The 64347-nt window shown below is 33.0% G+C and overlaps 1 protein-coding gene across 1 annotated transcript; it reads right to left on the minus strand.

The window, feature by feature from the left end:
• Positions 1-17563: 17563 nt before the first annotated feature.
• LOC128555676 (uncharacterized) lies at positions 17564-31115 on the minus strand. Its single transcript, XM_053538756.1, has 2 exons — positions 30864-31115; positions 17564-19689 (listed from the first exon to the last, which is right to left on the minus strand). Exon 2 carries the CDS (start codon positions 19667-19669, stop codon positions 17606-17608), a length of 2064 nt encoding a protein of 687 aa, XP_053394731.1. The 5' UTR covers positions 19670-19689; positions 30864-31115; the 3' UTR covers positions 17564-17605.
• Positions 31116-64347: the final 33232 nt, after the last annotated feature.

Consider the following 64347-nt stretch of genomic DNA (forward strand, 5'->3'; position numbering starts at 1 on the left):
GATAACACTTTCATAGTATTTGCTGTCTGTCTCTTAAATATTGAAGCGGATTATCTGCAAATAAGCAGTTTTCATACTCTGGACGAATATGAGATTGCTCCTGGCAGACACTGAACAATTTACTGATGCATGGAGCACATGTCTGAAGTGTAGCATTTACGTTCATACATGTAAAGCCATTTATATCAGAATCATATAAAAAAATTCCTGAAAGATACTATTAAGAACTTACTTATTTTTTAAGATAAATAAGACCCATAGACAGCACATGTCTCAACAATGTGACGATTATATGACTTTATTGCCATGAAAATATTTAGTGAAAAATGATAAGATAATCATACTTTGCAAAATTTGATTAACAAACACTATTCCTTTATCTTTTTATGTAATAAAACGTGTAGTGAAACGAAACACCATAGAAAACATCAGTTGGTATTTTTTTGTATTATAAACAAGCTATTTTATAGATTGAGAATTATTATCAGTTTGAGAAAAAATGTCCAACCTCACATATGTAAACCCTTCACAAAGTCTTGTGGGTTACGTTGGGTCAAAAACCAGGTAACTAGGTCAAATCAAAGGAAAGACTTGTTTACACTGTACAGGCCGCTAATCCTAATCTTTGTCCTAATCTTCATGAATCTTTGTTAGAATATCTGTCTCTATGAAATCTTGTTTGTTTGTTTGTTTGTTTTGGGTTTAACGCCATTTTTCAACAGTATTTCAGTTATGTAACGGCGGGCAGTTAACCTAACCAGTTTTCCTGGATTCTGTACCAGTACAAACCTGTTCTCCGCAAGTAACTGCCAACTTCCCCACATGAATCAGAGGTGGAGGACTAATGATGTCAGACACAATGTCGTTTATCAAATAGTCACGGAGAACATACGCCCCGCACGAGGATCGAACTCACGACCCCGCGATCCGTAGACCAACGCTCTTACCTACTGAGCTAAGCGGGCGGACCTATGAAATCTTGGGCGAGTTGAAATCTGGGTCTTGTGGGTCAAAAACTAGGTAACTAGGCTAATTCCAAGAAAAATCTTGTTTACACACTAAAGACCACATTGTTGCTCCAATTTTCATGAAACTTGGTCAGAATGTTTATCTCATCAAAAACTCGGACGGATTTGAAACTGGGTCATATGGATTCAAAAACTGGGTCACTAGCTCAAACGTGTTTACACTGTTATGGTGTGTTTCTCAGGTGAGCGACCTAGGGCCATCTTGGCCCTCTTGTTTATGATTTTCTTCCGCACTTGTATCGACGCAGATTTGTGGGATTTTCAAATTTACTGTCCCTCGCCCCAATTTTCGTAAAAATGTCATTAGAATTTAATGTCTGATAAAATTGATAGTTATTTTGTGCTATGACTTATAACCTTAGGACGGCCAGCACATGTTTATGCAATCTCGCCAGGCATATGTATGGTCTTGACAACACAGAAAATGACGTCACTCGACCTTCAGCTATTTCCGGAAGTAAATAAAATGAAAGTAGAAATGCTAACCTTGAAAACGAAAGCCGCATTTTGATTCGTAGATAGTCAGGGGTCACGAGCAGTGGTCACCCCGTCTAAATGTATGCGCGTGGACTTCTTTATTTTTTATTTTATTTTTATTTTTGCTATTGGGGAGCCAATTTTCAGCACTTTATTACGAATTTGAATTACCTGGGCTTTAGTACAGCATGTCAGCTTTTAATCTATGAAAAAATATTTGAGCTCTGGATAAACAGAAATCCCACAGGGGTCCGTAACGGACCAAGGGTACATTGACAATTTTGGAACTTCATCAAATTTCGTGTAATAAATGTTGTTTCTACGGAAGCGTGAAAGGGCCATCAGACGCTAATACGTTTTAGTACGTTAAGGTTGCGAAAGGATATATTGTGTAACATGTTATGTATAAATCAAAACTAATAAAAATGTATAGATTCCGAGGTATTGTATTCTGTTATAATTGCCGTTTAAGAAATAATAAATAGCAGACCAAGTTTTTATGTATTTATACAATGTTTAAGGTTGGTTAGTGAGTGATATTCTTGACAAATGTTTAGTCCTAGCGTTCAAATAAAATGGCGAAACATTATTTAGGGGGGATTATAGTATGTAGACACGGCAAACACTATTCGAGTAGATACGGGATATGCACGATATACACTGTTGTAGTATATATATAGTATGCACAGCATACACTGTTACAGTAGGTACATGGTATGCACGGCACCTTTTCGTAGTATAGACATACATTTTCGTGGTAGATACAAGGTATGTATTGCATACCTATTCGTAGTATATGTCGGGTATGCATAGCATGCCTTTTCGTGGTAGATACATGGTATGCATGGCATACACTGTGGTTAATATCAGACTGTGATGAACACCTGGTAATGCAGCTTGTATGTAGATGGACCTGTATCCTGACAAGACGTGTTTTTCAGAGGCATCCCATTATTGCGGGTTTCATGTATTGTTAGATGAAGACAGTTGACTAAAAGGATAGACCTCTGCAACACCTTACTTCAGCATTGAGCAATATGACTATATAGATCAGTTTATGATTATGACCCAGTTACCTTACTGCCAGTCCGTCCCGCTACTGTGGACCACAGCGTTGAACAAGGACAACTGAAAAATCTATAAGCAATTTGTTTTAAGAATACACATCTTCCAGCTGCAAAATGGTGTCCGCAGTGAAGGGTTTACATATATGAGGTTGGACAATTTTCTCAAACAGAAAATAATTCTCAATCTACAAAATGCATCTTTCTTCTCGCCGTTAAATGTTAGATGAAGCATAAATACCGATCAAATTTCATATTATGATTATAATAGAAAATATTTGAGTCAAACAGTTACGCTCCAGTAAAGACAAATCAGCAATTTGAAAATACGAAAGTCAAAAGCGAACAATATTCCAAAGCATAAATTCCAATAAATAAATTATTTAGTTTAAAATCTTTTTTTTATAATAATGCTATTCGTATTTAGTAATAAAAGTGCAAAACTAGATTAACATATTCAATGAAACATCCCAGCATAACTCAAATACAGCATTAACACATTGAACTTGAACCCCTTACTTTAAAAGTAAAGTGATATACATGTACAAATGTAGTCTCAGACATAACAACTAGATTTAACAACACCCTTCCTGTTCAAAGATGGCTTTTAAGGCTGGATTTAGATTCCTTAAGCCGTAGAAACCAATCCAGTCATATTTTTCTAATTGATGAACATAAGAAATTTCTTTATAACAAAAAGACAAAAACAAAGTGCGTTTTATTTGCTTGAGTTTGGAATAATTCGTAAATTATCTTCTTAGAAGTTCTTAATTGCAATAAATAATTCAGTAAATCTCTCTCTTTGGTAAATAACGAACAGGATGGTTTAGCTACTCAGCTGTGCCCATATTTACTCTGTTCAGGTAGCAGTCAGTCATGATCTTTTTACCATTGTTTTCTTTAATATTATTTTCATTTAGCTCGTGTGACGAATTATTTTGTTTGTTGGATAAATGTCCTGAAGGTATAAAACTATGACAAATAACAAAAACTGCAGGAATACCGACCACCCATTTAAAAGTGATATATGTTACTTGTGAAAGTACAATATGATTATCTTTACTACTTAACAGATCACGTGTGTCTTGGTGTTTCGTTGCCTCCAAGTTCTTTTGATAAAGTATCGGAATGACTGCTCACTCTTTCCCTGTTAAAGGTCAATTGTGTTGATGGGCTAGTGCAATTTCCTTGCATGCAATTAAGCATACGTTAAAACCAGTCATTAGCATTTCTCAATTTGGTTTATTGCATCTAACCCGGAGAATATCATCGCTTCGACACATCATCTGAGAACTAAATATGCTTCAAGGAATTGTTAATCCAAGGCGAAAGTATCTTCTTCTTTTGTCAGAACGTAATTAACCCAAACGCAATTAAGAATCTGTGGGAATGTTTGATCAATTAGCTGCGAAGAACGGTCAGAATGAGTATCCATTGTGCTAGCATTTTACAGGACACGTTTCTTAGCAGGACACTAATGACAAAATTTATTTGGAGTACAAGAAGATCATAGTAATACCAGCATATCATCTTAAAGCGATAAGTGTGTCCCCGTAAATTTATTGACATTGTTATATGAAATCAAGTCATAAACAAAGTGTAGCAATTTTTCCCTAGTTTTAACTATGTAAAATGAATTGAAATTGGATGTAGCTTTTCTAATAAAAAAATACTGTATTTTTTTTTAAAATTCAATCATGCATGAAACCAATTTTAACCTAGATAATAGATACCATAGTTTTAGAGCTAAGAATTATATGCGACCAATGTATGGATGAAAGCATAGCACATTAATCAAATATGGTTAGACAATGTCTTAAATTGTTTCTTAAATAATACACAACTGGGACTAATGTTATAGTAAAGATTACAATCCTATTCTAGGTTTCATTAATTTTCTCTCTTCACTTTTAATGAGAAAACATTATATTTTTAGAACTCAGTTGAAATGTGATCAGTTTTCAATTACCGGTGCATAAGAAAATATATTTATGTCTTATTGTTTCCCCAAAGGAAAGTTTGTGTATCACTTTGTATAGAAAACTCAACTACTGTATGAATTGAATATAGGGTATTTATTTACAAAATACCGGAAACAAAGTTACATTAAAGTAGAAGCTAACTAACGCTAAAATACATACATTGTATATACAAAGACATGTTTGTACAATACAAGCGACAAGAAACTAGAGCCAAAGAAAAACCGACAATAAAGTTGAACGTCTACAGACCTACAATATGGAGGAGGTAGGGAAAGGTGGAGGTTGTTAAGAGCAAATATACATTGAACTGATCCTTTCCGCATCCAAAACAAGAATGGATTACAAGACGGCGATTGGTTTAATCGCATCACGTGACTAGGGAACTCGATTCTCATTGGCTCTACTTAATTATCTCATCCACGATGCTACCTTCTATTGCATGCGTCATAAACTTAATTGAATCATAAAACATAGAACTTTAATAGAAAATACAAATGGTAAACAAATACATAAATCCTTTTATATAAGTTTATATAAAATTTATTTATGTCTCAGGAGTTATCTATATCCAAGCGATAAGAAACCGCCACACAGCGCCCTGGATGATACACAAGCCAGCCGTACGGGGAGATCTATAAAAGGCAACCATTATCAAAAAGCCTTTTATATAAAATATATTAATGACTCTGAAGAGTTTCCATCTCATACTAGTAGTTACTGTCCCATTTACATTAAAATGATAATTATACATGTACAGACAATGATAGCAGAAAACTGTTTGGAAAAGTACGTTTATATATCCTAGAACTGTTCAATAAATATTTCAAAATTTCAAAAGGAGGCAAATCGGCATTTTAAGTCAAAAAGGTAATAAGAAACGTATAAGTATTGGATAAAATCACTGTCTTAATTGTATAATTGGATGTAGCATGGGGTTAATGAATGTTTTTCTTCGTCAAAAGAAATACTTATCTGCATTTGATGACGGAAAAGTGTTAAAAATGATGTTGTAATGCGATTGGCCACGTTATCTTAATGAGAATTCCTATAGCTTTTTCCCTTTCATAGAATTTTTTCAAATTCACATATATGATAGGAAAATTTGTGCTGAAAACAATGAATAAATAAAAACTATAGGTCACCAGGCTTGTATTTGTGAAAAACTGTTTTGAACACACCCATTGTTGCTGAAACTGCCAGCGATTTTTCAACATTTTCATAATTTTCTGCTTTTTTATAAATACCAACCAAAATATTCATCAAGACAGCGCAATAAGGTTTATTCTTTTTATAGATTTTGTTATATACTTATTTGATATCATAGTCATAATATTATTTGTAATACTATATCTTTACAATAATGGGTACAAATGAAAAAAAATTGTTACATATTCACTTTTGTGAACTTTTTTCAATGAAAAATATTCATAGTGAAGAATATTTATTTTAATTTTAAAAACTGTTTCATAGAATTTTTTCCTGTTTTTCTTGTGTATAGACAATTGAATTGTGAGCATAAAAAATGGCTTAAAAGATATGGGTCACCAGGGTAAATTTTTATGTTAAAACCGCTAGAATACAATACCTGTTCGGACGAAAAATGGCGCAAACCTGGCCAAATTGATTACATGTTTATCTGCTAGAAGTTAAAAAAAGATTTGAAAATCCTTAATTCTTTCTATAATTGAATACTTAATAATCTGAAAGGTGATATTGTCTTATCAGTACTAAGTCAATTGTCTTACACTATATGAACAACACTGTCTTTGTGCTAAAATGTGATGTGAAAACACAACCACAAAAATGGCAAGATACCTGTCAGGCATAATACTGGTCAATACAACATAAACCAGTATCAACATTTGATTACTGATAAAACTTACCAAAAATGCTATTTCGTTCAATATTCCTAATATTTAAGATTGTCTGTCACATGTTTCAACAAATGTTGACTTGACTTCAGTTTTCCATAGAAAGTGTCGGCTGCGCAGGAAGATGCGCATAAAAAACTATAGGAATTCCCTTTAATCATGTCAAAAGCGTTTCAATGCCTTAAAAGGCTCTCAGTATACTACTAACTTACTTGTAATAAGCTTTGTACGTCACCGTTTTTTTTTGCGGACGTCCTATATAATTAGAATTAATTTCGATGATTAGTGTCTAAGCTTGAAGAATGATTTCTTAGACACGAGTTTTATCAATAATGTTCTAAATGTATAATTTCAGCGCTAATCTTCACAAATGGTCAGCCTAAAATACAGCCTGTCACATGCACCGACTACTTAATCTTTCTGACTTCACATGTTAGGAGCTGAAAGGAATGAGGAGGGAAACTGTTGATTATCTGAAATGCCATAATGACAGACTATTCCAAATCACTGCCATCATTTTCTCCAGGATTGAGTTAAATACATTCATCATGAGTATGATAAAAATCGCTATTTACAAATTGAGTTGAATACATACATACAACGTCGGCGGAAGGCTGTTTTGACTTGCCAGCTGAACACGTATTGACTGATCATTTTCAAAGAGTAAAATGTATACTAATCTAAAATTCCAATATTATTTTCAAATATCTTTCATACTACAAGTAGTATCTTATGATAATTTTAACATTTTGGAAAATATGTGGTCAAAAACATATTTAAAACTTCGACAAAATCGAATGATACAATTATACTATTTCATTCTCATTCAGATACAACTCTGCTCACTTTTTACAAGTCGAATTTTTTGCGTTCAGTAAACATACAAATATAATTTATAAGGGTTCTGTATGGTATCTAATGAATTATTTCTGATATCTGACAAGATAGGAAGCCGTATGGCAGGATAAAAAAATCATTTTGCTTTTAACATGATTGTCCTGCATTTTAACAAAATTCGTTTGTTTGTTGACTTTTCAAAAAGGGGTTAAAGTTTCAAAATTAATAAAAAGTTTAATTTCATGAAATTTCAATATGTTACTTACACCATAATATTCTACTACTTGTAAACTGACAGATATTGCATAAATATCAAAAAGGGCATGTTAGAAGTATATATACGCCCTTTGATCTCTTATAAAAGTTGCGAATAGAACTTGTTTTCCACGCTCAAAAACTAGCTGTGTACGTTAATAAGATCGACGTATAATAGCTGCCCCCAACGTTGTATATTTATATACAATTGTGAACGTAACGGCGCTTGTGATTCCTCAAATGTGCTCTTATGAATAAAAATTGCGTTGACTGACGAACATACACAAATATTTACAATGTACCTTTTAGTGAATGAATGGAATTTCTAATAAAACCTCGTTTCTTTATAATGATGATCTGATTCAAAATGAAAAACACTAGGGATAATATACATAATAACGTTTAGTTTTTACAACGGATTAGGCCAATGACCTTTTTGAAACTTCTGGGTAAACTTAAAAAACTAGTGAACAGGCGGCTGTTATCGATAGAGTTAGACTTCCATTAGATATATTATTAACTGTATCAATATTGGACTTTCTTTTAAAAATTTACTATGGATATGGACTACCCTGTATCTATCTTGCTTTATCGAATATCAATACATTCCTAACATGGGACGGATAGCGATAATTGGCCATGAAATTAAGATGATGTTACCAGAGTACAATGTACTTAACCTTAGTACTGATATTAATCTTGTTTTATGTGTATAAGATAAACACATTAACTATTGTTCTAATTTGAATTTTTTATGTTATTAAGATAAACACATTAACTATTGTTCTAATTTGATTTTTTTTTTATATTTTATAAGATAAACACATTAACCATTGTTCTAATTTGATTTTTTATGTTCTATAGGATAAACACATTAAACATTGTTCTGAATTGACTCTTTTTATGTTTTATAAGATAAACACATTAACCATTGTTCTGATTTGATTTTTGTATGTCTTAAGGGATAAACACAACATGAAACATTGTTCTGAAATCTTTGGATATCTTCGCTCTCCCTACTGAACTTCAGAAAGACATATTTGAGATAAGATGTATATAATTACTTGAATATTGCTTAATGGTTCCCATTTTTAAACAGAAATATTATTATTATCAAGAGATGCAGGCATATTTTTTCATTCTGAGAGAGATTCAGTTTGTGACAAGATGGCTATCAAAATTGTTTCTTGTATAAAAAGATATAGTTAGAGACATTAGAGCCTATAGAAGGCGCTTGTTCTTAAAGATGATGCATAGCCTTGAAAGAACAACTAATTTATTACTCTGGAGTTTGTCTGAAGAGCAATCGATTTGATTATTTTCTAATGAAAACTATGCTTTATTTAAGTCGGGAGACCTCATTAACACCGTTTGTTCGCTTCAAATTACTTTCTTCCCACTGCCATAGATTCAAAATCTTGCTTGGTTGTACGTTTCTTTCTTATGAGGAAACAGACCGGTGGTTCAACCTACGTGTCCGCTCGTTTGAGGAATGCTTGTAGTCTCCCTCAAGCGTAAAAGTTAATTATGACCTGGTTGTACCGGTATATAATGCGACATTAAAACCCAATGAGCAAAATTGTTCCACCGGTTCTTATAATTGCTTTATATATTTTATTGTCAGTGCTTGACACTCTCAGCAAAATAATTCTAACTCAAGTGAGCTTTGTAATAACTTTATTTTGACATTTGAAACAGATTGGGCAAGTCTACTGTATTTCCCTAAAGAATGCAAAGAATGCTTTTTTATTCAAACTGCAAATTAAAGGAAATAAGATAATTATTCATGAAATTGTCATGAGAAGGCAACTAGAAACACTCCTTCCCTTCCATTCTAGCGTGAACGATATTGAAATTAAGAACATAGTGTGGAGTCAAATTTGATAATAAAAAGATTTAACCATGCATTGAAATCTTAGGGGAAGGAATTTGTCGTCTTGCAAAGCATTGTTCTTCATAAAAAAAATACAAAAAATCTTGAAATAAAAACAAAATGAAGACATTAGATCCAAATTGTTCTAACGGCTTTCTAGAATTTTGATTTGACGTAAGTATGATCCGAAAGAAAATAGATTTGCTAAGATTTTGTGAAATGTTTTTAAAATATATGTTTCGTTTTATATCAGAATTTGCATTCTCTGCACCAAGTATTACAATACAACTTGGATAATCACACCACTGACTCTGGTTCTTACATGATTCTTTCCCCTTCAAATTAAAGAATTTATGAAATTTTTGTATTTATATGACAAGACAACAAGGAACGCTGCTTGTGCTTCACTTTGGCAGGAAACCTTGACCAAGTAACTACCCCTTAAGAGTAAAATGATTTCATATGCAATGAAGCCTGGGGAAAGAAATTGAACAACGCAGCTTAGATGTTTTCATCTTGCAATGTCTCTACTTAGATACTCTGACAGCATCAGTGATCTCTTATTAGGGGCTTATTATATTTACCACTATATTTGGCCACTCATGATTTAGGTTGGTAAAGACTAAAACTATGTATTATCCTTTAGGAAGTTTTATTAAACTATATTCATTTAAAAACAGAACTCTGTTGACGGAATTTTAAAGAATATCCAAAAATCAAAAGAAAAATTGCTGTGACCCAGAATCTAACGCACAATTATGACAAAAACAGTTGGAACAGTCTTGTTTCAAGGGCAAGGCCTCTTTCAACAAAAACTCTTAGCAGTGTATCTACGGATTTGTTCGTGATCAACCTTAACACAAAATGCGTGGACAAAGTAGAACATGAAAAAAAAAACGAGAAACGGACAGTTAATGAACTCAAAGGAACAACGCTTTGAAACCATTATTCGCCAGAATAAAAATTTACAAAATGATCTCATTTAGTCCATATAACCTTCCATATAAACTTTAGACGCAAGAGTTTTTTTTGGTTTTATTTTCTTTTGTGAAATTCAACTTCTTTTTCCTTCAGTAATCATTATAGCGTTTACACTTTCTCAAACAGACCCGAGATACAACTTGAAGATACTTGTTTCAAGTGTATGACATTTTCTATCAACATTCATGATTTATTGGTAACCAACACACGCTAGCAGTAATCAATAGACTTTCAGGTATAGCCTTTTGCTTTTATTGTCCCGTCTATAAAGGAACGGAACTTTCGTCAATTTTCTACGTAATTATATCAGGGTTAGATTTGCTTTAAATTGTTGGAACTACCCAGCGTCTACATTGATTTATCGAAGATCGATCATTATCAAGTATGGGACGGATAGTAATAATTTACCACGTAATAAAGACATTGTAAATAATATCATACACTGATTGAAAAGTCTGTTATGTTCTCTCCATTACACTGATGCTCAGTAACCGATCAGAAAGTAACTTTGCCCGATTGCAACGTCGTGAAAGTACAGTACCACACTCTTTTGAACTTTATGTCTCAGAATTGTTCTAAAATAATTTACTGTCAACATCTGTTACTCAGCAATAGTAATTTTCAGAATTATAAATGTTATTAGCTGTTTGATTACCTTTGCGTATTAAAAATTATTACTCCTGAGACAGTCGAGTAACGTTTTTCCCTCCATTCATTCTGCAAATTACAGTTTATTCAGCAAATTACAGAAAATCAGAATAATTATTAATGAAATATTTGTTATGATAAGTTATGTATGATGAGATATTAATGTCAAGTTCAGTATGCTTAAAGTACTTTTAAAGGAATTCGTGTAACATTAATTGACATAAGCTTCATTTAAATGCAAAATAAATATAAAAATATCCCGAAAAAGAAAAAAAAAACTGGCAGGCTATTAAACTGTCCGTAAATAACAAGATCCCAAGATTTATGTAAACCAAATCATTTCTGTGCAAAATATCATCAAATCAACCATCGTTATGACTGTTGGGGCCAGCCTAAAATATCCTTGCTTTTGTCCCCCCACCTTCTTCTCCCGTTATTGTTGGAACTCCACCAGACTCAGAATTTAACTCAAGTGACTTTGAACGTATAAACACAAATCACAAGTGGAGAAATGCAGTTTGAAAAAGAACCTAAGCAGATTTATATAGAAAACTTAGAAAACGAGAGTTGAAATTCAATTAGAAAGAGAAGAAAAAATTCTTGATAGGTCAGTCATTTGATCATGACTGATCATGAATCTGTCTGAATCTAAGACAGACTTGTCCATTTCTGATCATTCTCAGCTGTCAAGATCGCAGCTTATCAAGGAACAATATAATGATCCTGAGATTTAATCCTCTTTCGAAAGGCTTCAAGTCAAGATGTAACTTTAGAAGTTCCAGTCTGTAACTGCAAAAAGAGTGAGATTTTACTGAGAAAATGACGACCGTCTTAAGTCCCTTCTGTCAATGTTTTGGTTGTTAACCGCCAAATACAAGTAATTTTGTCATATCTCGAAGAAGTAATAAATTAGCCCACGAAATGTCCATGTCCATAATTTAGATGAAGAAGAAATCTAATCATTTTTATTGGCCTGACCTTAAAATAGATGTTTCTAGATGTTGTAAATCTTGCAATACATGGTAAGAATACAAAACCAGGCAATCTCCAATACTCCTTTACAGCATGTTCCTTTTATTGTTATTAGTGCAGACAATTTCTGTTTTAAATTGCTTCTCATTAACGCTGAATGAATTATTTATATGTGGATTATATTTAATAGGTGCAATCATTCGTCATTTAATTTTGTTTTACTTTAACTTAATCTGCTCACCAATATACACTGTAGACTTGCTGTCTGTTAAACAGCAAAGCAGAACAGACCTAGTATGACAGACTCTTTTATAGCCCGGACATCCACAAATACACTGTAATTCTTTTTTATCACCTTAATTCTTTACCATTAATTATGCGTTCGCTTGTCAAATTTTACAGAAGTGTGTAAATTACTGGCAAGAATTGAAAAGAACAAGTGTGTCAGACTGGAAGAATGCATGTGTTAGCCCCGGTCTCATTTGTTGTTTCCAGTTAAAAGAGAGACAATGAGAAAAATCTCCTTAGGAAACGCCCAGATGGCAGCGAAAATACGTCACCTGGCCGTATTTATCTACCTGTTCCATAAATATCTTACAAAGGCGCAGTGTTGGATTCTGTGAAAGCTTTGACAGTTATGAAATATAAGAGAAATGTTTCCCAAAATATCGTAAAAGAGAACCTGAGGATTCAAAAACTTTAGAAAACAATATTGGATGATTGACCATCTTGTTGCAAACAAATAATAAGGTATACTACATCAATGTCTTCTTTCAGCTCATAAAGACTGATTAATTTCTAAGAGCACCTGCTCCCTGAATTCCTTATTATGCCAAAAATAAATATTCACATTCTTTTGGCGCCTGACTTAACCGTTAATCAATGAAAGGCAGATGTTACAGAGAAATAAAAACATCCACTAATTGTTCCCAAGAAGATTTGAAGAATAAACTATTTTGTTGTTGTGATAAAACTTACAAAAATCGATGTAGTCTATTAGCAAAGGTTTTTACTCTAACCGCCCATGACTGTAAATTGTGATACACTGGTTTAAAGAAAGTTTCTAGTGTTAGTTTTGTTTTGTTTTGTTTTTGGTGAATAGAATACAAGGGTGGGTCTTCAGCTTTTGTTTTATGTCGAATCCAAATACATATTTTTACACATTTTTATTTAAGAAATAATTTATAGCAAAATAGTGCTTTAACACTATCTATGCACGATTGGCGGTTGTACGTCGGGCGTAATAATTTCACCAGGGCGCCCGAGTGAAATTATTTGTACGACGTATTACCGCCCGAGTGTATAAATAGTGTTAAAACACGGTTTTGGTATAAATTATTTCGATTCTAATATGTTTTTAATCTAAAACAGTAGATAAATTATAGGAGCGCTCTTTCTCAGTCGCAACAAAAATAGTGACGTCACCGCACGTTAACGTGACGTCATTCTAGCGTAAGAGTGTTTTAACTGAGAAAAGCATATTAGAATTTAAAATTAGCTTCGCTTTAATTCATTTTTGTTTGACATCCAATATTAGAGACGTCAACCAAGAAAAACAAAATGTTTTGTAACGTTGATCTTAAGTTTATACATGCTGTACATTTTCAGTTAGATACTCTTTTAAAAAATCAGAAGGAAAAATATGACCAGGTACTATATTAACCAGTTCCGCTTTTACAAAGCATTAATTTTCCTTTAATAAATCGTGTGTAATCAAAGGGTGTGACATCTCTGTAATTTCTCTGATAAACAATTGTCTATTTTTGTGAAATCGTCAAGGGCATTATCATCTTTGGCAATGAAACGATACGTTAGACCTACTGAGGAGAAGACATATGGACTCGCACAGAGCAAACGTTTAAACACCATATATAATATAATTTACTCATTTTAAAGCCTATTTTGTCAAAATATTTGACACATTTTTTGCATGTGTCAAAGTTGCATGTGTCAAAGAGTCTAAATTATATAAGAATCTTGATATCGGCAGACTTTATAAGCCAGAAAAAAGACAAGTTATTATTTAATTATCACAATCCTGCTTCAAAAGCAATAAAAAACAGTTAAGAAGACACAAATCTAAATACCACAGAAAAAGAGTCTATTACGTAACTAATGGGATAGGTCTTAAAATACACCAAACATGTTTGACTTTTGCTTATTTTGTTTCGAGAAAAGTAATTTTAAGAGGTTCTCAATTGCACTAATGTCTGACAACCACTTCGTTTCCAATATGTCTTTCTAGGGTAGTTAAGTCGTGGCCTTAGAATATTACCAAAAGATTCATCAGGCTAACACACATTTTATGATACATATTCACTTATTAAGGAAGCGTACAACATTTACACGCATTTTGTTTATATTTTTGACTGCAAGGGTCTTGTTACTGATCGTTGATTTTATCTTTATTGAATTCATCAAATTAGTAAAGTCTGCAAGTGTAAGTTAGGTAGCATGATTCCGGGCTAAAGTGTTCCAAACCTCGAGTATACGTCCTTCGTTCGAATGTGTTCCAAACCTCGAGTATACGTCCTCGGTTCGAATGTGTTCCAAACCTCGAGTATACGTCCTCGGTTCGATTGTGTTCCAAACCTCGAGTATACGTCCTCGGTTCGAATGTGTTCCAAACCTCGAGTATACGTCCTCGGTTCGAATGTGTTCCAAACCTCGAGTATACGTCCTCGGTTCGAATGTGTTCCAAACCTCGAGTATACGTCCTTGGTTCGATTGCTTAGATGTTTGATCATTTTTACTTCATAGCAATATTTATTTGTATCCGTCCAATGCCACAGTCAAATTTGAATTGGTTACCAAAACTACAGAAAAGGCCTCCTACGTTTGATCGTCAAACTGTATGAAAGGGAAATCCGATTTACATAAGTGCCTCGTTTCATCGCCAAACTGTCGAAACGAGAATCCTATTTTAGTTGTTTTGACAGTAGCCTCTTTTAGTTGATTAGTTTGACAACAAGGGGTCCATTATACATAAGCTGGCACGTTTGATTGTCAAACTATTTTTAGGAAAAGAGGCCAATTTCACATAAATTTTTACGTTTGATCGTCAGTTCCACACCAAATAAGAATGTTTCAGCGCCTTTTGTGACAGGTTTTAACTTAGCCTATTCCAAATATTTGTTTTTCCGCATGCCTAAGGATACAATTATTTGCTTTTAGTGTTTTATAACTATTTTCTTCTATTTTTGTTTATTTTGACTTTTTTATTCGTTCCCGTATTCGTTCCCAAAGTATATCTTGAGTTCAAAGGTCAACTATTATTGTCTTCCACTCAGTTTCAAAATGGTTGCGGACCCCCTGAATATCGTAAGATGATTGCATTTTTTTAAGGTTAAGCAGTTCTCATCTGTAATTCCTTTAATTGATGAAGTAACAATTTTCATTCTGCATGTAAAAAGTAAATAGAATCGTTTCGAAAGACGCTTTCTTGTTCACGTTCACAAAATGTTAGATTAGGAACAAAGTGAGCGCTAATAAACAAGCTATTAACAGATGTACAATCTTAAAAGATCAAATAACATTATTCCGAAAGAGTATTTTATTACTTGATTTAAAATGTCAGTAGAACGTTAGAATTTTTTTTTCGTTTGATGGCAACATTTATTTCATTGAATTCGGAATGCCCCTTGACAACACTGTTCTACTAAGAATAGGAAATGCCGCGTGGTTATTTAATTCAGGATTTTGGAAGGTCGATAGTATATTTTAGATACTTCATATTTGGTAAGTACCGGGTGCACTTTTTTAACCGCAGAATATAGAAAGTTATAATAATAAAGTCTGTAAAAAGATCCTTTGGAAGCAAGGAATGCAACCAAGAAGAATAATAGCAGATTCGGTTTGATTGAGTCTGTTCATGAGAGGTAATGAAATGTGCAACACCTCTCACGCCCTCTAGCACCGGCTTAAGCGGAACTCTATTACACATATGTTGAATGGACTCCATGATCCCAAAGGACCAGAAAATATAACAACACTGAATCCAAGTACGGGGAGACTTTTTACAGCCGCCACACGGCACTTAAAGATTGCTGTTGTGATAGTTAATAAAAACTGTAAAAAGATCCTTTGGAAGCAAGGAATGCAACCAAGAAGAATAATAGCAAACTCGGTTTGACTGAGTCTGTTCAGCAGAGGTAATGAAATGTGCAACACCTCTCACGCCCCTAAGACCCCCAAATTACTGATACCTTTGCACATCACAAACTTTTTAATTACGCCTGCTTAGGGTGAGCGCAGATCTGATTTATAGATCCTGTATGGATCACCGAACGAGCGTATGTTCTGCCTTACTATCGGATAGAAAACATTGTTTCTGAAATCTTTCGTATCCGAACTCTTATAGATATGGAGAAATTGGTAGTACTTACGCCGTCACATAACTGAAAAAAAAAACCAACATTTTATTTGTTGTCACTAATATCATCTCAAAACTTTGCGATTCAATGTTTTGATAACCGTTATATATTTGTTTGACTCTAACAGTAAAAGTGAATCTGCTAAAAAATGTTTTAAAGTAATATTTACTCATTTCATCAACCTGTTAAAAGAGATATCTAGAGATTTCCAAACGTGTTGCACTATCTGTATTGATTCTGTTAAAAGCCCGCTATGTCCGTATAATAAAATATCATAGAAACGCTGTAGAAATTTACACTGATTTCATTATGTAAATATGATCACCGTTGATAAAAAAAAATGTTGTATTTACTTAACCATTAATTTGGCAACAGTTACATTTGTAACTTAAAACAATGTACATGTTTATTCTAAATTCGCATAGCATATCATTAAAAGAAATAATTAAATAACAAAATTACTGTTACTTAAAATGTTCATGAGTTATATGGTATGACAGAAAGTAAGTGTCATCGCAGCTGATGGAACTTGGGTACACTCATCTGAACCTGTGAGAAAGGTTGGGAACAAACTTTAGACAATCAGTCATGGCAAATAGTCAATAATTTCAAAACGCAGTTTAATATGCCAGAATGTGACGGGATGGTACTACTGTGGTACTGTATTGAAAAACTTAAATGCTCTACCAAAAACGTCGCCCCGTCACAGGTTTCAAACATGTTCGACTGTTTACAGTAAAGTTTTGAAGTCTGACAAAGTTATTGTGCCATCACATCCTCCTTATTCCCCCCAGACATGGCACCATGTGTCGTTTGTCTCTTTCCGAAATTCTGGTCAAGCACTCGGTTCTGCTGTTCATTAGGACTTCCTGAGTTGTAGTATACCAAAGTCAGCCCAACGTGTCACTTTCTGGAAATTGATTCTTAGACTATAATTACGCATTTCTAACCACGTGGAGTACTTTGCGGGTATGGAATGTAAGATGCACCAATACACGATATATTTCGAACGTCCTTCACATTCACATTCTATATCGACTAACATACAGATTTACCGACTATTTTAATCTGAATTGTATTCAAGTGTGATTTTAAGTATATATGAATAAAACCTTTAGGTTCCTGTCGCCAAGAGAATATGGACATATCAGGAACATTTTAAAGAAAATATAAAAAGAACGCAATTATATAAGAATGTTTTATTTTCGTTCTCAATGAAACGCTGAAAAAGGTAGAAAAATAATTTAATTTGCTAATGAAATAGTTGTAAATATGTTAGAAACCATACAAATAATATAAATAATGAGATTTAAATAAATGGTAGACGATGATGATACAAAGGTATTCATGGCCTTGTCAGAGTGATCGTTCTGAGCGACTTTGTACACACTGGACGGCGATGTTGTCTGATGGTTCTGATGGCGATGTTTGTGAGTACTTTTAGCACTTTTATTTATGTCAGTTTCATGAGTTTTACTGTAACGCTCACTTATATAAGCATCTTGCAATGGTTTAAAACGGGCTTGAGCAGTAGTTTTTGGTTTGTGTAAATCAACAGCAGGTGTTGTTGTTTCTACGTTTCTACAAGTTTGAATCTCAGGAGTTACAATCATGTCAACTGTAGCATTACGAATGCCAACATTGACGTACGTCCATGTAAATTGATCACATTCTCCCGACGGCAATAGAATAACACGTCCTGGTTCTACGTCAGACAATATTAAGCAGCTGGTGTTCTGAAAATGCAGCCTGTTTTGCAACAAGATAATACGTTCCCAGTATTTGCTGTCTATTACACCTATACAATTAAAGTCTTGAAACTGATGTTCTGTAAATGGGCAGTTTTCATACTGTAGCTGAATATGAGATTGCTCCTGGCAGATTTTGAACAATCGACCAGCACATGTACCACCAGTCTGAAAAGTAGCATTAAATAAATAACTTGCATCCAATGGACATTGAATTTCAGTAACTGGTTTAGATTTTGTTACCATAGGTTTGAATGCATTATTGAATGTGCGGAATGTGTCTCCAACAGGTTCGGGGTCACCATAAAAATTGTCTGTGTTACATATATCTGACCATATATTTTCGTGACCTGTCGGCAAGGGCCAAATTTTGCTTTGACTTAAGGCAAAACCATAAACATTTGAACTTATTCGCTGAAATGCAGCACACGTGTAACGTGGCCGACATCCATTATTGAAAAATGAAACTGTCGTAAAGCGTTTTGTTTTTCGTGAAGGAGGAGAATCAGGAAATGTCACACAACTGAATGTTCCTACCCGCTCGTATGTTAACCGCGATCCTGATACATTGACAGTACTTTGTCCAAATGCATCATTCAGAAACCATTCTCCACGAATCTTTCTCGGATAATCACAAGATGTTGGATACACATTAGGGTCACATTGCCCACAAGATCTTAAACACTGAGACGTGAAGTAATCAGTGCATGGGAGCCTGTTGCAACCATTATGTTCATCTAGGCACAGACTGTTCTGACTGACCAATTCTAGTTCCAAATTGTAATATAGACTGTCTTTTTCTCCACTGCAGGTCAGGTCGACGTATAATATCATAATAGTTTTTCCGTCAAATATTCGCCTTGCTGGTATACGAAGGCACCAAAACTTGCCAGAATCTAGAGTTCTTAAAATTGTAAGTACGTCGCCATCTTGCCTCCATGATGTCACGCAAAGTGCTTGCTCTCTTTGACTCATGGGAAGATCACCTATACAATGGTTTGTTCGAAAATCAATAGTTATTCCTTCACCTTTGTGACATTCACTTTCAAATCTCATTGGTAGATCCATGAAATTACACGGATGATCAGTCCCTGTATTGTCTTTTATTTTCATATTATATCCACCAGAAAACGGACACGTTTGGAATTCTTTTTTAGATTTTTCAAATGAAACAAGCGGCCATGTGTCAAGTTTTAATAATCTGTCTTCACACAAAGATGATGAGATTTGCTCTGAAATGCTCGAGTATTTTAACTGTATGACTGATTCACTTCTTTTAATGAACATGATGCACGAGTATGTTTGATTTTCATGGATAAGTATGTATTTGTTGACATCATTCATTTGATAACATCTGTCCTCCCATTCGTCCGTTATATAATTTAATTCCGTATTTTCTTGTTGGTACTCCATAATATTCTCCCGGAAGTAGATAGCCATGCGCGTAGAACGACGGATGTTTTTATGCCACGTGGTACCTTGGAGATATTTCGGGAAAACGCAACAGTAGGCCACTGAAAGGCATATTACACAAATTAGGCTGGTGACTTCTTGTTTCATGTTGGAGCGTCAGATTCAAACTACAAATAAACCAACAAAATCAATTATATCATCAAAAATTTCAACTGTTGGTCAAATACGTTTAATACATGTACATACATATTCTATTCAGTTGAAAGTTCTTACTTTTAGAATCTTTATTCGTTCATAATTATTATAATATATGCACACTTACAGCTATTTCGTGTAATGGAAGAAAATAAACAGTTTTCAGAAATAGCATGCTGAATAAGAGTTAATGCACGCAGAAAGTAGGTAGCACATTCATAAACGTTACAAATCCACGGCGTAAAATTTTATATAAATGTTTTAATTATTCGGTCTTAGTGCAGTTGTAATATTTTCATTATCATATTGTTTTGGATACAACATGAAAGGTGTTCACAACTTAAAACTAGTGTGTATATGTTGTCAGCCGCTGTATACATGTGTACATTTTCACGTCCCCTTATTTCTGTTTTGGCGGTTGCATTGTTTGAATGTTGCTTTTTCTGTTTCGCGATTTCTTTTTTTTTTTTTTTGTTATAGAGAACATTTGATGGAAAGCTTCTATTATAGAAATCATTTGCCAAACTACATTGTTATATTCTTTTTCTGAAAACATCTTTATTTATTATATACCTATATAAATTATGTCAACAATTTGGAATGTATTTCACATGTAAATATGACCAGGCAGAAAAAAATTCCGTATTGTACCTTTTGGATTGTATGTTGTCGGACTACTTTCATTAAATATGCATGAGCTGACACAGCTATATAAATAGCGCACACAAAAACATTACTCATTTCATTTTAACATCGACAAACATTTAAGATTTCATTCGATTACAAATAAACAAACAAAAAGGCGGAGGTATATATTTAAAGGGTCATTACAACAGTAGCTAGATCTGGGATTTTGTATTCGGCTAAGGACGGATCAAACTCAAACTCGGCGCATGCGCGCCTCGTGAGATCCGATCTGGCAAAGTCTACTCTAGCCGAATACAAAATCCCAGATCGAGCTACTGTTACAATAATCCTCTTATATTGTTAAAGTGAAGAAAAAATACCTAATGTATCCATGCTTTGCCTTTGTCTCATTTATGCAGACGACATAAGATATGAACTATTTCTTTAGATAATCTCACATACATAGTTTTCCCATTTCGCAACAGTAACAAATGTTTGAATTTGAATGATTCAATGTTTCGATCAAAAAATCTTTGGATTATATTAGGACTATATACTATAAAATTAACGCTGAAACTAATCAAGTTGAGTCTATAGTAACATAAGCATGCAACTCCAGACTCAATAATTTGCAACATGTAAAATAAGGTACAATAAGTTATGTTCAAAATAACACATTTCTAGGGCGTGGGAAAATGTGGAAGTAACTTATGTAACGATATTAATCGATGGATGCATGGAAATATTGAAAACATTTAAAATCGTAATCATCATTTATGTAAATACATGTAGTAATTGATACCTGCCAAGGGGTCGCAAATAAGATATTTGTATTGCAAAGGACTCAAAGAAATCGCAGATAGATACTAGGTGTTAACACAATGACAATGAAATTAACTTTATTGCCATGGAAACTTAAGTTTAAAGTAGTAAGGTAACCATCTAATCAGAATGAAATTATGTTGTAAAATTGATTTCATTTCAATAACCTGCTCCCGTATCATTTTACGCATTGAAATCCTGATTTAATAGTGTAATATGCTTTTCATTAAATCCATTTCTCGTCCTTACACCTAAGATTAATTGAAACCATAAATTATCATTTATATCAAATTTAATTATCTTATCATAACAACAAAAATATAAAAGGATATAGAAGGGCAGATGGCTGTTCACCTGTCCAACTTAATGCAATAGTTTACTGTTTACTATTCAAGAGGTCTTTGCTAACATAAAGTATTTGTTTGAATATAGTCAGACATTTGCAACGCAAAACTATTTTGAACTTTACATGCATATCCATATTAGGGGGACATACGACGCTGAACAGGTTTTCGTTAACGTCTACATCGAACATAAATTTTTAGTATTGAGTATCGGAATCGCTGCTCACTCGTTCCCTGATAAAGGTCAATTGTGTTGATGGGCTATCGCAATTTCCTTGCCTACAATTAAGCATACGCTTGGTAATACCTCTCAGAGTCAAAACCAGCAATTAACATTTCTCAATTTGGTTTATTGCATCTAACCCGCGGACAGTCATCGTTTCGACACGTCTTCTGAGAATACAATATGCTTGAAGGAATTGTTAATCTAGGACGAATACACTTTATTCTTTTGCCGGAACCTAATTAACTATGGCATATTAAGGAGACTATAGGAATTCTCGTAAATTAGCTGAGAAGCACGGTCAGTATGTTCGCATTTTACTACAGTTGTTTCTTAGAAAGACACTGGTAGCAATATTCATTTGAAGTGCAAGAAAATCACAGTCATTTACATATCCTTGCAGCGAGTACTATGTGTTTTTTTTTCACGGAGCCAAATAACCAACCTTCATGGTGAAAACTTATTAGTTAATATTTGTCATTATACGTAAAATATGCAAGGCAGTGCTTAACGCTGTCTCTATAATTGTTCTTTTTGTAAAATATTCATTTAAAAATTAAAGTATAAATTCAACACATAGTAACAAGTAACTTTGTGTAAAATGGAAATTTAATCAACTTTGAAATTCAAGTTGATTGAAAAAAGTCAACCTGAACAATTCATGTGCATTTTTTCTATTTTCATTATGCGTCCTCGCGTAAATTGTTCGTGAACTTCGATGTTTTTTATATAATCAGATGAGTTATATAATCTAGTACTCGTTGCTGTTTTAGGTATATGATTATAACAACTCTTTTAACTGCAATTTAAAATTCCTTACGTCTTTAATAGTACGCTCTTGTGCTAAATATAGGTTTAGTCCAGACAATATTATAACATATAAAAGCACAAGGTTGGTGTTTAATACGTCTATGTTAATATATCTTCTCACCAAATACAGTAACGTATAAAGTAGCGTACAAACTCCCCTCAGCGATTACCTCCCCTTATGGTACATTATACTGAACGCAAGGGAAGATAACCGCAGTGAGGAGCTTGAGTAACGTAATGTTTCAACAAATATTAGTTTCTATAGCCATTTATTGGAAGAAAGTATGACCCGGAGTAAGTTACAAAATCTTCTAATGAAGTTTGATATAAACAAGGTATAAATTGTGACTCATTTTTTTCTAGATTTTTACAGCTTTGCCATATAGACAGAATTCTCAACATATTTCAATATTATCAAAATAAGAGTTATCAATATATTGACTTTTGAGTCCATTTAATTGTCAGCTGGATTCCTTTCTATCTACATTACCTATATGAACATCGATTCTTGAATGTGGCATTTAGGCATTATTTGAATTGTTGAGTCCATTTTAGCATAAAGTGCAAATGTCTTCGGGAGGTAGTAGCCGGTGACTAAATTGCTAATATAAATAAGTACATATTTTCAATTATCGGCCTGTCCTTTTTGTATTGAAGAATGTTGTTACTGCTAACGTGACGATAGATATTCAGCATCCATAGAGATCAAAACCATCATCATTAATATTTGTTAGCTCATTTTTCACTTAAAAAGTAATGTCAGGATCTTATAGAGAGACAAGCTGACAAATGCTCGTAAATGTATTTCTGAACGCATTTTTCTCATTGATATAATCACACTGCTATTTTTGTTCGAAGGCAAACTGATTTTGATAACTTAGTTTGCATCCTTAATTTATTTACTGTTAAAACACGCTGCCTTTAGTCCTGATGCAATATTTTGTTATTTAAGGTATTTACATTGTTTTTGTAGCTTCATTTAAGAAAGAATGTATTCAAAAAAAAAGATTTTTCGTTCAATAAAATCATCGTGCGTAGCAATTATATCCTGTTGGTGTATAATGTGATATAATAATACGCATCTAAACGACAAAGAATGATTCTATTCAAGAGAAAATCACTGTTTGACATATATTATTTCAATTCTAACACGATATCAAGAATAATTATGTACACCCTTGTCGACAACCATCAAATATTTGCCTGTTTTATGCGGTTTTCTTTTCAAGGGGCTATGACATTTAGCGTTATGACTTAATAATTACGGCATATTGCATAAAAGCACACAATTTCTGTTTAATTGGAAAACTAATCGGGTCGTGTTAAAATCAGTTTGTTTTTTTTTAGAAATAACAATATGAAACTATTTCCCAAAGCATAAAAGATTTATAAGAAGATCAGATCTGTCTGTTTTAGAGGAAGAACATTTTTTTTGATATCACGAACAAGATATATAGCTGTAAGTACAGCTGATTAATTTGAATTGTTAACTGGAATTCAGCAAAGAGGCTACAGTGGTACCACGGTGAATACTTCTTCATGCAAAGGTCTGAGTTCTACATATTTCATGAATATTTGATAATAAATTAATTGTACATATATGCCACACAGTTCCACATATTCTGTCATAATACTTGATTGTTTAAATCCGTTTTTCGGCGACGCCGTCTAAATTCGTTTTCGTTTTCCTATGCCACGTGACTTCAGTTTGCAAATCAAACTACTTGATAACGCATTATAGATAATTTATCAAAACGGAAGATTTATGCAACACTCTGCCTGATTGGACGAGAGTGTCAATTTCTTTCACTCTGTTGACTGTGCTACGCTGAGTGAAATGTAGACAAAGCGTTTATCCTAAACGACGCTGCTCACAGTTTTAAAGCCAACTTTGGCTCAGTATATTTAGCAAGAATATTGATATATCTCAAAATGATAAGTAAGTTTAATAAATATGATAAAAACCTGTTCAAATACCAACATATATCAAATTAAAGAAAGAGCTGAATACGGTCTGCGTATCACATGAATAAGGGTGTGATAAGAGTCTTTTATGTAGAGAAGTGCTTTTTAAAAGATTTTCCTTGTTACAATTGTCGTCTGTATATGAAAAGGTTTCTTGCTTTTGTGACTTATTCAGTTTGCATATTAAAATGAATACTTGTTTGCTTTGATATATTATTATCTAACTGATTTGTTATATATGAATATTTTTTTTTAGTATTGTATGCAAGTATTGAACTCAGTTGAAATCTGTTTCATTATATATATGCTATATAATGACTGAATCTCATTTTACACTGAAATGAAGGTACGTTGCATACAGTTTATCTATGTGATATAACTACGGTCAAACTTTGCTTATGCGGTCATAATTTGCTTATGAAACAGAAATATTGAAATAATAACAATTGTATGTTTTGCTTGACCTTCACTTTTTATAGGTGTGACGTCATTGACCAAAGATTCACGAATAGCGAATATGCATTTGTTAAAGCGGGATCAGTTGGCCTATTTTAGAAATAAATAAAAATGATAAATAAAAAAATTCTTTAATTGATTTTTTTCTCATGTATTCTAATCAAACTTGATTTGTAGCATCTTTATTAGGCCCGCAGCCAACTTTGTTCAGCTGGGACATTTAACCCCTTTTAGGGGCTGCTAGAGCTAAAACTAGAAATGCCTTTATACAGCGTCTCATGAACAGCTTGGTGGATCTTTGTCATACTTGGTCTGGAGCATCATTATAAGGTCCTCTTCCAAATGTATTTATATATGAACTTAGGCCCTATTAGGGACCACTATAGCTAAAAGTAGATATGCCTTTCTTCGCATTAACCACTAAAATGTAATAGATTTTTATCAAACTCGATGTGTAACAATATCTTAAGTTCTCCTGCTATTTTGTTACAAATTGGGATAGGGACCAATTTAGCTAAAAATATAAACACGTTTAATGACCTCTTCTCATGAACTGCTTCATGAATCTTCATCAAACTACTGCTGTAATTATTCGTCTAAGGATAAACGAAACAAAATTGCAACCCTACGAAATCTTTGCGAAAAATTAAAAGAGAACCATTTAAATTGTTAACGTGCGGTGTTTAGTTTTGCAATTTGAAAAAATGTTAGATAAAAGATGAATGTTAGATGAAAAATTCATAAACTTCTTTCCTTATTACAATTCGCCGACCATCATTTTTAAAGATATTTCTTGTTACACATTGTATTTATTTATGTATCTTATTCATAACTTAATAGAATATTTTATGTGATATGTACAGAAATTATATTACATGTAGTCTCTTATAATTCTTTAATAGAATGGTTTTGCTCAGATTGTACACTGTAATAATATGATGTATGCAAGAATGAGACGTAATTAAAACTATTTCGTGTATTTTATATGATAAATTGATTAATGTGTTATATAAAAATTAAAACGTCAAATCCGTGCTTCATGAAATAATTGGTTTGCGCTAGGTTCTATCGCATTAATACAGTAACGCTTCATTTCCATTGACAATACAGATTGTCATTATATCTTTTTTTCTTCTTTAGTTTGCTCGAAGATACCAAATCTTTGATTCGTCAGTTCCTGTTGTTTAAAATAATACCGTATTCGATAAGTATGGAATGTATAAAGATTCCGTATGATATGGTATAGAATACATTACAATGGTTAAAATCAGCTCTATTCTACAAATTTATACACCCGGTCACGTACTCGGCCTGATTCATCTTAGTAAAGATCTGAAATAAATGGGAATGTCATACCATCCAAAAGGTAATGCTGATTATCTCAGCCGGCTTAATGATACTTCTAGCCTAATCATTGCCATTATGTTTTCACGAGGATTGACTTTTTCACATGTGGCTGAATGCATTGACCAGTGTCATCAAGTACGCGACTGATCTCCTATATGTCAATGATGTAAATAATATAATTATAACGCGGTCATGTCATTAACGATTTTACAAGGCAGTGTTTATTAGTTTATTTCAGTCTCTTCCATTTACATGCTTGCAATATGAAACATGATACATGTATATACATATATGGCCATTGAAATTTGAACTTCAAGACTACATGTTCATATAATTTCTACATATCATATCACATATCGTATCACATTTTACTATATCAAATCTATTACACATCTCACACATTTCAAATTTATTATCAAATGAGCATCATCGCGTGGCAGCCAATGCAAGGGACCTAACAAGCAATACAGACACAGATCAGCCAGCACACCCAAGTCACCAGGAACAGATCCACAACATCCTCTCACCAATCACACCGCAATTGGTGTATCTGATAAGAGAATACTGCAGTCCCCAGCAGCAGGCCACAATGTGTGCTCTCTCAGTTCACCGAAGCGCTAGGAATTATTTTATCTTATTTCTATTAAACTCGCAGCTTTTAGCTGACAGGAAACTGAAAATTAAAACGAAGTGGTAGGGATGTACTTGGAGTGAATATAGGACGTTCATGTACAATGTATGTACTTAGAAGACACTGAAATACAGAAATATGACTTAGAAATGGTACCTAAAATTTTCTAATTCGGGTTTTTAATTTTTTTTTTTTTTTTCATTGTGAAATGATAGCCAATTTACTAAGCATTTTTCCCGTTCTTAAATGATTGTAAATAAAACGTACCCGAAAAACACATTGTAATCTCTCTATTTGTATATTAAAGATTTGATGCATCTGTTGGTATTTAAAGCTCTGTTTGATTTCAAAGAAATTCGAAGTATGTCAAAACAGTTGCACAAGGTACAGCAACACGAGGGCCAAGATGGCCCTAGGTCGCTCACCTGAGAAACACACCATAACAGTGTAAACTTCTTTGACCTAGTGATTTCATGGAAATAAATATTCTGACCAATTTTCATTAAGATTGGACCAAAAATGTGGTCTCTCAAGTATTTTCTCAAATTTGACCTAGTGACCTAGTTTTTGAGCCAAGATGACCTACATTCGTATTTGACCTAGATTTGATCAAGGCAATCATTATGACTAAAATCCATCAACCTCAATTGAAAAATAAGCCTCTATCGCATACAAAACGTTTTCTTTGATTTAACCTAGTGACCTAGTTTGTGACCACAGATAACCCATATTCTAACATGACTTAGATTTCATCAAGGCAATCATACAGTCTCAATTTTATTAACATCCAGTATAAAATGCAGCCCCTATTGCTTACACCAGGTTTTTCTTTAATTTGACCGGGTTACCTAGTGTTTGACCCTAGATGACCCATATTCAAACTCCACCTAGATTTTATATAGATAAACATTCTGATTAAATTTTATGAAGATCCGATGTAAAATGCAGCCCATATTGCATACACAATGTTTTTCTTTGATTTGACATAGTGACCTAGTTTTTGACCTTCGATAACCCATATTCGAACTAGATTTTATCAAGGCAATCATTCTGACAAAAAAAAATCATGAAGATCAATTGAAAAATACAGCCTCTATCGCATACACAAGGGTTTTCTTTGATTTGACCTAGTGATCTAGTTTTTTATCCCAGATAACCCATTTTCAAACTTGACCTGGACTTCATCAAGGTCATTATTCTGACCAAAATTCATGAAGATCAATTGAAAAATCAGCCTCTTTCGCATACACAAGGTTTTTTCTTTTATGTGACCTAGTGACCTAGATTTTATTCAAGATAACCCATTTTCAAATCCTGCCTAGAATTTATCAAGATAAACATTCTGACAAAATTTCATGAAGATCAGTTCAAAAATACAGCCTCTCGCAAACACAAGGTTTTTCTTTGATTTGATCTAGTGACCTAGTTTTTGACCCCAGATGACCCATTATTAAACTTAGCCTAGATTTCATCAAGGTTATCATTCTGACAAAATTTCATAAAGATCAGTTGAAAAATACAGCCTCTATCGCATACACAAGCTAAATGTTGACAGAGACAGACGACAGACAGACAGACGCCGGACATCGAGCTATCAAAAAAACTCACCTGAGCATTGCTGAGCTAAAAATGAAAGATGTAAATGAAGCCCTTCCTGCTTTCTTATTCGAACTACGTTCTTCCTGAACAGGATCCCTACACTAATGAAATAACTTGTAATTTCCCTTGCAGAAGTTAATAATAAGTTAATTATAATGTAAAGAAACAATTACAACATTTTATCATCAATATTTTCCACGCACGAATGCAGCAATGAAAACAGATGCTAATTGTTATGGGTTGCCCGGATATAATCCTATTTGAGAGGTCCCAAAAGCAGATCTTTTTAAAGTTCTCGGATTTATTTAAGTTGTGTAGATTTCTGAAGCTAATACCTTACATTGTTTGTAGCAATAAAGGCATCTTTCAAAGTGTTCAAAGCAGATTATTCTTACACTATATACTCTTACACTATTGAATCTATTAAAGCACAATTATCAAACGCAGTTAGGCAGTTTCTAAACGTGTGTCTTCAATATTACGCAGTTTAGACTAATTTACAGTACAAGATAATCTTAAAGGTTATAGTTCTATTTCAAGGCAGTATTATTACGTTTCTCTGTTTCACTCAAGTCGTGTTTAGAAAACAGTTTTAGAAATCAATTTTAAAATTCTAATATGATACAGTTCATGTCTATGCTCTTTAAAATTGACGTCAGGTCACATATTTTTGGTGCAATACAAGCACAAGGAAAGCGTGTTCTCATATCAGATCTTCTATTTTATAAAAACCGACATACGCATAATCAAAAGTATGCAACATACACGCACAAAATGTGTCCCTCTTTTATCATATTTTACACGAAATCGTGAAATTATTCCTCAGACATATAACCACTTCATCCGTTTATAATATGTATACTAGCGCAAAACAGTCATTAATCTCATGATAACTTCCGACTTTTACATTGATGGAAATTTATCAAGACCCGATTTGTTTTCCTATTAAACAAAGATGAAAATTCTGTCATATTATACAACAATTCACCGTTTGTTCCTCACAATCGTCACGTCATAATGTCAAACGTCAAACCGGCGCGCTGAAAAAGAAACCCACAGTAAACAGGCAAATATTTGGTGGGTACATACTAATCCTTGATAGCGTGTTAGAATCCCAAACAGCGGTTCCCTCGCGTATCATTCGCACCTGAACTCCAGTGATTGTATTCAATTAATTATGCTGACGTCACGCCGACGTGATATTAGCGCCATGTATGCATCTAGAAATAGCGCTTTCAAATTTGATCAAATATTTTACTTAAAAGCATGTTTAAAACGATATTTCACATTGTACATATTTCTTGATTAATTTACAAGCATACTGAGTTGGTTATTCGCTTTGCAGAATAATTCGCCATCATTTTCGCCCAAATAGAACTCTTCCGCAAGACGTATTACCATTTCCGGTCCTGGCGTGTATAAACAAAGGAGGTGACGACCTTTCATTTGGCGCCATACATACGCGAAGAAACAGTTTTATTATATTCGATCTGAATTTTACAATAAAAGACATATTAGAATCGAAATAATGTTTAGCAAAACCGTGTTTGAACACTATTTATACACTCTGGCTGTGTACGAAATAATTGCACTCGGGCTGCGCCCTTGTGAAATTATTACGCCCGACGTATATCCGCCCATCGTGTATAAATAGTGTTAAAAACACGGTTTTGCTATAAATTATTTCTTAAGTAATACTGGTCCTAGAAGCAAAAAAAAAATGCTTGAAAAACAACTTGTTAACTTCTTCATTTTTTGTTGAACTAGAAGAAAATTGTATTTAAAGATATATTCAAAGGGACTAATCCACATATTTTAGGCGAAAAATAATTTCTCTCAAATCTACATAAAAAGTTAGCACTCTGAAAGTGACTTGTGGAGTAAACTTATTGTGATAAGATTTTTTCAATATATTCTTATAAATAATCAAATAGGCCTATATTATGCATAAGGTAGTAAACCGTTGCAACGCTTTTGAAATAATGCAGGACATTTACATTCTTCTTTACCAATATCTACCTGTTTGGGATATAGTACTTCTTATATAATATTTGAAAAGATTCTACAAATGTATTCCTTTTTACGTCAAATGAAATATTGGTAGGAAGACAAATGACATAAAAAAGAGTTCCAAGGGAGGTCATAGTATCGCAAATGACAACGTTATCTAAAATATGTCGTTATAAATAAAATGGTTTTCAAGATACAATTTATAAATTACTAATTTCAAGAAAGTCAGATAAGAACGATTAATGTGCTAAAATGTAAACAAAAATATTTCCCTCTATCAAAGCAATTAAATGAATAAAAATATTACGTTACCTGTTTCGTAAACGTGAAAACTCCAATTTTCAACCTTAGTCATTTTGACAATGATAACAAATGTATCCGGTTTATTATGAAGACTGGAAACAAGTAAGTAATAACTTCAATAACATCAGTTTTATAAGGATTTTAGCAGTCAGTTTTCTACCAATACGCACGATGTGGCACCAGCGCACGCTCGGCTTTGATCAATAGAGTCAGGTATAAACCGAAGCTTTCATTGTCCTGTTCATAAATGAACGGAACTGTCCTATCGACAGTGTCTAGATGAGTGTAAGGCTTTCTGAAGTTGGTTGGAAATACCCAGGTTCCACATTGATTTCTCGGAGATCAATATTTCAAAGCGTGGGGCGGATGGTAATAATTGACCGCCGTTAAATTAAGACAATGTTAATAATGTAAGAGTATTGATTGTAAAATTGTTTGTGTTCTTGGTTAACTTATGGACAATGAAGTTACCATTTCTTCAATAACCGGTCTGAAAAAAGTTCATTTTCAGTGATATTTTAATCCCAGATATCAATGATTGTAGTGTTTTTTGTTAAATTCGGCGCAAATTAGTTAAACCTTTTTAAATGAAATATTTTTACTTTATAATAACGGTAACACTGCGAGTGTAAAATAACGGTAACCCTACCGAAGAAATTAATTTGTAATATGTTTTACGTTCGGTAAAGTCCTCAACATGACTCACGCCTTTGCAAATCTAATTAATTGAGTAATACATAACCCGGAGAGTACTGTACAAGGTACTCAATACGGAAATCAAAATATTCTATTATCATCAATTTTGAATGATTAATATTTTTTAATCTATGTCATTATATATAATTACAAAAATGGTACTGTTTAGGGGCATTATAATCGAGCCGCAGCCAGCAATTATGCAGTTTTTGCCAGCGCGCGCCCGCTATTCTGTCTATATTAATAAATGGGAGAGCTGTGCCTTGGAGTGCTTTGGCTGTCCTATATATTTGCCTAATTATTACATGTTAATCTACGACTTAACAAGTTTAGTAAACCGTTTTTCATAAGTGATAGCATCCACTCACTGGAAGATGTTCAGTCTGTTAAGGCCAGTATATTGTTTTGTTTGTTGGATTGGGTTTAGCGTCACTCCAGCACAATTAGAGGTCATACGACGACTTCCCATCTTTAGGTGGCGGAGGAAGACCTCAGGTGTCTTTCCGGGCATCATTTCATCTCGGGTGGGCACCTGGGTACAACCATCGATTTTCTGTAAGCCAGGTAGATGACTTCCTCACATGAAGAATTCTACGCCCAAACCGAGACTCGAACCCAAATCGCTGAGGGACAAGTGATTTGAAGTCAGCGGTCTTAACCACTTGGCTACGGAGGCCCTTAAATTCCTGCGCTAACGCAAGTGCCATTATTATCGATAATGACCCTGGGACCAGTTATGATAACGTGATGATAATGCAGCAAGCAATATGACATCAAGTGGATTTAATAATATTAGTCCAAATGGCTCGCTGAACAATTCAACGGTACGAAATGGACAACATGACCACATACACTTAAAATCACAGCCACTAAAATATATAATAATGTTCTCTATACAATATACATACCTAACATAATTATATATTGATGCTGCAGTTTATTCTACTAAAATCGAGCCAATGAAACTTAGTTACTTTTTGTTGTCTGCTGATAAATTTAGACATAGGTAAAGATATTAACGCTTGATATGATATAAATTTCCTCAGAAAAATAATGATCATCTGGCAACGACATTTGGGTCATCATGTACATCTTCGGGCAGTTATATCTTCATGGCTTATGGCTATCAATTATAAACCTCTAGTTAGAAGGAAATGAAAATCAAAATGCAAAAATATTCATGTTCTCAGTTTTATTGAACTGGAACTCCTCAGAATAAATAGTATTGACCATCGAGTATCCCCATTTAGAATATCATTTTGCGTGAGGTACTGTTAAATATCTGGAGGAAGGGTAAATATAAAATCTCTTTCATAACAGTACAAAAAAAAACAAATCTGTGACACGTAGAGCACACTTTGTTCAAACTGTAATCAGAATTACTTGTCAAAAAACTAGATACTAGAACCTAATTTAAAATGTGTTGAATAAGACATCACAAGTTCACATGATACAGGATTTTGCAATTCATATAACTGAAAAACGTTTTACTGAAAATTCATGCAAGAAATGCAGCAAAATGTTATTTATCAACTGTTTTATTTAAGCAATTTTGACTTTTATTAGATAATGTAAAAGTGCAATCATATTGCCGATAATTTTGATCCAGTATTTCGCTAGAATGTTTTTGACCAAACAGACGCTTACAAAACAGCTGAAAATAACATTGGTTAACTTATTTGAGCGTGGTAGCAGTATACCAAATACATCATATTTTTATTCAACAACTAAATTTGTCTAAAAACATAAAGAAGGCATACAATTTATGTGATGAAGTTGAGTGGTTCTATTCAGGTACCCTCCTGTTCCTATAAGAATGCCCAAAAATGCCCCTTTTGTCTTTCTCTACCATCAAAATCTGAAATAGTTGCCAAATGACATAAATTGTATCTATGTGGCTTTTCTCTAATCTATGACAAATAAACTGTCCTTAATAGAAGTTGAATTATTGTAAATGCACTTCGAGCGTGATCTTGAATCTATAACACCGGATTGCAACAATGTATCAATTTAGATTTCAAAAGAAGAGGTACATGTAAACTACAGATTGCTTTCATTTTGACAGTCGCATAAAAGTCGTTATGTGTTTATATAGTGTGTTTATTAGAAAACTGAAATGTGTCAGATGCGGCATAGTCTATGTCTGATATATTTGTTCCCGTAGGGTATATACCATTTCAGGTTTATACATGTACTGTTTAATAAGCGTTGTGATTTGTAGTTATTTCCGAAGTCAATTATATCTTTTTTATCAATTACATAAACATTTTATACTCAGATTTCGTCAAACAACAGCTCAACATGAAAAATCTCTTAATTAAGCAAATTCTGATTGATATGATTTCGAATGCCATAATAATTAGATATTGCTGAGAGACAAAATCATCTGCAAAAATATTTCCTTTTATTTGTTATTGCAAAAAAAGAAGAATTATGTTGCATTTGTCAGAGAAGCTACTTTGTTGGGATGCTCAAAACAGTAAAAATTATCCAGTAAATATTGTTACAGTTATTATATGAAATATGAACCTTTCCAGGTGCTTTCACAAGTCATTTTGTCTTTGATTATACAATTATCTATCAGATTTATCGAAAATTTGTTCCTTAAATTGTTCAATTTTGCTGAAGAAAATTAATAACAATTGGCAGTTGACATTTTTCCTAACTCAAAATATGATCGTTTTATTGTTATCTCTGTCAAAATTTCAAAAATGTCATTTAAAATTGGACACAAACATTAAATTATCTTATTCTTCTTTTGATAAAACTGAACAATGATAAAAATAAGACGTAAAGTCATTGAACAGATATACTTGCAATAAATCTAAAAGTTCCCATTATGAGCTATGACCATGATGCAAATAGAAGTCGAGAGACTGATGTAATTCTGTTCATATTATTTTATACCTATTTTCAATTCCTGTTACGTTACAAGGGAACATTCGTCAATAATGCATAAACCAACGTGAATATTCCAGTCATGTCAATTATGCAACGTCACAAATGATTCTATAAGCTTTCAGTTTTACTCAGCCAAGATGAAATAATGTGAATCACATATCAGTAAAAATGAAATTGTGACAATACGATCATTAGATTTGTTTAGAAAAATCTTCATTTTATTTCGTTCCTAACATCGTGTAGTATCTCCACAGCAAGGCTCCTGTCGCATGTATCAAAATGCATATGCAATTAGAAAACAACTGCTAAAATACAAAAATAGTTACCATTTGAGTGAACAAATGGCACTTTCAAATCAAATACATGTTCTTTCATATGCTTAAGTTAAAAATAATTTAATGCTACATTGAGACAACTAGTAATAACCTTTTCATTTTACAAGAAGTTCACCACGTAACCTTTTCAACAAATTTTCTGGGTATTTACGGACTAGTTATCTGATAGCGTCCGAGACAGTCCGAAACTTTCCTTAATTACACGTTCCTAGACATAATTGTATATGTATATTTTTTCTTTTAAAAGGTTATCGGAGATCGATCCTTACTAAAGATAGGGCAGACTGCTATAATTCACACTAATTAGGAACTTTGTTTCACACATTGACCTCTTGACTGGAAATTGTTTATGGTTTATATGTTTCACACATTGACTTCTTGACTGGGAAATTCTTTATGTTGTATATGTTTTACACATTGACTTCATGACTGTTTTTTATATTCTGTATGTTTCTCATATTCTCTTCTTGACTGCGAACTTGTTTGTTTTTATATGTTTAACAAATTGACTTTTTGACTCTGAAATGGCTTATGTGTTATAAGTTTCATACATTAACTTCTTGGTAATACTATTACCTTTTTACAATAACCGGTCTGAAACATTTTTGCACCACTTTTTTACTAAAATAAAAATTGACGTATGTTTTGTCAATTCGTCCCCGTTGAATTTCTGGAACTCAAATTTCAGCAGATAACTATTTCTTTACATATTTCGAAAAGCTTTAGCAGTTCTTCTGTAATTTGGCTGACATCGAGTTATTTCCAAACCACCGTGGATTCGAAGTCCTACTGTATTGTACAGATTGAATGAAATCTTGAATTAATTTTGAAGTTCGGTTTTATTCGAGTGCGTGCATCCAGAGTGGTACTCTAGCTTTCACTCAATTGTCGATGCAAGGAACATCACCTACCGGCATGTCTATGACATAAAGCACAACGAACAATTTACAATGTTATATTTGTTCTCATAATTGCTTTACATATTTTTGCCAGAAATAGAAATTTTCATCACAAAAATTCTAAACATGTAAACCGTAATCTCTTTTGCAGATTTGAGAACTGCAGTCGTCTTTATAATCATTTTACTTTGACATTTCAAACAGATTGCACAATTCTATTGCATTTCCCTTAAGAATGCCAAGAACGATTTTTGTCTTGCAAATTGTAGCAAAGTAGTATTTTTTCTAAGGCAAGATAACTAGAAACACAGTTTTGCTTTTACTTCGGCGTGAGAAACGGGACGAGTTCCCATTCTTAAAAAAAAATGATGTTGTGTTTAAGGTATATACGCCGAGTATCTTAACGATATGTTGTCTTACAAAGCATTTTAAGGATTAATTAAATGGTAAAAACAACAAACTCTACAACATGTACAAGGATTTAACTGCTTCTCCGATTTACGTGTAATTTAGTTACATTTTCTCTGAATACATATACTCTTTCTTTTGGAAATGTTTTATTACTGTCGCATATAATCTTATTTATGTATGTCTTGACCGTATTGATGAAACACATTCAAAGTGGTGTATGGCTTTTTAATGCCAGTTTGCCAATAAATGAAATGAAATGTTATTCATAAATGAAAAAAAAAAATAAGTTTCAAATTTACAACAATACAAACAAAATGTCTCTAATATTTACATATTTTCCAGGATTTTCATCTTACCATTGTATGATTATTATAAGAATGTGATGTAAATAAAGTTGCTAAACGATTTTTCTTTATGAATATTTGGTATGTTTCAATGAGAGTACTACCATACAGCATAAAAACTATAAGAATGTCCTTCATAATACAACCAAGCAAAAATAACTTTTAAGATGACATTGGTAAAAAATGAAATCTGGCCAGATGATAGTGGAAATTGGCTACAATGATTAGAATTTGATAGAAAATGACAGATTAATTGCAGTTTTGTTGAAAATGAGGATAAAACCCAAAAATATCACATTTTCACTGTTTTGAGTGTGTTTTATTTTTCAAAAACTGCATATTTATAGGCTACTGATTGCTAATTTCTGGCCATCAGAGGTAAAAGTGAATATATTTAACAGTTTAAATGCGTAATTTGCATGTAGATCAGAGTAGAAAATGTCAAAACAGAGCAAAACAAGGCTGCATTTAGGGTAACTGCTTCAAAATTATGTTCCGACAGCTATTTTTGACAAAATCTGACGCTTTGTCTTATGGTACTGAAAATACCGTAAAAACTTGGAAACTGTTGATATCAAGCTAAAACCTTGTATTTTTTCATGCATTTGGGTTTCTTGCACATTTCAAGTGAAATTGCAACAGTGTCAGAGAAAAAAGCTTTTCTTATAGGCATACAGACACTAAATAGAAAATGGCGCAAAAAAATGGTAGTCGCATAATGGCGGATACAAATAGTCCTCAGTTTGTTTGCTCTGTAGAGCATTTTTCCTTATTTTCTTTGCAATTTTTTTGCTAAAAATCACATGACAGATCTATGCTTGACATGTAGTTAGCATTTTCATAATGAAATAACAACATGACAAAAAATTTTCATGGAAACTTCGTACACCACCAGTATAATTTGGGGTCTCATTTTTAGCTGATTTTGCAGTTTGTGTGTTGGACTGAAATTAACTTTCTTGCATCAAACATGACCCCCACTTTTCTTCTGATTTTTAGTTAGCACTGACAATATTCTTCAAGAAAATGTAAGTTACAGGCATTTAAAATGGGTCCAGATGTGTGCTGCGATCATTGGAAATAGGTCAGTTTTGTATAGAATAAAGAACAAGAACTATTTAGTGTGTTATAACCTTATAGTGTGTCCAACACACAAACTGCAAAATCAGCTAAAACATGAGACCCCCAAATTATACTGGTGGTGTATGATCTAAGTTTCCATGAAAAATTTTGTCATGTTGTTATTTAATTATGAAAATGCTACCTACATGTCAAGCATAGATCAGCAAAAAAATTGCAAAGAAAATAAGGAAAATAGCTCTACAGAACAAAAAAACTGAGGACTATTTGTATCCGCCATTATGCGACTACCATTTTTTTTTTCGCGCCATTTTCTATTTAGTCTCTGTATGCCTTTAACAATAAAGTTTGATTGTTTCTTTTTTGGACCGTTTCCTTCAATTTGATTGGCTAACAGAATTTTTTTACAAGTGTGTAAAACAAATTTATTCGGATAACTTTTGTGCTGCATCCGATGTTGGACTACTTTTTTCACTTTTTATTTATACTGCCAGTACAGAGATTTGAAATCATTTGTAGATCTACATATAAAAAGAAACAAAAGTAATAAATGTCATATGTTTTTGTTTTACACACTTGTAAAACCCGAAACCTCGTACACATATCTACGATAATGTGTACTTCGGTTTCGGGTTTTACAAGTGTGAAAAACAAAAAAAAATATGACATTCATTCCTTTACTGCGATTGTGCATAATGAAATGTGTGACACCCCTCACATTCTAGATGCACCGAAATGGACTCCACGACCAAGAAATCAACAGCTCGAATACATTTGGACTTTTTACGGCCGCAACAGTACATTTATGGATTATAAAAGATCATTATGAAGTCCAAATCGCAACATAAATGCGCAACACAGCTCCCGCGACGTAGTTTGACTAATTAATTCATCTTCCCTTATGTAGTGAATGATATTATTTCAAATGTTCCTCTGTTTTCAAATAGATGCTGGATACTTTGGATATTGTGAACACTTTAGACTAGAAATCATATTTACAAACTGAGTTAAATACATTAATATTTGATTATAGGCATCATCGAAAGTAAGCTGGAATGAACAAATGATAGTCAATAGTATCTTTTTGCTACCGTAATAATTAAAGATATAATTGATTTGCTCTTTAGATATTGGAAAAATGATATTTGCTAACATAAAATATTAGGTTATTTAACATTGTTCTGTACAATACGGAGATATATTTGGACGAGTACCCAGCTGAGAAAACCATATTGGACGAGCCGCTAGGCAAGTCAAATATGGTTTTCTCAGCTGGGTACGAGTCCAAATATATCTCGTATTGTACAGTACAGTGTTAAATAACCTTTTTATTCTATATCTATTTTATCTTAGTTTAATTTAAAAATGTTTCACTGAATATTGTATTCCTGCCTTTTCTGTATTTTCCCAGATTAGTATGAGTACAAATATATATTATACAGAACAATGTTAGGCCCTAAATAACCTTTTAATTCTATATTTATTTCACTTCATACGTAATATACGTAATTCATTGAATGTTGTTTTTCTGCGTATCAGTATTAACTAAATTACATGTATTTGGTGCTACCTCCCTTCAACAGCCATTTGGCGATTTGGGTGGTTATAATACTTGGCCGAGATATTACGCCCACAAACATTGTCAGCAAGTTTGGTGAAGATCCGATGAAAACTAAATTAGAGCGGACATGCTTTGGATGCCGACCGTCCGCCCGCTGCCACGGGTGTTCACATAATACGCCGAGATATTATGCCCATAAACATTGTCAGGAAGTTTGATGAAGATCGGATAAAAATGTTGGATTTAGAGAGCGGACAAGGCTAAATTTGCAGTTTTCCTGTACGGGTTGTCTAGAGGTCTGGTTACCAGACCCCTAGCCACTGCCATTCAAAATTTTCTCAACCTGTGACAAAATAATAGATTTTTCCAATCAATAAGATTTTCCTTCAATTATATCTGTATAGATCTAGATCTATATAATTTCGATTTTGGAATACCTGTTCTTCTTTTTCTGAAACTTGTTCTAAATCAGATAGCATTGCCATCACTTGAATCGTTTGTGTGTGTTGTAAACAAACAAACTACAATTAAATCCTGATTTCAAGATGATAATCAAACTCTATACATAGAGCGCTTAATTCATCCGATTTTCACGCGTTTCGGGCTTTATCGTATGTTTAACATGGGACTGTTGAACCCTCCAAAAACAGAAAATACAGGATTTTTTGTACGCACGTGCGTCCAAATACCGTAATATATTGTACGGTCACGTGTTGCAAATGAACGTTCGCGATTGGACAGATAAAATAGATATAGAATAATAAAAATGTGTCGCATTTAAGATATATTTCTGCAGTAGCTTAAACGCACAACACTCTTTGGTATGAGCACGTAATCGAAGAGTTCATTTTTATCAAATCCACGTCCTTTTTTTTCCTTTTACCATTCGTACAAATAGGTATTTTAACAAGTTAAGTACATGACTTTTCTACTATAATTCATGATTTATTTTGATTCAGTGCACAGTTGCCATAATCAATAGATTCAGGTATTACCTTCTGCTTTCATTGTCCTGTCAATAAAAGAACGGAACTTTCCATATCGACAATTTTCTAGATGATTATATCAGAGTTACATTTTCTTTAGTTAGTTGGAACAAACATTGGTGTAAATTGATATATTGGAGATCGATCCTAACCAGACATAGGACGAATGGCAATAATTGCCGACAAAATTAAGGCACTCGGAATGATATGAATGAACTGACTGAAACGAATCTTTTTTCTTCTTGGTCACTCTTTTTCAATAACCTACCAGAAAATTTTCTTCCATAATTGTAAAGGCATAACAGTATATACTGATGAAGACTCTAATGAAACTTTAATTCTTTATCATATTTTTTTAAAAAAACAGTTTACTGACAAAAGTTGTCATTCACTAGCTGTTCGCAGATATTTCAAGTATAGTTAGCTGTCTAACTATTTCAAAGAATTTCAAAAAATATCTATGAAGAATTTAAATCATGTTTTTCATTCTGCAAATTGAGAAAGGATAACTATTTATGAATTATTTATTTTGACAAGATAACTAGCAACATTACATTTCTTGAATTTTGACATGAGTAAAGAACTTTCAATTTAGAAATGATCATGACGAGAATGATTTACATATGCATTGAAGCTATTAAGACTGTAATTTAATTAACGCGTCGATCTGGAGAGGTAAAATTAGATAATGTCATCTTTCAGTGCTTCTACATTAATACTTGACTAACCATTGATCTCTTACTAGGGACTTAATTTGCTTATTAACAAAGAAATAACTACTCGTTCTGGTTAGGCAAAGGCTTCGTAATGGGTTGCTAGAGACATATCAATATCGGTAAAAGACACTTATCCTGTAGGACCTTTTCTGAAACTAGATTCATTCAAATGTCAGATTTCTTTGGCTTCACATACTTGGTAAATGACATGTCAGTCTCAGAAAACTTGTATTGCCATACATAAATCTATTCAGGAAATCCTTTTTTGTAAGTAAATGATTTATTCAACATTATTCTTTTCAGTCCTTACTAGCCAAGAGTTGGCATGCTATTACATGTAATTTCATGTTATTTCACGTCATATCACACACCATACCATATCATAGCAGTAACATAATATTCTAATACATGTAACGAGGCGAGGAACTCGGTTGAAAAAGGACAAAGGAAAACTAGTCGTAAAGCAAATGTATCAAACGAGATGATGAGCTTTGACGTTAAAATATACTTAAAGTGGTAATGAGGGTGGTAATATTGTTTAAAGGTGATATGCGTGACATCAGTGGAATCCGGTCTCCATTAAATGAAATAAAAATATTTAAAAATGGGCCTTGGCATGTTGACATGATATAAAATAACTACACCAAAGGTATCAGAAAATTACAACTTGAAATTAGAAGAATAAACATTAAAAATATTAATAAAAGATATCTGAAAATTTAATTTCGATCCCTCCTACAGAGATTTATGATGAAGAAGAAAAAAATGTCATCATGTTTGAGTGTTGAAGAAAATGTCTGAAAGCAGTGCCGAAAATTGGGTGTTAGTTTTAAACACGTCGCCTGTTTTCAACTTAATTTTACCTAAAAGGACATACCAAAAGTAGGTATGTGATAAAATTATAATAGTTGCTGTAGTAAACTACGTTTTCCTCTTTCACGATTTTAATTTTTTCCGGTAATTAGAGCGCCCATTTTAACTCAGGTTGCATGTCGGGTTTTGTTCCACGTAGCTTGATATCCTAAAGTGGCATACCATCGGCAGTTATCGTCTATCTATTCGATCAGACTTTCATTACTTTATGAATTCGTATTAGTTTAAATTAGAAAAAAAGGTCTGTCTTACCACCACGCCTTGTTCAAATAATTTGCCAATTATCAAGTTATCGTCTTAAATGTTTGCAACGCCATACTATTAACTTTAAAGCAATGTTTGTGATATTTCTGAAAAGAAACATTATCGACTTTTTCACAAGCTGTTTTGTATCAAATATTGTATCATGTCCATTAAACAATGTATAGCTTGTTTACACGTAACCCCTCACTGGTCTATACACCAGTCTATATCATTCTTGTTTGCATGGCTAATAAGTCAAAACAATAAAAATAAAATTGTGAAAATCAATTTCTCATGTAGTGTATAAACTTGCCGGTCAGTATTCAAAACATTTGGTCGTCCTTCTTTTAGACCTCGGGCAATAGTTTAGACTACCGACCAGCAAGACAGTCAATAAGTGTAAATATATATCAGTATCGCTGTTATAAGGGCAATATTCTTCTGTTTTGAAATCTGTTTCCCATCAAGATTGAATCATTAGTTTTGCATTTAGCAAGAGTCTTTCACTTTAATTAAAACTACCAGCAATATAAACAAGACTTGCACGATACAATCTATGATTGCCGGGACATCACAAACACAATGTAATTGTTTTATCATTTTCTTCATCGCGATAAAAGTGATTTATTATGCCAACCTAAGGTTGGAAAGATGAAACACGCTATAAATCAAGACAATTGCTGGTTTCTCGTATTGATTAGATCAATTAATATATATGGTGTCTGCCTTGGGAAAATCACAGCAAAACATACAGATTTAATTGATAGAAAAAACACTAGAATACATAGATAGAAGAAGGTTCCAGTTCACAGCTGTATTGTTTTTCATCAAAACTAAAAATGATGATAGGTTAGGTAGATTTAAAAACAAGTATATTACTTGTCGTTTACTCGACATTGTAACATTTTTGAAAAATGATTCTTTATCATATTTCATTACGCTTCTCCACAACATAACTGAATATCTATTCGAGGGTTTAAGTTGACATTGCATGGAGGTAATGTTCAGGAATCCTTCCTCTTTCTTTACGGAATTATTCCCCTATTTTTGTTCCCGTCTTCTGTAAACCAGCGTGAGTGCAACACAAATTTTCATTAACCGAACAACGTTTTATAACCGTGGCGCTGGTCAAATAAACTTTAAGCGTAAATTTGTTGTCAAAAACTAACGTTTAATATCTTTGTTATTTCTTCTCCAGAAGCAACGACAGTTAAAAAATTGTCTATTTCTGAAATGGTGTAAATTAGGTATAGACATCGCCCAGGAGAGAGTATTGCTTAAACACTACCAGTTATGCAGACATTGAATAAAATACAACAAACACAGTCTTCTCATACAGATTAGCATCTAACCACAAAAGTCGCTTATTCATAAAGTGGGTGAACATTTTAACTACGCAATATTTTTTACAGCACAATTGACAGGGGCATGTGTTTACTGCAAACAGCTCTTGTGACACTAAATTCATCACAAGTGAGATTTCTCCAGAAAGAAAATCCTTGACATGCAATAAATATAAAACGTTGGGTCCTCTAAAAGAAAATGTTCCAAAGAGTTTGTCCTCATGCTGTATAGGCCAGTCGTTGTTGCTGTTTGGACAAGTTGGCGGTTGCTGTTCAGGTCAGTCGGTATGGCTTTTCATGTAAATGTGGGGGGTGCTGTGCAGGTCAGTTGGATTTGCTGTACATGTACTCAGATAAGATGAGGTTGCTGCACAGGTCATTCGGGGGCTGTATAAGCGTGCTAGTAAGATTAATCGGTTATTGGGTCTATAGCTTTTTAAATTCTTATTTGCAACGAGTCTTATCTAAGTAAGCGTGTATCACACCATCACGGTTCTCTATTTGTTAAGGTAGTGACCCCGCCAATAAAAATGTATAAAAAATGTTGTACATTATTCTGAATTTTATGTTCCTTTAAAAATATGTTTCGCTAGCCTAATAGTGTTATATTCAGTCTGAGTAGATACTTTATTAACCCTTTCAGCTTTTATTGTCCATTTACAATATCTTTTATTTCATGACTTCATATATAAATAGCAGGTCCATAGTTTGTGTTTTAGGGAAATAATTATCAAAACCTTTTCTGATATCCTGGAATAAAACACTTGTCGAATGAGTCAAAATTATTTATCTTAAAGATCTCCATCGTATATCTTCTGTCATATCATGTCGAATTTGGTAAATTTATTAATTTCTGTTGTTCTTTGGATGGCCTTAGAAAACACTATTATCATTGTTATAATATGACCGCTCGTCTCTGTCACGCTTTACATCATTTTTACAAGTGCCGAAGGCCAAGACCATATCAAGGAATTACCAGACAAATGTTCAAGGAATTGATCTTTCACTAATTATCCATATAATTTAATTAACTTGACGTGGAACGTCTGCTTCAATGATCGATTACTACGCCGAATAACTTTGGTGGCATGTGTGCTTAAAGCTAAAAGTCTTGATTTCCTTATTTGTTTTACTGATGCGGAAACATTATAATCAATTTATTTTGTAACGTCAATTAACACCATGGAATATTTTTGAAAAATATTATACATTAATTTTTGCCTTTGAACTTTGATACAAGTGTGTGTCTGTGCATGTGAGCGGCTAGGCGTGAGTTTGGGTCAAACAAATCATAGTTAACACAAGTTTATAATTGAGCATGCATCTGAATTTTCATTCGAAGTACACTCATTAAATGTATGTTATCTTTACTATCTGTTGTCATGCTTGTACATAGGCATTTCGTTTTCATTTAATTTTGCCTTTCCTGTAGATAGAAATTGACCGGGTTTGACTTTTACTAACTAAACGTGTTTACAACAAGTCTGTTTCGATTTATCTGAAGTGCCGGATACAGTTCGAAACTTTCTGTTTAACACACAGGCGTATCTAAAAATAACGGACTGGCAACTGCGCAAAAGGTTGCTTAGAATGCTCTGTCATTTTTCATACAAACAAACTGTATATTAATGTGTTACAGCTGTTAGTGCTAAAACTTGTGGTAATCGAATTACCTCAAATTTTCATTTGCATAAGGTATTCTACGAGTAACATTTTGCTTGTTTTTTTTGTTTTCCCAGATTCATTCCTGCAATAATCCTGAGCCTAAAAGGCCCGTATTGTCGTCTTTAACTCAGATGTTACATGGTTACTGACAGCTGAAGTTTTATAAGAATTTTCACATTTCGAAAAGATTTAACAGTCCTGTTGTATTGTATTTCTCTGAAATGAGGCCGGTAACACTTTTCATCATGCCGAGGGAATAAATGTAATTCAGATGACGTCAATTAGCTTCTCTTTCACATGTGCACAAAAATGTTAAATTAGGTAAAACAAGTGCTAATCATAACAGCAGAAATTATATATTGATGCAGTCTTTTTAATCTAGCTGATCATATTACTCATGATTTTATCTGTCTGTAGGACGGTTGTTTGGAGGCTACATAACTATATGAAATATAATGACACGCTAATTAACTAGCAAATTTTTCTCTTTGGTATAAAGAAAGGTTTCGGCGATGAATGATTTTAAGAATTTCAATAACTGAACAAGACGATGATGTCTTAAAAGACTTGTGTAATATTGTCCTTTTGCAAGACACTACTGATAACTGTTCTAACATTTAGGAAAAAAACATGCCTCGTGTGCTTTGCATGTTTTCATAAGACGTTAAAAAATTCTAAGAATATTGCATCATTCATTATTTGATTGAACTAAACTAAAGTATGACACAATGTCTTTATGTCCCTAGATACTTTGTATTCTCTAACATACAATTAGTCACATGACTAAGGCATAAAACACTTGAAAGCTGCTTTTATTTTTAGATACGGATAACGAAACCGGAAATCTTACAGACAAATGTAGCTTTCTGTTCTGTTGAAATGCAAAACAAATACATTTCATTACCGTGTTGCTGCATTTGTATGAAAAATAAAAAGTATATCAAAAACTTTAAAGAAGATCAGCTCGTTGTTGTATTTTCTGGTTCTCTTGAATCCATTCGGCGTTTCTGTATAACAGTTTTCTAAAGCCGGTTCTATAGGATGTGAATGGTGTTGCACATTTCTTTGCTTATCAGGAACTGCTTAAGTAAAATCGGAGGCCTCCTTTGTAGAGTGGTTAAAGTCGCTGACTTCGAGGTATTTGCCTCTCATCTCTGTGATTCGAACATCGCTATGGGTTTGGCTCAGTTTTTGTTGTTTGTTTTTTTTCATGTTAGAATGCCATACACTTGGCAAACGGAATGTCGATGATTCTACCCAAGTACACCAATGCCCGAAAGGTCACTCGGAGTTTCCTTCCATCATGAAAAGCGTCACTTGACTTTTGAATGTGCCAGTGAGACGTTAAACGAACAAAACAAACAATTTTTTTTTCTGCTTTTTTTTTTCATAAAATGATTTTTTCGCAGAAGCCATGGATGAACCATATGAAGCATGAACCACGCTGCGCAAACCTGATCGATCCGACTTCTTGGTTCCTTTAATTCAATACAGGCTAGATCAATTCAAAACCGTTAATAAAAAAGAGATTGGCTGTCATGTTACATTGTCCATACTGATATCTCTTTTGATTGTGTTAAAAGCCTACCATGTTCTTGCAATAAATTTTAGAGAAACAATTCATAAATGACATTGATTTTCTTGTGCAAACATCGTATCTGCCAATTAAACATTTTTTATTTGCTTAACGATTAGATTTATGCCAATTACATTATAAACTGAAATCAAAGTACATTTTGATTGTAAATCAGCTTAGGAGATCTTGTGAGGAAATACTATGACAACACGTGTAGAGTATCATCATCCTGAGAAAATGTAGATGTAAATATGTAGATAAGTGTGTGTGTATGTGTGTTTTTCATTAATTTAGCCAACATCAAGGTCAGTCAACGCTATCACTTTTCTTTTTGTCATTCATATATATCACCATCAAAATAAATGAAAAAAAAATCAAAATGATGTTTACACAGCTTGATCAAAATACACGGCTGAAATAGACGGTAACATAAATCGAGTGGTGAACGAAAAAAGCAACCAGTCTTATTGTTAATCTTTTCAGTTTGATAAAGAATTGAAATACAGTTTTAAAGATTGACGTTTTACTACAAATTTCACCGGAATCAGATAATAATAATTTTGATTAGGGAACAGTGATAGTCTCTAACAATAAATTGAAGTTTCAATTTGCCAGCTGATTTGGCGCAGATGTTTTGTTTGGATTGCTATTAAATTGTAATGAAGCCAAATAATTTAACAACCAAAAGTGGAATTATGTAATTGTTTCTCTATTAAACTTATCAAGATTTTATTTTTGGTACTGTCTGTATGTTCGTAAAGAAACAGCCCCATCAAAGCTGACATTGACTCTTGATGACCTACAATAACAAGAAAGATATGAAAACCCGAAAGGGAAATTCACCGTTACTTGTTTTCCAATTCAAAAAGAAAACAGCAGATTTATGTCGTATTTTTTTTTTTAGAAACTCTGTGAAAACTGAAGATTGTACGTAGCGAAAATAAGGTTAAGATGCATGTACTCACAATTCTGAGTACAAATTAAAGCTAGAATTTATTATATAAAAACCACAAACATCACCTTTATCAAAAGAAGAAGTATGAATTTTACTTAGAAACTACAAAATCTAGCAACAGTCTAAAATTTTTTACGAAAGATTTTTGTCCTTTTATGAATGTCTGGTTACTTACTTATTTACCAAAAAATAGGGGTAAAATGTCCTTTTTTAACTTAGATGAAGTACCGAATAATTGCTTCCCGTTAGACATGAAATTATATATAGAAACAAAGTGAACTGGTATGTATCTTAGTTGCTTAAAAAGTAACAAAAAACAACGTTTCTTTATTTCTTTATTAAAATTGTGTCAACAGTTATAGAATGATCAACGTGTGTTATCTTAGAAACAGTAGAAACAGACTGTGCATGACAGTGCCATTAGAAGCCATTTTTTTTCCAAATAGCACTTAAATAATACTTCTGTATTGATCATTGTGAAACAAAATGTACGGCAATTTAAATGTCTGACTGAAAATGGATAAAACCCTCAAAATTGTTGCTTTTATTATCTATTGCGCGAACATGTATGAAATTATTTTTGCTAAATCACCGCCTAAATTAAAAGTTATGGTATGGAGAAACAATAGTCTACTGACAAAAATAAATACAATTTTTGTACAATATCGCAGCATGAATTTATCTAAGAACTCTCAGGATCTTTGATCTTTTGATATAATCAGTTTTATGCTAACACTTTCTTTATCCCGTCCATTAAATAACATTCATTATATAGAGAATATTAGGTTAATGTCTGATAAATTTAAATTTATTAGGCGAATTGAAGAAAATATATTAGGCGAGCCTTATATTTTTTCGTAGACGAGCCTAATAATTTTTTTTTTTCAGACAGTAATCAAGTATTCTATAATCCTACCTGTTCAGAAAATTGGGAAAAAGCCGTTAGAAAGAGCAACCGATGTAACTCATTGCAGACTTGGAGCGGTCTTCTGCGCATGCCCGAAAGTGATTATCAGTTCTAGCGCGCGGCAAAAATATGCATATTTTTTGCATGTCCGCATGCATTTAGTGTACAATATGCATAAAATACTGACTAAAGGTTAGGGTTAGTATCACCATGGTTACAAAATATATACATTTAAGATTTTTTCGTTCAAATTTAGTTAATCCGGTATGTACCGGAGACTGTAATTTATACCGGCGCTCCAAGTCTGCATTGAGTCACAGTCAAGAGCAACAGTGTGCAGACTTGACGTCATATAATATGACGTTTGCTAGTGTAATTCAGTTTGTGGAAAATTGAAAAAATACAATAACGTTTTTGTTTCTGGATAAAAACGTTTGATTTTACCACTTATTTTCTTAGTTAGAACATTTCCAATACAATGATAACAGTCTCAATGAAAAATTCGGAAAAATATTGTTTTCAAAATTTCCGGCTGAAGTGCTGTAAAAGTGAAAAATAGCAATAACTTTTTTGTTTCATGATAAAAACCTTTGATTTGACCACTCATTTTCTAAGCTGAGACATTTCCAATACAAAGGTGATGATCTAAATGCAAAATTTTGATAAAATAAGTGATTTGAAAAGTTCCCGCAAAAGTGATATCTTGACACTGACTAGATAAAGCAAAGTTTATTAGGCAGGCCGATATTGTGCGCTCTATATCTTATATGAGGGTAGGATAAATAATTTTATCACTGCAAGATTTCCTTTTGTTGGTTGGATCAAGCCTTGGTCTACATTGATTTATTAGAGATCGAATCTAACAAACGTTTGGACGGAAAGCAATAACTGACAACAAAATTAAGACATTGAATACGATATCAGTTCATTGAGTGGAAAAGTACTTTCCCTAAATGGCACGTATCATACTCTGTTACAATATTATTTCTTTTTCACAATTGCTTTAAAACAACCATGAAAGCACTAAGCATAAATTATTTTTGAATTTAACTGGCTGTTCGACAATTTTAGGGAGATTTTGAAACAGTTGGCTGTCCTGTGATATTTCCCTTGAGAAATTCAAATAACGCTTTTCACCATTCTTATTTTCATTCTGCAAATAATAGAAACAAGGAGAATTATTTATGAAATATTTGTTATTACAAGATAACTAGTGACGTGGATTTTCCCTCGCTTTGACAGGAGAATTTGTTCAATAAGAATATGGTGACTGTTGTTCCTTAAAGGTAAATGATTTACACATGCAATGAAGCCCAGGAGGAAGAAATTGAATTAACGCAGCGATTGGAGGAAGTATAATTAGGTGTTGTCATCTTGCAAGGCCTTTACATTAGGTCTCTGACAACATCATTGATCTCTTACTAGGGGGTTATTATAGTTATAAATGAAGAAATTACACTCCATTTGAGCAGGCACAGGCTTAATAATGGTTGGTAAATGCCATATCAATCCCAGAAACCTTGTGTTATCCTATGGGGATTTTAATTATAAAAAGAAACTTATTCTAATATCAGAACTCTGTTCAGAGTCATGAAATATTTTATCGTCAATAAAGCTTCAAATTTTATGTCAAAGGCACAAGCAACAGCAACAGCTGCAATACGGTTTAAAATCTGTTGTCTTTAGCTTGACATTATATACGAGATTAAGCAGTTAAATCAGTTTTTCTAATTTCTAATTAGTAATTAGTCGTTTGAGCACACAGTATAATGTTTTTATTTATGAATGTTCGTCATAATTCGTCATTCAATTTGTTTGCCTTACATCTACGCATGAACATGAACAAAAGACTGATGATCATTAAACAGCAATATAATAAATAAAATCTGAAAAGTAGATCCCTCGGAAGCACCGAAAACAAGGCAAACAGTGAAAATTGCAGACTCGGTTTGATTGAGTCTGTTCATAAAACATGAATTGTAAGGCAAATTATCACAAACACAACGTCACTTATTTTATTGTTTTCTATATCAACATATGCTGACCAGAAGTTGGAAACATGAAACACGCAATAAATATAAAAAAGACTCATAACTTTCTTTTATAGATTACATGTGTGCTGATATATAATATAATATATAAATATTCACTGGTCTGCCGTGGACGGGGGCTTACAAGAAACCATCCAGAAATGATGGAAAGAAAGAAAAATGCTATGACACAAAGAAAATACCACAGGGTTGTAATGAAAACTATTTTAATGCAACTATATTGCTTTTGATCTAGACTTTACAAATGCATGTATTGTGATATGTTATTTCACACATTTAGTTTTGTCTCATCTTCTGAAACTATTCATGTGAGAAATGGTTCAAAAGTGTCTTAAAAAAGGACCTGAAGTGCCAAAAATAACAATAAAATGAACACAGGAATGCTGCTTAATAATCCTGTTTAGTTAAAATTACACTAGAGCTGTCTCATGAAAGCAAGCTCGACTATCCGACGGCTGGGCAGTAAAATGGATTTTCTATGTAAGAAAAGGTATATCGTCTAAATTCATCTATGAGTAACGGGATTTAACGCTGTGAAGGGGGATAATTTTGTAAAAATTCATGTAGGGGTTATTGGCTTTTATGCGTAACCTATTGTTGTGTTATTACTTGAAAGATGAGTGTGAAGTTTTATCTTCAAAAAAAAAAATGTTAAAATCCGGTATTGCACCAACAAAACGTTTTAAGTTATTTTGAAAATATTAGATGTAAAGTTACGCATCTAATTCACAACTGTCACTATGAGCACTTTCAAAAGTTTCAATTGAATATATTAAGTTATAAAACCGCCTCGGTATAACCTAGTGGTGGAGCGCCCGCTTCGAGTGCGGAAGGTCGTGGGTTTGCTCCCTTGCCGCATCATGCACAAGACACGAAAAAACGGTACAAATAGATTATCGCTTAGTGCTCAGCATTTTGAAGATTGTAGTACATTATTACTATGAGTTTCAAGTAGCTGACTTCATTAAAATCAAAATAACTTTGTTGAAAAGGGCATAATTCTGGAAATATTGCAGATATAGAGTAACACAACTTGTCACACTAATGCACATTGCCATTGTGAGAAAGTCCAGTTAGTTTAATTTCAATGGAATTCCATAAGTAACGAAGATTATATTGGACTTTATAAAAAGCTTTAATCGACGCAGAAGATTTTCACATTTCAAAAAGAGTAAACAGTCGTATTGTATTTCTCTGAAAAGATGCTGGTAACACTTTTCATCCTACAAATTAAACTGCCAAGAGAATTAATGTGCTTTGCATATTTTCTAGACGTTTTATTTGACCTTAGCATCAATACCAATAAAACGTTAAGAATCAATTTTCTACGAATATTGCATCATTCATCATTTTATTGAACTAAACTACAGTATGCCACAATGTCTTTATGTCCATTGAAGTAACGAAATGAAATATTACCAAATGCTAGCGATTAGATGTTAGCTACTTTGAATTCTCTGACATAGCGTTTAGCCACATGATTCACGTATACAACACTTGAAAACGTCTTTTATATTTAGTTACGGATAACGAAACCAGGAATTTTGCAGACGGATATAGCTTTCTGTTCTGGTGAAATGAAACAATACATTTCATTATCGTGTTACTGCATTTAGTATGAAAATATGATAAATATATCAAATAAAACACTTTAAAAGATCGATCCGCTCGTTGATTATGTTTGGTCCTCTGGAGTCTATTCGGTGTTCAAACACTGCTGTGGGTCGAAACCTCGCCTTGTATCTATGTTAGAATGCCATCCAGTTGGCTCACAGAATGTCAATGATTCTACCCAAGTGCACACCAGTGCCTCAAATAATGTCCGCAGTGTCACTTGGAGTTTCCTTCCATCATGAAAAGCTGAAAAATCGCCACTTGATCTATAAATGTGTCAGTGTGACCTTAACAAACGCTTTTATATAAAATGATATTTTTCGCCGAAGCAAAGGGTAGAATTCGGGTATTTTAAGCAAAGAACAAGACTGCGTCGGAATTCTTGGTTTCTGTAATTCAATACAGACCAGATCAATTCAACCCGTTAATAAAAAAAAGATTGGCTGTCATGTTACATTGTCCATACTGATATCTCTTTTGTTTGTGTTAAAGCCTACCATGTTCTTGCAATACATTTCAGAGAAGCAATCTCGAACTGACATTAATTTCCTTATGCATATATGGTATCTGTTAATTCAACATGCTTTGCTTACTTAACCATTAGATTTGTACCAACTATATTGTAAACTGAAATCAAAGTACATTTTTATAGGATCATGCATCAGCATAGGGGATCTTGTGAGGAAATAGTATTATAATACGCGTAGAGTATTTTCATCCTGAGAAAATGTAGATGTAAATATGTAGACAAAAGTGTGTGTGTTTTTCTTTCATTCAGACAACTTCAATGTCAGTCAATGCTATTATTCTTATTATTGTCATTCTGTTAAAAAATCACTATCAAAATACAGATTAAGTCCCTGTTAAATATTCAAATAAAACAATAATCATAGTAATGTTTACACAGCTTGATTAAAATGCACGGCTGAAATAAGCGGTAACGTACATCGAATTATGTCCGAAAAAAGCAAGCAATTTTATTCTTAATCCTTTCAGTTAGATAAAGAATTGGAATACTGTTTTAATGGTTGACGTTTTAGTTATATTCACTACAAATTTCACCGGAATCAGGTGATGATAACTTTGATTATTCTCCAGCAATAAATAATAATTCAATTTGCCAACTGATTTGGCGCAGATGCTTTGGATAACACTGTAATGAAGCCAGATAATGTAACAACCAAAAGTAGAATTATTTAATTGTTTCTCTGTTAATCTTACCAAGGTTTTATTTTTGGTACTGTACTGTCTGTATGTTCGTGAAGAAACAGCCCACTCAAAGCTGATGTTGACTTTTGATGACCTACAGTAAAGAAAGGTATGAAAACATAAAGGGAACATTTCTTGAATGAAAAAGAAAACTGCTTATTTATGTCGATTGTTTAGAAACTCTGGAAAGACTGAAGTTCCCATGTAGTGAAAAATAAGGTTAAGATGCATAGAGCCATAATTCTGAAGTACAAATTAAAGCTGAAATATAAACACCCCCTAACACCAACTTTATCAAAATTTATATATGTGAACTGGATTCAAAATATTCAAAATAAAGTAAACTGCTATTTTCTTTAGCTACTAAAGAAAATAAAAAAAAATGTTTCTTTATTTCTACATTGAAAATGTGTTAAAAGATTTCCTTTTGCTAGTTTGATCAAACCTTGGTCTACATTGATTTATTGGAGATCGAATCTTACAAGAATTTGGACGGAAAGCAATAACTGACAACAAAATTAAGACCATGAATATATCAGTTCATCGAGTTGAAAAATATTTTCCATAAATGGCACGTATCTCACTCTGTCACAATATTAATTCTTTTTCACAATTGCTTTAAAACAACAATGAAATCATGCAGCAAAAATCATTTGAAAATGTAAATAGCTGTTCGACGATTCTATGGAATTTTGTTGGATTTCTGAAACAGCTGTCTGTTCTGTTATATTTCCCTTGAGAGATGCAAATAACGCTTTTCATTAGTTTCATTCTGCAAATAACAGAAATAAGGAGAATTATTTATGAAATATTTGTTATGACAAGGTATTCTTCGCTTTGACAAGAAAATTTGTTCAATAGGGGTATGGCGAATGTTTTTTTCTAAAAGGTAAAATGACTTACATATGCAATGAAGCCTAAGAGGAAGAAATTGAATTAACGAAGCGATTGGAGGAAGTATAAGTAGGTGCTGTCATCTTGCAAGGCCTCCACATTAGACCTCTGACAGCATCATTGATCTCTTACTAGGGGGTTATTATAGTTATAAATGAAGAAATTACACTCCATTTGAGCAGGCACAGGCTTAATAATGGTTGGTAAATACCATATCAATCCCAGAAACCTTGTGTTAACCTATGGGGATTTTAATTCTAAAAAGAAACTTATTCTAATATCAGAACTCTGTTCAGAGTCATGAAGGTGACATGACTTTAAATTTTATGTTTAAAACCGATGCTACAGCTGTCCAAATAGATGGTTGTCATAATCACGTGATTAGAAAAACATCTTTAAATTCTGTACTTAACTTACATATTTGGAGCCATGTATGGAAGTTAATAATAAAAACGAACGGATTTATCTAAACTTACTGCTGAATTAATTAATATTCAAACCTAGAAAAAAATATAAGAGAAACTATCACTGGAAAAAGAATTAAATAAGAAATTAGCGTATTTCATGTTTATACCAAAAAGTGGCAGACACATTATAAACAAAAGCATTATGAGCCTCTACGGATACATTTTACAATCTCATCGCTTTATATATTCCATTTAGATGTAATGTTTAGCATATATCATATATTATATTGTGTTAGTTCGCAGGATATCATATTGTATTATAGTGTATTATATTGCATAATATTATTTTCCATTCAATACTGGTTTAATATATATTCAGGTATATGTAACTAAAAAGACAATAATTCAGAAAAACACAGTAATCTTTTAGTTATGTATTATACAAAAATCATGAGAAATTATGTTCTGTCAAAATTACTAAAGGGTGGCGGCTGCAATAGGGTTTAAAATACGTTGACTTAAGCTTGATATTATTTACAATTATATCCGGGTTTTTTCTAATTTCTAATTGGTAATTAGTAGTTTGAGCACACTGCATAAAGTTTTTATGAATGTTCGTCATAATCCGACATTCAATTTGTTTGACTTGCATCTACGAATGAACATGTACAAAAGACGACTGACGGTCATTAAACAGCAATATAAAATAGGAATTGTAAGGTAAAGTATTTGTTTGCTCCGACATCACAAACACAACATGACTTATGTATTGTTTTCTATATCAACATATGCTGACCAGAGGTTGGAATCACGCAATAAATAAAAAAAACTTTTTTTTATAGATTAAATGTGTGCTGATATCGATAAATATTCACCGGTCTGCCGGGGATGGGGTCTTCCAAGAAACCATCCAGAAATGATAGAAAGAAAGAAAACTGCTAGGGCACATAGAAAATTCAACAGGGCTGTAATAAAAAAGTTTTAATGCAACTATATTGCTTTTGATCTAGACTTTACAATTGCATGTATGTTGATATGTTATTTCACACATAATAACGTTTTACTTTCATCTCATCTACTGAAACTATTAATGTGAAAAATGGTTCAAAAGTATCTTTTAAAAGACCTGAAGTGTCAAAAAGAAAAAAGAAACAAAGGAATGGTGCTAAACTATCTTGTTTAATCAAAACTACACGAGAGCTGTCTCATGAAAGCAAGGTCGACTATTCGAAGGGTGGGCAGTAAAATGGATTTTCTGCCTGTCTAAGAAAATATTGTCCATATTCATGTGCGAGTAACGGGATTCAACGCTGTAAACTTTTTCAGTTGTATCCAATATCTGTGAGGAGGTTCAACCAAGTATCTGCATTAGTGCTGGAAATAAGTTGGAGTTATTCTCATGCAAAAAGTTTTAACCTGCATTTTCTAAGTGCAAAAGGGGCATACCTTTGTCAAAATAAACTTCAAGGTTATAGTACATGCACCTTTGACCATATTTAATCCACCTCAATTACTTTTAAAACGTTTCTATTCAATATCTTTGTATCAAAACTTCAACCTATATTTTTAAGGTCCAAGAAGGGGGAATAATGTTGTAAAAACTCATGTAATGGTTATGGGACTTTATGTAACCTTGTGTTGTGTTATTACTTGAAAGATGAGTTTGAAGGTTTATCTGCATTAGTTAAAACACGGTTTTGCACCAACCAAATTTTTTTAAGTTATTCTGAAAATATTAGATGTAAAGTTCGAAAGTTTTAATTGAATATCTTTAGTTATAAAACCGCCTTTGTACAGCCTAGTGGTGCAGCGCCCGCTTCGAGTATGGAAGGTCGTGGGTTTGCTTCCTTGCCGCGTCATACAAAAGACACGAAAAATGGTACAAATAGAGTCTCGCTTAGTGCTCAGCATTTTGAAGATAGTAATAGAGTTATGCAACTTGTCAAGTTACGTACATTATTACTATGAGTGTCTAGTTGACATCATTAAAACTTAAATCAAACTTACTATGTTAAAAAGGGCATAATTCTGGAAATATTGCAGACAGGGTAACACTACTTGTCACACTAATGCACACTGCCACTGTGAGTAAGTACAGCAAGTCTAGTTTCAGTGGAATTCCTTAAGAAAAAACGAAGAATGTATTGGGCTTCATAAAAAGCTTCAATCGACGCATCGCCACAGCCGCAGCGAATGCAGTTTCGCTCCTCATTCTTCGGATAGTCGAGGTGATGAGAGTTTGGTACATTCACTTTTATCTGATCTAACAATTCATATGAGAACTAGTTTATAAATTCTCTTTAAAAATGGACATGAAGTATCAAAAATGAAAAAGAAAACAACAATAAATATTATTTGGTTATTTGTAAACAAAAACCAAAAAATAAATGAAACTTAAGTTAAATTCACGTCTCTTTTCGACTGGAGATTGATTAATTTCTTAGAGCACCTGCTCCTTGTATTTCTTTTTTATGCCGCAAATGGATATTCTCATTCCTTCTGACGCGCGAATTAATCATTACTCATCCAAAGGCAGATGGTACCAAGAAATAGAATATTCTACTAATTATACCAAAGACGATGTAAAGAATGTGCAATTGATTGTTAACGCAAAATCTCATGGGAAGTGTGCGTAAAAATATATCACATGAAATTGACGTTTAAAATCGGCAGCAATATGACGTTTACTGTCTAACTTTGCGCGATTCTAGTAATATGAAAACACCGTTTGAAAGAATTGTTAAAAGTTCCCCTTTCTTTAGGTTTAACGTCGCGCCATTACAGTTATAGGTCATATGTCGACTTTTCAGCTTTGACGGTGGAGGAAGACCCTAGCTGACCCTCCACACATTATTTCATCATGAGCGAGCACCTGGGCAGAACCACCGACCTTCCATAAGTCAGCTGGATGGCTTCCTCACATGAAGAATTCAACGCCCCGAGTGAGGCTCAAAGCCACATAGGTGACGTGCAAGTGATGTTTAAAGTTCACAAGTGTTTATCTTTGTGGTGTTACAGAGTTAAAGACCAATGGTCTTATGGGTAGTCTACAGTTTGGTTTTCTTATTTCAATCATGTGTAATCCAAGTACATATACTTTTTCCAACTAGTTTAAATTGCAAATTTAGTTCAACAGCAGTCCCGTTGACAAAAAGAGTAATACTGAGTTTCGTTGAACATAATCTTTTCTTCTTGTCAGCCGAGATCAATGCCTATATGTATATTGCCAGGAATTAATTTAATGCATATGTAAACCCTATCGATTAACGCACACGCTCGGGGCTTTATGTTAGATGCATGTGTGGTGTTAAAGTAATGACTAACACAGAAACAATATTTTAATCATTTAAATCCCATGCAAACCTGGTTTCGCACCGTTATTTCATTGTTTAGTGATTTGGCTTTCCCCTAGGACATTTACTACAATTTTCACCCCTTTTTACACGAAAAATACGATGAACAAGTAGATCGGCAAAGTAATATCGCTCAAAGTAAGTTACAGGGATTATATTTCAACGACAAAATATAGCATTTCATCTTTTAGCATAAATAAATGTTGAAATGAAATTTAGTGACAGATAAGCCTTATTAGGCTGGATATTGACCTGATCACATAATTATTTAAATGTGTACCTTATCTGATGATTTTGTATCTGTCATTGTAATAAATAATGAATAACAAAATTTGTTCTTCATTCTTTTCTCGCGTGATGAGTGCCAAAACCCTTAAGCTTATTCCACAATAAGACATTACCAGACAAGTGTTGAAGGAATTGATCTTTCACTAATTGTCCGACTAATTTGATTAACTTGACATGAAACGTATTTCTGAAATGTGATATTGTTAGGGGCAATAGCGTCTCTTGGGTAATAAACGATTGATATGTCAAACAAACAAAGCTGGCCTAGGGCAATATATGTAAACACAAAATATAAGTTGCATAGATAAAAATAAGGAAACTATCATTTTAATGCCACTTTTGTCATGTACTTAACACAAGTTTAATATAATATTTTTATTAATTGTTTCCCGTTTATAACTGAATTTGTAATTTAAGGGGAAAACGCATATTTAATTATATTTTGAAGGAAAGAACCACTCTGAATGTATAGTGTCAAATCTGTGGCTAGGCAAACCGTGGATGTCCGCCCTAGGCATTTGCTCAAGCTTTGCAAACCTCTCTAAGACGATTTCGACGGTTCGATTATTTTGTTAAAATGGCAATCTTTTCCGTGCAAGTATGTGATGCACGTCATCTGAAGTAATTGAAGTAAATTTGTAAGAAAAAAGTACGTGCACAGGGATACATGTAATGTTCTTTTTAACTGAGTTCAATAAAAAATTGATTCCCTAAATAATTATTTGAAGAGTTTCGAGAAGTTGAGTAGCGGTAATAGTTTAAACATTTTTTTTTAATAAAAAGAGAGGGAAAAAAGCAAAAACTTGCGTTTTTAATAACGTCAGGTGTATAATTGGCGTTAAAAAAACTTTACATACATGAAATTAAAGAAGATTCCTAAATTTTATGTATTGACAGACATCACAAGTGAACGTGTAATCTTGAATTTTATCCGCCTCTTGTGGTACGGTTTTATTTAACCCTATCCCGTAGACAATGTGCCATAATTATTTTACGATTGCTAGTACTAATAAAATTGCCATTTTAACAGTCAGTCCAAAATTGGTTTTGCTCTCAGTATTCTACGAACTATCTATGTCTTGTTTTTATTCGTTTCCAAAGTAATCCTTATTGAATCAAAGATCATCTGTTATTGTTTTCCATAAGATTATCTGTTATTGTTTTCCATTTAATCATAACATGGTTTCGGAAATCTGAAATGAAATTATGTGTTATCACATTTTTTTAATATAAAGCAGGTCTCTCATTTTTCCTTTCAGCAATTATAAGTACCAGTTTGCATTCTGCAGCTTAAAAAGTCAAGAGCACTTTCTAACCAGGCTATCCCTTGTTTAAATGCACATAAAGTGTATGATTTGGGTCAAGTCCAGTGCTAATTCTAAATGACAAATTAATCTATTATAGCAAAACCTTAATAAATCAAAAAATGATCTTCTGAACGGTTCTATTACTAGAAATTTATATATTTTTTCTTAGACTATAACTTATATCCTCAATCCATGTTTTGACATATTTTTCTACGTTTTGTTCGCCTCAAGACTTGAGAATAACCGAACAGGTAATATTATTCTACTTAGAAGGATTTTCGTGAAATAACTTTCAGTTTAGTACAAATTTTGGAAACTATCTTCGTAAAACATCTTCTAGAACCCATGATTTGATATAATGACGTTTTCTTTATAGAAGGTAAATGATAACAATGCACAATTCTAATACTGTAGTATGCGTTTGAAGGACCCGATTCTGCGAGCATGTAAACCCCTTTCGGAGTGGATGCCATTGATTAACTTTGAAGTTCTTATAGTTCTTTAAGGGCTGAATCATTGAATTTTATACAAATGTATAGAGTTTAAGATTTGGTGATAGACGTCTTAACCAGAGAAATAATTATTTTGTTACAGAAGACTGGCATTCTTTAAACAGCAATATAAAATTGGAATTGTATGGCAGAATCTTTGATTGCAACGACAACACAAAGACAAAGTAATTCGTTTTATTACGTTCTTTATCCATGAAAGTGAAATAGATTATACTGACGTGCGGTTGGAAAGATGTATCACGCAACAAATCGAAAGAATAACTTGTTTCTCTTATTGATTAAAGGTATCTGCTGATTAATTAATTAATGTTCATGGTTTTACCGGGATAAATTCACAACAAAATATGCAGAAAGAATGTATATTCAAAGAAACGTAATTTTATTTTGTTTGTTGTCTCAGTAATTGATGAAAAAGCTGCGATATTTGCCATAAGAAATAAACATTCTTGTTAATATTTATAATATATACTGTAACATTAATTGACAAAACAAAAGAGAAAGTTAGAACAAATTTTTATCTTCTTCCGAAGTATCGACACAGATGAAATAAATACAACGAGAAGTATAAAGTACATATAATCGCACAGTTTCTTTCAAGAGTTAATACACAATTATATTGCCTTCCTAAGCATTCGGACAGTTTAACTAAAATAACGATAGATATTTTTCAGAAACTCACGACGGTTTTATACACAGCTAGAGTAAATCAAAAGTATAATAACTGAAACTTGACACCTAATCAATGCAGGATCTGCAACATTCAAATATGAAAATCTTTAAAGTAAAATAAAGTAAAAATTGGCGTTTAAGTTATATTCAGTGCAAATTTTATATTAAACGAACAATAAATAACGTTGCTATGTAATTTATATGAGGTTACTGTCATATACCGGCTGGCTAGGCACAGACGCTTTGTTAAATCGGTATGAAATGTAGTTAAGCTCCATAATTTAACAACAAAAAAATGGAAATATTCAACAGGGTTTCTGCACATCATATCATGTATGTTTTGGAATTGCCTGTATGTTCGTGAAGAAATAGCTCACTTTAACTACTTGACATTGTTATTTAGTAGTATAGAAAGATATGAAAAACCAATAAAAACAACACAATTTGAAAAGGATACTAACTTCTGATTTATTTCTTTTAGAAATACCGTGAATACTTAAGTTTTTAATTAGTGAAAATAAAAGTTAAAATATGTGTACTGGCAATATGAAATACATATAAATGCAGAAAATAATGTAATAAACATTCCAAACAATCAACATTTTTTAAAGAAGAAACATATTTTATAGGAATTCCTGCAACTTAGAATGTGTCCCTTTTTCTGAATGTCTTTATACCTTGATATGTATCAGAAAAAAGGAGTGAAAATACCCCTTTCAGCTGAAGTACTGAATAGTTCCTAACGATAAGACAAGAACACATTTAAAAAAGATTTTTTATTTACGAAACGAGAATAGTTTCAGAATAAAAACCCTGTTGCATTATATTTTAAACAACCCTCATAACAGTTAATGATCACAAAAATATAGCACTTCCTTAAAATATACACAAGACGAAACAAAAAGAATGAATTTTTTTCACAAGAAACCACAATTGTTTCCAATAATAGGAATTTTACTGCAAAATTATAAATTATGTCGCCCTTTTTTGTTTCATAAGTAATATTTTTGTTTCAAAAATGATAGAAACTTATATAAAAATACAATGACAGTAAAGACGAGAACGAAATGTTTGTATCCCAAGTACAATGATTTTGATCAAGACTATAAAACATGTAAGACGTAAGTCGTTTATTGTTTTGTATTCTTTTGTCTCTGTTCATCGAGTTATGTATATTGGAGAAATGCTTAGAAACATTTTATAAAGGAGGATATGTTAAAACTAACAAGAAACAAAAGAAAGGTGATTGAACGTCTGTTTAAACCAAAGATGAATAAAATGAATGGCGCATTTATGTCTCCTTCCAATCTTAGAGAATGTTTCCAGTCGATTTTTTTTTTTGAATGAGCACCTTCTCACTGTGTTCAAGTTAACGCAGAAAAGGGTATTCACATTTCTTCTGGCTTGAAAATCAACCATAACTCGTCGGAAGGCAGATGGTATCAAGCAATAGAATAATCTATTAACAATTCTCAAGAAGTTGTTTGTTTGTTTGTTTGTTTGTTTGTTTTGGGTTTAACGCCGTTTTTCAACAGTATTTCAGTCATGTAACGGCGGGCAGTTGACCTAACCAGTGTTCCTGGATTCTGTACCAGTACAAAGCTGTTCTCCGCAAGTAAGTGCCAACTTCTCCACATGAATCAGAGGTAGAGGACTAATGATTTCAGACACAATGTCGTTTATCAAATAGTCACGGAGAACATACGCCCAGCCCGAGGATCAAACTCACGACCCCGCGGTCCGTAGACCGACGCTCTACCTACTGAGCTAAGCGGGCGGGTTCTCAAGAAGTTGTACAGAATGTTGTTGTTAATGAGTAATCTTAGGAAACTGGTACAGACCATGAATTACATTATGCTATTTTTCTTTTCCGCAAAATTCAGTATAGATAAAAGAAACAATAGTGTTCGTATTCTAACTCTACAAGATTTTGTATTTGTGGCTGTGCAAGTTGGTGTGCGTTCGGTCTACAGCTTTTAATTCTTATCTGCTACTGCGTTTAACCAAATTTATCCTGTATTTAAGTACTCATATTCTCTGTAAGTCTAGTTTCTGACGCCACAGACAAAAATGTACTAAGATTTTTTGGGATATTTAGTACCTTATCCTGAATTTAACTTTTCCTCTCTTTTGGAAAACTGTCAGATGAGATAAAATTCGTATAAAAATATGTTTACTAAACTAAGAGTGTCCTGAACTTCACAATGTCACCAGATATAACGTAACCCAATGAAAAAGCATAGCATGTTTGCCAATTTCTTTAAGATCGAAAAAGAAACCAAAACAATCATTGTTATGAAGTGTCCACTAATGTTTTCTTGGAATGTTGAGTCTTCTTTTCTGTCATTTTGTACATCATTTTGCGTGATGAACGCAAAGACAGCCCATAAATATAATTCGATATTTAGGGAGTACCAGTAGAGTGTCTGAGGAATTGATCTTTCGCTAAGTGTCCATATAATTTAATTAACTTGACGTAAAATGTCTGCTTTGATGATCAGTTCGGAAACAGGTTATCGTCTATGGAAATATTCTCTAAGGCAATGGAATGATATGTCAAACTAACACATGATTTGATAGGCACTGGCTTATGACAACAGGTACACTAAATGAATACAAATTTGTTCTTAACTCTAAAAGTTAAATATAGAAGTGTATTGATACCATTTTAGTGTTCCTTTAACAATATACGTACTCATCATATTGTTGAAATAAAAAATTTCAAAGTTGCATCTATTTTGTAGGAGTCTCGATATCGACAGACTTCACCAATGTAGCGTTAGTCAAAAATATTGGTGAAGTTATTCAAATCTTAAGATATATTTTTCTACTAAAAGGTTTTAATTTATAACTTATTCAAGATGAAAAGGTTGCGCAGGTTTGAATCCAGTCCAATATGTTCTAAAACACATGCAACGATTAATATCGCATCTTTCAAATTTTATATTTCTAACTGCAAAGTGATGTCCTTTTAATCCTGAATACTAAGTACCACTTTCTGATATTAAAAATCTAACAAGCTATCAGAAAGCGAACCGTTAGAACTAAGTCTAAAATGCACCTCTTGTGACTCGGGGCTTTAATTTACAATGCTTTGTAACTTTGGTATTTCATGTTGATAAAGAGAAAGTTTTTGTGCATCATCAACAGGTTTAAACTTCACGTTAGTCACTGTGTTCCTTTATCTTCTTTTGTCTATGTATTTTGTGTGCTTTGTTGGCATTTGGCTTTCGAGTATACCGGTAACCTTAACCTTCGAACTAGAGATATGGATGCTGCATACGACACATTGTTTTGTTGTGGAGAACATTTATGCCAAGCTTTGTGGATAGTTTGGTTGTGGGGCAGACAGGAAAAAAACCCGTTCACATTTCCCCTCGAACAGTGACAACCTTAAAGCAAAGGGTCTAGGTATTGTGTGTGACATGTCGTCTCAATATAGGAAACATTTCTGCTATATAATATTATAACTCCTTGATGGATGAACAAAGTAATGGACCAGGCAAGAGCATGTAGACGGACTGATTGACATCATTAACAGAAAGGCAGAAGAACGGAGTTGCGGAAAATCGCAATCGCCAAAAGACCTGCCTTAAGACCAGTAGGGGTCTAATAATGTGTATTTTTACAATTCAGTAACTGTTTTACGATGTCTTTGCACGGTTACACTTACCAACAGACTGGCTATAACATGTTGC

This window comes from Mercenaria mercenaria, chromosome 3, assembly GCF_021730395.1.
Source record: "Mercenaria mercenaria strain notata chromosome 3, MADL_Memer_1, whole genome shotgun sequence".
Classification (NCBI taxonomy): Eukaryota; Metazoa; Mollusca; class Bivalvia; order Venerida; family Veneridae; genus Mercenaria; species Mercenaria mercenaria.

Coding starts and splice junctions, on each gene's coding strand:
- LOC128555676 (XM_053538756.1), bottom strand. CDS start 19,669: ATGAAACAAGAAGTCACCAGCCTAATTTGTGTAATATGCCTTTCAGTG.